Below are 72,089 nucleotides of genomic sequence, written 5' to 3'. Positions count from 1 at the left end.
TGTATCCAACTCGAAGTCTATACTATGTGTTAGGATATTAGTGATAGTATGGAGGTATGAAAATTTCAAGACATTTATAAATATTTATTTTATGTTTATTACATTATTTTATTTTATTTTTGAAACATTTTAATTTATTTATTGTTTAATTTGCATCCAAGTTGGTTAGCATATGGTACAATGATTTCAGGAGTAGATTCCTTAATGCCCCTTACCCATTTAGACCATCCCCCCTCCCACAATCCCTCCAGCAACCCTCTGTTTGTTCTCTATATTTAAGAGTCTTTTATGTTTCTCCCTCCTCCCTGTTTACCTCAAAATACATTTTGAAAGAGGCAAGGCATGAAAGACAGTAGGACATCATGTTGAAGAGTGTGGATTCTGGAAGAACCTTCATGGGTTTGGATCTGGGCTTCAACAGTTCCTGTGTATTTAATTTTCTTATGACTGAGTCCCTCATATGGTTATTAAAAAATGGACCCATGAGGAGGGCACCTTTTGGTATGAGCACTGGGTGTTGTATGGAAACAAATTTGACAATAAATTTCATATATTGGAAAAAAATTTTTTAAATTAAATTAAAAATAAATAAATAAAATGGACCCATGAAAAAAATAATAAAAAGTAAATAAATAAAAATTAAAAAATAAATGGACCCGTGAAAACACATAAAACATTTAAAAGTGTCTGGCACTGAGTTAGCAACATTAAATGTTTGTTATTACATTATGTAAATAATAATCTTGAGCCGTTCAAGTTAAAGGAACTTCATGAAGCATCGATGTCCAACACATGAGAGTAGGAGAGTATGTCCAACAAGCTGAGAGTGTTTAACCTTTGGGTAATCATTCAATGCACGCTCGTTTTGCCTGTCACTACAAATACAATCCACCCATGGTGGTGACTGGATTATGGCAAAGTGGCGTAAACAGCTGGATTTTGACCATGAGCATGGATAATATAGAGCAGTATGACTTGTCAATCTTCTAGGGGTTTTTAAATACAAATACAGCTTTTTAAAAACTGTAACATAATTTTTAAATATATACACTAAAACCAGTCTTTAAAGGATAAATAGAGAATTCTGATGTTCTTTTCATTGATTTCTGTTACTATCACAATCTAACCTTCATTTTATCACTGGGCTTCAAATTAGTTTACAGAAATGTATTTTTCTTGACAAAATGGAAGACAATGTAAACTCTAAAAATGTACACATCTGCTGCCCTTAAGAATCTTATAATGTAATGGGTGGGAGACACATGGAGGGTTGGAAAGGAGATAGGCAAGAGATAAGGCAAGTAGAAGGTAGAATAGAATAAATGTTTTAAGAAACTTGCAAACTAAAAGGAATGCCTGGACGGCTCAGTTGGTTAAGCATCCAACTCTTGATTTCAGCTCAGGTCATGATCTCACCATTCATGAGATCAAGCCCCAAATGGGGCTCTGTACTGACAGCATGGAGCCTGCTTGTGATTCTCTCTCTCCATCCCTCCCCTGTGCACTCTCTCTCTCAAAATAAGTAAACATTTTTAGAAAATAAACCTTGCAAACTAAAAGCCTGTTAGAGGAGGAATGATCAATAAAGATTTTACAGAAAAGCTGTCACTTGGGATAAGGCTTACAGAACCCCTTTGGGATGCCAACAGGTGGAGTGAATCCAAGATGGAGAGTGCAGTCTGGGCAGACTATTTTGGACTCATCTAGAAGCTACTAACAAATCTTTGCAGTTTCCTGCTAGCAGCTGTCCCCTACCTTGGCCCAGCTGGGGTTGCAGCTAATTAAGGGGATAGCCTTGATGTTCCTTCTGGCTCCTCTGCTCTCTTTGTAAGACTCCATCCTCCCCCTTTCTCAGTCATGGTTCCCTCTTCCCTCACTCCCCTCCCCCCACGCCTCTCCTTTCCCAGTCTGGGAATCTGAGTAATACCTCATGTCCAATTTTCTTTAATAAGGTGGAGGAAAATGTCTCCTCCATATTAATAAGAAGAATATGTTTCTTTCCAAATAGATCTGCAACTATTTGAAATGCACATAAGCTGTAAGAGTTTCCCTCAGCAAAGAAATTTGTCCCCAGCAATTGGTATCATTTTTCCCCAAAGTGATGAGGATATAAACAAAGGAATATATTTTCTTTTCTTACAGCATCAAAATTTTATGACTATCCTTATTTGATGTAAAAATAGCATTCTGTACTCTGAAAGAAATGTTAAAAGACATATTTTAAAGAGTGAAAATCTCACCCATATACCCACCTGTAACCTTAATATAATCTCACCACCCTAACAAAATTGTTAGTTTTTGGATTCCCTCCCAGTGTCCAGCCATATGCACTGATTTCACATAGTTGTAATCATTACTAAAACTAATTTCATGAAGAGCTTTTACCCTTACCAACAATCCAAGCTTAAACATTTTTAAATGAACTTAATATAACAAGATGGCCCTGGGTGACATGGATTCTAAGAGTTTTTTTTTTTTCAAACCTTAAAACACACACACAAAAAAACTTTCCTGGACTTGGAGTAAAGGCACCCGGACAAGCCTGAAAAACCTGGGCTTTGGGAAATGTACTGTTGTAGAATTTGGTGATGGATGGCTTTGGAGTTCAGAGCCTACAGGTGGAAATGGCCGCTTATGAAAAGAGAGAAAAAGTAATCCCCAAACTAGGGAGGATTTAAGCTGCCAGCCTTAGACAGCTGTGAGGAAAAGAACTTCATCTCCTCTCCAGGCTGGGATGGGAGGGCATGGTTTTGGGCCAGTCCCAAAACCCTGACAATCTCCAAAGTCTGCTCCTGGCCACAAGGAGGCAAGAAGTGAGCCTAGGGAGGTTCCCCAGTAGGAAAAAGAGGTTACCTCTGGGCCTGTGCATAGTTATAATTATTCTGTGGATGTTTCTTCCTTCTATTATCCCCAAACTTTTAGTAAAGACATATAAAGTTTAAAACCTTGCCTTGGATATCTGACATAGTTTTCCTAGGGCTGCTAAAACAAACTGCCAGAGATTTGGTGGCAGAAAACCACAGGAATTTATTCTTTCACGGTTCAGGGGCCAGAACTCAGAAATCAAGCTGTTGGTGGGACTGTGCTTCTTCCAAATATTCCAGGAGAATTCTTTCTTACCTCTTCCAGCTTGGCTCCAGGTATTCCTGGGATTCTGTGTGCATCCCGCCACTCTTTCTGCATCTTCACAGGCCTCCTCCTCTGTGTCTGGGTCTTCTCTTCTATTGCTTATAAGAACACTTGTCACTGGATATATGGCCCACCTGGGTAATGGCAGGATGATCTCTTCTTAAGATCCTTAACTTAATTACATTTGCAAAGATCATTTTCCTAAATAAGGTCACATTCACAGGTTCCAGTTTATTTATTTTGGAGAGATGACATTCAACTGGCTAGAGTTGTGGCATGGAGAATTAAGACCCGGGACTGCACCACCGCTGGGGCAGAGTAGACAAGTGGAGAGCAGTACCTTCACTCCTGCAGCCAGAGTTATGGGACAGCTGCCCCAACAAGGAACAGCTGGGCACAGCGAAAGCCTCATGGGGCATTAAAGGTAAAAGGATCAGCAGAGGCAACATCGAACCATGGCAAAGAACCACATCTCAGTACCCAGGGGACTGGTGATTTCTCAGAAATACGTGCCTATGAATACCTGCCCAAAAAACCATTTTGAGGTTCTGGTAGTGATGTTCATTCCTTCCAAGATAGTCAAACGCTAGGAAGGCTAGATCCACCACCCCCTCCCTTTCCCCTGTCATACACACACATAAATCACTGGTACTCTGGTCTAGCCTCTTCCCATACTCACTGCATGACAAAATAATCAGTATCTCTAGTGGAGAAAGACATACATGCCAAAACAAGAAGACATTTGAGGGACACCACCATTTCACAGGTAAGGGTTCTAGCGCCAATGCTAATGTGTATGTGTATGTGTTTATTTCCCACACCAACAAGCAATTCTCTGAACACCAGCAGGGTATATTATAATTCACTCAATTTTGACACCATCTACCTAGAGGTAGCATCAGATTCCACAGACTAAGGGCTCAGTCCTAAAAGACTGCTGTCCTACTTCAGATGCCAGTCACAAGTTCATGTTTGTCACCTGTGCTTCTAACCCAATGGCTACAAATCAGAGGTTCGCACAACACCTCCTTGGGTTGAATTAATTGGCTAGAGTGGCTCAAAGTACTCAGTGAAACATTTTACTATTAGATTACCAGTTTATTTTAAAAGGATATAACTCAGAAACATCCAGATGGAAGAGATACATAGGGCAAGGTATGTGGGAAGGGACACATTGCTTCCTAACCCTCTCCAGAAACACCACTCTCTCAAAAACTCCATGTGTTCACCAACCCAGAAGCTCTCCCAACGCTGTTCTTTTGGGTTTTTATGGAAGCTTCATTATATAAGCATACGTGTTTAAATAATTAGCCATTGATAAGTGAACTCAATTTCCAGCCCCATTCCCCTCCCAAGAGGCCAAGTGTAGGATTGAAAGTTCTAACCTTCTAATAACATTGTTGGCTTCACTCGCAACCAGCCCCCATCCTAGGTGCTTTCCAAAAATCATCTCATTTATGTAACACCAGACACATTTATTGCTCTCAACCCTTGGAAAATTCTAGGGGTTTAAGAGCTCTGTGATAGAAATAGGGACAGAGACCAAATATATATATTATGTATTTTATTATAAATCACAATATCACAGCAAAACATATCGTGGAATATTGTGTGCATCAAAAGTAAAATAATGAGAAGAATCAAGCAACAAAAATTAATCTAAAAAACATTAAAAAGAGGTTGCAAAGAATAATTTTCAAAAAATTAATAACATTGCTCTCATACAAATTATAGTGAACACATACTTTAACTCAGATTTATTTAGCTCAGTAAAACCAGAAGAATGATAAAATTGGTTCAAATGAGAATTTCAGAGATTGGCTATATATAGTCTGGGAAAGAAAGGTTGCTAGAATGTGAATGCTAAATCAGACACAAAATTGGGCTGACAGAGAAAAGGGGGGAAAACTATAACCTTTCAGGTTATCCTTTTCTATTGGACATAACTAGCTTGTATTTATCAATCATCTCAAGTTAACCAGCAGCTCACACAGTGTGAGCCTTAGCAGTTATAAATGGTAAGTGAAAAAGCACGGTCCCCTAGAGAGTTAGATAGTCCCTGAATGGGATTAGACTGTGCACTAGTGCAATGCCAAACTATGTCTTAATTCCAAGTTTTGTACAATGTTATAAAAAGATAAGGGAAATAGCCTTATGAAATAGAAATTTTAAAATGCAAAAATAGAAGAATGGAGGCATTCAGCATAAAATATGTAAATGTTGTTAAATAAACTCAAAGATTGCATAGCAGAAGGAATTCAGCTAAGAAAGGAATTTGAGACTTGGAAGACCAGATTGAGGAACTCTCTCAAAGAATTACTAACAGAAAATATTAAAGAAAAGCTAAGAGAAATGGAGGATAGAAGTTAAAGTGCTGATATTTATATTAGAAAGAAATCCCCAAAAAAGGGATAAGCATAAAAAAAAACAGAATATTTTAATAGTGGGGATATATTTTCTGGAATTAAAAAAGAATGAATGTCTGAGATATAAAAGACCATAAACTGCCAAAGAGAGGACATAAAGAGAAACCACATCCAAACACACCACAGAGAAATATAAGTTATATATTTTTAAGGGAGAGAAAATTATAAAAACTTAAAAAGAGAAAGAGCAGGACATTCAAAGAAATAAATATCTGACTGATATCGTATTTTAAAAAAAAAAACACTGAATGCAAGAAGACAATGGAGTAGTGATGTCAAAGTATTACGTAAAAGAACATAAAATTTAGAATGTTATATTCAGCCAAACTGTATTTCAAATATGAGGGCATGACCAATAGTATTCTAGATATACGGAGTCTCAGAAAATTGCCATAGAAGACCCACAATGAAAGCAGTTTGAAGTACCTAAATAAATGAGAGATAATCCAAGAGATATTGTAAGAGATTCATGAAGTAAGGTGAGCAAAATTTTATAAGCAGGGAATACTGGACAAGTTAAAATAATATGTGAGAACATTATAAATTGGCCCAAATATATAAGTACAAATATATTTTAGACTATATGTTATACAAAAATTAACATGCTGAATTTTTAAAATTTTGACTTATGCTTTATAAAAAAGAAAAAAAACTAAATCCTAAAGAAAAAGGTTGAAAATAAAAGGATGGAGAAAAAGGTATCACAACTCTAACCAAAGAAAGATGATATAGATGTTTTAATGTGATTTAAGCTAGACTACCAGAAAAAAAAAATGTTATTAGAGATAAAGAGAGCCACTTCATAGTTTCAATTCACCAATAAATAATCTTAAATAAATAATAACCTTAAAATAAAATAACCTTAAAATCCATAAAGAAAAGTGATAGAACTTCTGAAAAAAATTCATAAACACCATTATAGTAGATTTCAAACACTTTTTTTACATTATTGACAAGTCAAGTTAAGAAAAACTATCAAGGGTAAAGATAACAAGCAGTACAATTAATCAACTTGACTTAATGCACGTATATAGATTTCTGTATCCAACAATGATTTAAAGATACATTTTCAAGCTTCTATGAAATACTCACAATGTTTTAACATGTATTAAACCCAACAAGTAAACTCTGAACAAATTTCAAACTGTATAGCATACAGACCATGATTTCAAACAAGAGCTGATTTAAGTTAAATATTAAGAAAAAAATAAAGATAAATTCCCATAATTTGAAAATAAAAAAATGCAGTTTGTTTAGTTTATAAACAGGGAATCATAATATAACTTTCAAATATTCAGAACTGAATGATAATGAAAAAACCTGATAATGGATTATTAATTCATATCACCTAATACCATGATAGTGATAATGAAAACCTGTAAAGTACAGCCAAAGTAATTCTTCAAGGTAAATGTATTGCCGTAAACAACTATGTTGGAAAATGTGGAAGCTTCAAATTACTGAGTTAATTTACCTTCATCTTAATAAACAAAAGACTAAACTAAAAAGTAATAAATGTAAGAAAAGAAATAAAAATATGACAAGAAATTAACAAAATAGGAAATAAAGATATACTAGAGCATATCAACAAAGTTAAAAGTTGATTTGTTGAAAAAATAAAAACAGAAAACTTGAGAAACCCTGAACACCAACAAAGAGGGAAAACATAAAATGAAAAAAGGGACAAACTACAAATAAATAAATAAATAAATACACTTCAAACAGAAAGATTAAATGATAAAATAATACTACCAACAATTATTTGCTAATAATTTTGAAAAATCAGTTTAGATAAAGTGGATAAATTCCTAGAAAAATAACTTAATAGAAAAACTCAAGAAACAAAAATATCACATAGTCCTGTAACTGTTAAAGAAATTGAAGTTGTGTTTTAAGATCTTCCCACAAATAAAATACCTGACAGATTTACAGATGATATTTTTCCAAATAAGCCAAAATAGGCTTATTTTTGAGGCCCCAATACTAAGCCACAGCTCTTATACTAAAATCACACTAAGATGTTCCAGGAAAGGAAAAAATCATGATACTCCATTTTGAAGATGTATGCAAATATACTTAAAACATTAACAAATCTAATCTAAGAACATTAAAAAGTTAATACACCTTGACCAAATTAGTTTTATCCCAGGTATGCAAGGATGATTCAATACTTTGAAAATCAAGAAATTTAATTCACTACATTAAGAAATGAATAGGAAAAGCCATATGATTCTTCAATAAATGTAGTAAAAGAATTTGATAAAACTCAACAACATTCTTAATTCTCATAGTTACTAATAAACAGGACCTTCCTTAGCTCATAAAGAGTTTTTATTGTAAAATCTAGGAAATATAGGGGCGCCAGGGTGGCTCAGTCGGTTAGGCATCCAACTTTGGCTCAGGCCATGATTTCATGGTTCATGGAATCAAGCCCTGCATTGGGCTCTGTGCTAATAGGTCAGAGCCTTGAGCCTGCTTCAGATTCTGTATCTCCCTCTCTCTGCCCCTCCCCTGCTCCTGCTCTGTCTCTCTCTGTCTCTCAAAAGTGAATAAATGTTAATTTTTTTTAAATAAAGAAACAAAAATAATAAAAATAAAATCTAGGAAAAATATGATCATGTGTCATTTTTATAATTATAATACACTACCACTTATATCTTAGATTGCACTGGAAATCTACAAAGATAAAATAAACTACAAAGTAAAATAAACCAAGAAAAAGAAATCAGATTTAAAAGGATTTGTAAATGAGAGCCTAAAAGAATCTCCAGATAAATTACTAGAGAAGGAGAATTTAGCAAATTCACTGGAGATAATATCTCTGTCTATAATGCATTAGGAAACAAAAGGAAAATATAAAAAGAAGACATTATTTACAATAGTATCAGAGGATGTTTAAGAATGTATCTAACAAAAGACATGCAAGACTCTTCAAGGAAAACTTTTAAACTTTATTAAGAGATATTTTAAAGAATTAAATAAATGAAGAGATTGATTGATTTGAATATGCTTAAAAAAGAGCTCTTATTTTTCACAATGTTCTTTAAGGAAAGTGAAAAGAGTTAAAATTGAGAGAAGATATTTGTAATGCTTAGCTGCAACAAATAATTAGCATATAAAAGATTCTTTTAAATCAATAGGGAAAGCTCAAACAATCTATTAGAAAAATAGATTTCTGCAAATAGAAGAAATCTTCTTCACAGAAGAAATACATGGCCAAGAACGATAAAAGATGCTTTTGATCATAGAAATAAAAACTAAGACCACATTTATAGTTATTTAACTGGCAAAAATACTTAAAGTCTGATAAAATCAAGTATAGGAAAAATACATAGATCCACAGGATCATATACCTGCTGGGACTGATGCAATAAATTGATGTAACCACTCTAGATAACAGTTTGGTCATATTTCCTAAAGTTGGCCAATTACACATTCTATGAACTAGCAACTCCACTAGTAACTGTATATTCAAAAGAAGTTTCTGAACATGTACAAAAGGAGATACATATAACAATGTTTCTATTATTACTGCTTGTCATAGCAAAACAAACTTGAAACTACCCAAATGCTCATCAATGGGAGAATGGATGAGCCAAGAGTGGAATGATCACATGATAGATTATAAGAAATAGAAATGAATAAGTATATTAACTTGCAATGGTATGCATAAATCTTAGCAATTCAATGTTAAGTGGAAAAGTAGCCCAATTTTTATAGAGTCTAAAATAACTAAAATCAAAATAGGTTTTTAAAGACTACACATGGGTGAAATAAAAACAATTTAAAAAACAAAGAAGAAAATGATTAATACAGGACTCAGGATGGGTTTGCCTCCGATGGGAGGAGCCAGAGATGTATGAGATAGGGAACCATATGGTTGGATAGAGGTTATTGCCCATGGGCCAGCTTTCATTAGTATTGGTGGTTTTGTGAGTGCTCATTATACTCTTAAAAATAATTAAATAAAATTTCATGTTCCAGTGATGAGAGTTAGAGATGTACTAAAGATATGATTAATCCAGTTCTGTGCACCTAAACACCATAGAGAGATTAAAAATAGGAAAATGGGGCATGGGTATGTAATTTGGTAGAGATATTGTCAGATGGGAGGTCATTTGTGCAGAGTAAGAAAAAAGATGAAAAAGAAAAAGTAAAACAAAATTAAAGAAATGTGAACAAGAAAGTAAAGAAATAAATAATAGATGTGAGGTGGGTTGTCCATTGTCTTTTGAGTGACAAGATGTTTTGTTCAATCCATGACACTGATGAGCCATTCTTACCTTTCATGGGAAAGCCCATTAACATGGAAATTCTCTGTTCTAATATAAATAAGTATTGCAAAGTTGAACTCTGTTTCTAGGACAGCTTCTACTAGAAGGCAGTTGCTAAATGTTTCTAGAGGGAACCAGCTGTGGGAAAACTATTAATTAGCCCCAGTCATTATATGCAGATTAAATTGGCTAACTTGATATAGAAAGCCAATAGAGGAGTTAGGTGATGTGCTCTTGATATCATAAGAAAAGCATACAATATTTTTATTGTTCCCAGTGGACTAGGAACGTTTTTAACCAAGAGAAAGCTCAAAGTAGCATTTGACTAGAGAAATGAGACAGGATATTCCTCGGTTTCAGGGAGAAACAGTAAGACTACTCCTGAAGAAAGAGGCAAGTTGTCAGCTGAGAAATGTTTGAAAGACTTTGGAGTCCCAGTCTCATAAAGCCAGGCTCCAGAAACTGGTAGAACATTAACAACCACAATAAAATTTGAAGCTAGTTGAAATCATAACATAGGTAGTTATTTAGAAGAATTACAGTAAACAGTCAGAAATTATGTTTAAATATACCACACAATTTTTATTAAAAAGAATTCTAAACCATATCAAACTTTTCCACCACTAAAAACTAAAAGGAGCAACTTTGAACCCCTAGGTGTCCAAGGGTACAGGAGTGGCCCATGACGAGTAAGTTTCTCTTTGAAGCCCCATTTTTAATCTTAAAAATTTATATAAATTTTGGACTCTATTATATATGTGTGTGTGTGTGTGCATCCAGATTTGTTTCCACAGAAAAATATTTTAAATGCCTTACAATTAAGCAAAAAGAAATGTTCTCAGTGTGCCAGGCTTATACTAAGGTCTTGTACTTCCTCACTCATTAACACATACTCCATTTTGAGAAGAATCACTATAATTATCCTTTTTTGGTTCAAGTTTTGTCCTAAATTTGATTTTTATAGTAAAATATGTATTTCTGATGTGTGCTTGGGACTTCAAAAACATAATTTTCAGAAGGCTCAGAAATTTAGAAACTGATTTTCCTGTTTATTTTGTGTGCCCAATAATTTCCTCATACCTACCTGTGGCAGAAACGTTCCCCTTCTCTCTGAAGACATAATTGGACTATCTTTCCCAGCTCTCCAGACAGGTGGGTGTGGCCACACAGCTGAGTTCTGGCCAAAGGAATAGTCCTGTGGAAAGCAGTGATACCTCTCCCCATCTGGCAAACACACACACACACACACACACACACACACACACACAAAAGGACAAAAAAAAAAACCCAGTGACCTCTCTTCTCTTCCTTTTTTCCACACCCAGGCCACCTGGGAAGCCACATGTGGAGACTGAACAATCCTCGTCAGCCCATGTCCCTGAGCACAGAGACAGCCTTCAGACCCTGGGCTCTGCAAACTGGGCTTTTCCATTGCAAGAAATAAAGGTATATTATTTTTAAGCCATGGAGATACGAGTTTATCTATTACAGAACATTAAGCATTACATGAACTAATACATACCTCCTGAAAATGTGGTAAGGAGTGAGATAATTCATATTAAGTAATTAACACCTAGGGTCTCATGGAATGTGAGCTCCTGTCAATTTGAGGCTACAGGGCTCTGGGACTGTGCTGCCATTGCCTATCAATCTATTTTTTAAATTGCAGGGTAAAGTTAACCACAAATAACAAAGTCATGAAATCAAGCTGTCACAAATTGGCCTCCACATTCCTAAGGCATTTGAAGTGTGTGTATCGACAGGAAAAAACAGGAGGAAATAAAGAGCAGAAGGTAACCCAAGTCAGAAAATTATATTCAAATGTATTTGCAAACCTAGTCTGGGCCCAAAAAGGTAGTGAGAAAGAGAGGGGCTTTTGCTGAGATCTATTATATGTCAGTTGGAGAAATAAGCAATTCACGCTGGTTGTCTCATTTCTTGTCCAGAATAATCCTAAAGGTACATATTATTTTCTTCATTTACAATTAAGAATTGATGCTCCAAAAAACAAGATCTCACAGTTTATAGGCAGCAGACCTGAATTCAAACATGAATTGGTCTGGTTCAATGTCATTCCTCTTTCAACATAAGCATTTAACCTTTCAACACCTGTGATTCTATGCTGAAGGTGAGCCAGGCCCTCTGCTTGTGGGACAGGGAGCCTGTGATGAAATAAGTCATTAAGGGAAGTGTTATGTACAATGCAAACATGGAGGCCATTTAAAACGGGCTCCCTGAAATGAAAGCTGGGCTCAAACAGAGCCCACTTTCAAGGGGGCCTCATTTAAATGGCCAGCTGCTAGGGAAGAAAGGCTTTAAAGGAAGCACCTTTCTGCTGGGCTTGCAAAACTTCAGGTTCATGAATTCAAGAGCAGATTAAAGAGGAGAAAACAGGGTTTTAGACTGCAGCCTCAGGAGCTTCCTGCATGTCTCAGGCCAGGAGGTTGGCTTTTCCAATTGTGCAATTAAGTGATGCTATCCAGCCTCACTCCCGGTTTTCAATTAATCTGCAATAATGAATTTAACAACTAAAATGCATTTGCTAATTGAGGTGCTTGCTGGCCAGGTCACCTCCCCTTCCCTGTCTGACAGCAAACTCCCCCCACTGTGCCAAGGAAACATGGGGCAGGAGGAGCCTTGCCCCCACCACCCCCACTGCTATCCCTGGCTAAAAGGAATGCCCAGTGGACAGGAAAAGGAGCTGCCTGGGAGGGGACGCCTCAAAGTACTGTCACAGACAGAAATTGCTACTTGGGGCACATCCTTTGATTTTTACTTCCAAGTGAAAACTCATGATGCATTCCAGCCATATTATCTGCCTGGCCCTTGGCAGCTGTTATGTAACAGTAAGGGCATTAAACTTGGGCTAGGAAGCACTTAATAAAGAGTGCAGATTGTTGTTTAGAAGCAGGTTGACTTTGGAAAGTTAGTACCTCTCACTCAGTTTGCTCATCTGGAAAATGAAACTAATAGAACTGACCCTGGGGTCACAGTGAGGAGTAAATGAATGTGATAGGAACTCATCACGATGTCTTACTCTCCAGTGAAGGGCATGGGGAGATGGCACCATGGGGAGAGCTTGAGTGGCCAATGTACAAAGTATACCAAAGGGGATGGTGAGAAAGGAGCCCACTGGCAAGAAGGGGTCAGGAAGCGAAGGAGATGGAAGACATGCCTGGCTGTGGAGCTGAGATACTCATTGAAGGAAAGGAATGAACAGGGTTGGAGAATAGATGTAAGAAAGTGTAGAAGGAAGTAGGCAGACAGAAGTAACATGGGGGTTTGCCCCATCCTATTCCCAGCTTCTCTGCCATCTGCAGATTCACACAGTGCCAGGACTGCAGGTGCTGCACATAGAGATGGGCCGCAGAACTCACCAAAACTCATTTAGAGCCTCAAGAGTTTTCTTCTTTTCTTTTATTTTTTGGAAAAAGGACCTAACAGGCTCCACCTCCTGGCCAACCTCCCTTTGTCTCATGTGTGCAATGAAATGCAATCAGCTAGCTTTAGGAAATAGCTGGGAGCTCTGGAGACCTGCAGCCCAGGCCATTCACCTTATCACAGCACTGTCCTTGGTACTAAGATTTATGGAAGAAAGAAAAAGGATTTGAAAGCATGTCCCCAAGGAAGCACAGGGGTCTGGAACACCTGGAAAGTACAGGGAGCATCAGATCACTGAGCCTCGGACTCCCAGATTTCCCCAACTCAGAACTGTGGGCTACAGAAGGGAAGGTTCTGGGGATTTGATTCTAAGAAGGATGAGGCAACAGGACAACACTGCAATTCAGTCAGAGGCTAGGCATCAGTGAGGGAGTCCCAGGTTTGGATGCCACTTTGGAGAATGGTGGTAGGTCAGGTCAGGAAAGTGCACAGTGACCATGGGATGGTGTTGCCTTGGCTGCCAGAGACACCATGTTGGGTTAAGGACCATTTTCCAGAGACGGCACATTTCAGCTGCCTCCTCCCTGCTGCTGGAAGAGGTTATAAGTTACATAGACTATCCTACTGAAGTCAGATTGCACTCTGTGGGCATCTAACTCAGGCTGTACATTATCCGCTCTGGATTTACCATGCTTGAAATGGGGAATCAATTTCTTCAAAAATCATCTCCCTTAAGAAACATAGTTCAGATACCAGGAGCATCAGAGGAAGAGATATCATGGCAGGGAGGGGAGGGAGCTGACTCTTGAAGGCTTCGTGTCTCAAACCTACACATAGGTATCCAAGAATACTGGCCTCTCTTCATTCATTCAACAAATATGTATCGAGTGCCTCCTTCTTGATAGTTTCTCTGCCATATATGCTATGAAATAAAGAGACAAATTTCCTGCCCTCAGAGATCCAGGAAAGAAATTATTAAGCCAGGAGTTACACAAGACTGTGAGTGGCCTGCCCAAGTATATGAATGCCAGAAAGTGACCGCATGTCATAAGAGGTATGATGAGGAGGCAGTCCTACAAGTTCTGTAGCACAAACTCTCATTTCTCAAATATGAAAAGCAAATCCCCGAAAGAGGAATGTAGTTAGTATAATTTCATGCTGATGTGAAATGATGAAGATGCTTCCAGGTATTATCACCTGGCTGGCCTCAATCCCTGATAGCTAAAAGAGATGGAAAATTTGAGTCCGAGTCATATCCTTTCCACGAAACCATTACGAATGACCTCAGCCTTAACCAATTCCTCCCTTCACTACATTCAAAGCCCTTGTTTTTCTGGGCTACTCAGATCTGATAAACCATATTCTGGGCAGAGTGTACTGCCTAGATGCATCTCTTACATATGAACTGTTTGGCTCCCTACATCCTGCTAACCTTAGGAACTATAGTTACTCAACCCCCAAATGTAGTCTCACTTTCTTATGTAGAAGACAAAATTAATATTATCCTCAGAGATGCACACTGCAAGGACCACTCGATCATTGTCCCAGAAATCTTTGAGGTAATCTTGCTGCTGGAACCCCTCTCAAACCCTGGACCTCTACTCCTCAGAGACTAGGCTCCAGCTTTTCTCAGACCTCATTTCCTGTAAACCAGGGACTTGGTTCTACTGATCCCCTTGGACTATGCCTGGCCTAGAACCGAGGGCTAGATTTCCCTTTCCCAAACTCCCACATCTTAGAATACAGCTAGCTATTGTCTGCTGCTTGCCCCAACCTGAGCTGGCCATCACAGTCTATATATACACCTGCACCAAGGGTCAGCCCTCTGAGCCTTGTCAGCATAGATGCCCCACTTCAGTCCCCACTTGCATTTCTGGCTAAGTAACTCAGGTATAACTTGCCCTCTCTCCTCATCCTCTCATCTATCCATTTCAGATCACTTTCACATTTGTAATTCTCTCTAGTCACAGACCCATGGCTAACACTAGCCCTCCTTGGAGTCTCAGTTCTAGATGCTTAGCAACATGCCCCTCCAGGTCAAAGCTACATGGTGGTCTTTGTGTTCTCCAAGAGCCCCACGTGTAGTTGATTCTCAGTGGGTCTTTGAGTGGTACATAGGTCCTTCCCGTGTGATTACTGAGACAAGGGCACAGTGAATGACATCACAGTTGTGATGACAACGCAGGGGCCAGACCACTCTTATCTCCTGTGGCAGCTCAGCCTGGACCATCCTCAACTCCAATCTCGGCCAAGGCTCATGCTGTCAACCCTTAGCTGCTCTCATCTTGTGTGCTTGGGAATCACAGGGATACTGCCAATGTTCCAGAAGAATAAAAACTAAGTAACAATGTTCAGGTTTAGCATTTTTCACCCATGTTTACACCACAGCCCACTCTCCCCTCCTATTTTTCTTATCTCTTCCCCTTCCACCCCACCACTTGCAAGGAAGAAAATAATAATGCAAAGGAAGGCTAATTCTAAGTTTGTGCAGCCCCAGTATGCATCTGGGTCCACCTTCAGTCCTGTTATTTTCTCCTGTGTCTGGCTTTGACAAGACTGATGACATTTACATTTTCCAAAAGCTTCAATAAGAGCCACTTTAGCTGCAATCACCTCCACCTAATTTCCCCAGTCAATTTTTTTTGGCTTAAATCACACAACAGAACTAAGACCTGAGCTGTTCTGACAACTTGTCACTGAATAGGGTTCAGCCCAAATGGGCTGTCTTGAAAACCAAGGACAAAAGGGACTAAGTGGCCTGAAAATGAAGTGGAATGGCTGGAGGAAGAGAGGAGATTGGCATGACTCAATTTGGTGAAGTTCTAGAATAGGTGGTTCAGTCCTGTTTGGGGGCCAGAGCAAACATAAAATGTTCTTATTTCTCTAGACAGGAGGTAACAGCATCCAGGGCTGGAAGGGCCAGTTGCCCCACTGCCCATGGGAGCCCTTATCCCAGATAGGAAAGCTTTCCAGCTTATGGGATAGAGCCCTCAGGGGAAGGTATGACTCTCATTCTTGCACCTGATTCTGGATAGAAGGGTTAATGAAATGTTGTACCCAAAGCTGCCCAATGACTCAGAGCTGGAAGAAGGACATTAGATGAAACATTGCATCCATTTTTTAAATAAATGTATTTATTGAATAATTATATACTACATAAAAGTATTCAAAATATAAGGGCTCATCTCAATGAATTTTCACAAGGTAAACTCATACAACCACGACCCAAACCAAGGTTAAAAAATAAAAGCAAAAACATCCAGTAAGCTCTGCTCAGCTCCCTCTCAGTCACTAATTCTCCAAAAGGTATCATCATCTGGATTTCTAAAACTACGGATTAGTTCTGCTTCTTTTTGTACTTTATATAAATGGAATAATATATTAAATGTGTACTTTTCTGCATGCAATCCATGTGTTTAGATACAGCAATAAGCCATTCATTTTCATTGCAGTGTAGCATTCTGTTGTCTACCCCAGTTTGCTTCCCCAGCACACTTGATAGATACCTGTGTTATTTCCAGTTTGAGGCTCTCGTAAGTAATGCTACTCTGAGGGTTTTGATGCCTTGGTGCACATAGGTATTGATTTCTATTTGGGTCTATACGTGGGGGAAGAACTGACAGTTCATGGGGTGCATGTGCAGGTGGCTTCAGTAGATGCTGCCAAGCAATTTTCTAAAGTGTTTGTACCACTTTACCCTCAAAAGGAGTATGACAGTTTCAGTCGCTCCACATTCTCTCCAGCACTTGGCGTTTCATTGTAGCCCCTCTGGTGACTGTATATGGTTTTACTTTGCATTTCTCTGATTACTAAATGTGTGCACCTTTTCATGTGCTACTGACTAGATACCTTGTTAAGTCTTCTGCCTATTTTTTCTACTGGGTTCTCTGTCTTTTTCTCTTTGATTTGTAGGGATTCTTTACACATTCTGGAGACAAGTTCCTCATTGGTTATATGCATCCAGATAGGAAGTGTGACATATCACTTACCAGTCTCAACTCCCTACTCTTTTCTTCATCCGTCTCCCAGCTTCACTTGATGCCTGATGTCACTCACCTCAATCTTTCCACTCTCAGCCTAGGCTCCCACAAACATTTCTCACTCTGTCTCACTTCCGTGTGGCCCAGATGCAGGTCCCCGAGAATCCCCTCCCAGAGGGGGGAGCTATCTTCAGAGGTGCATACCCACCCAGCTCTTGTGATCTGGTCTTGGGTTCCACACCAGCCTTAACACAGCCCCAAGGCTCACCCATGACTGTGAGCTCAGAAGGGACCAGGGTTTAGGTGTGGAGCTGAGCTCTGTGAGGGATGTGGCAGAGTGCTCTCATCTTCTCTGAAGCATGATAATAGCATGGGGGACCAGTATCAGTATCAGTGGGTGGGCTTTTTCAAAATCCAAACAGTAAGCCTGAGAAGAGACCCACCCATATAGAACATTTGTTTTTATAAGTGAAAGGATGCTGGTCTAGCTGGAAGTCAGGAAGCCAGGATCTTACCTCATCACTGCCTAGGGTGACCAGTTTATTTTGGTTTGCCCAGGATGGTCCCCATTTTAGCTCTGAAAGTCCTGAAATCTAGGAAACCCCTCAGTGAGAGGGAAATTTTTCACACTTCTAAATAGCTGTGTGTCTTGGGGAAAACTACTTTCCTACTCTGAGCTACAAAACCTTCATTTATAAATTGAGTTGGGAGTAAGATAGTAGATCTTTACTTTACCTTCCATATTTGACTTGTTGTTTTTGTTGTTGTCCTAGGATCTTCAAATAATGTACAGTCAAGAGACAGATGCAAAAATTCCATGATGAAGGTGAATGCATGCCCATCTCTGTGTTAACGTTTCCCAAATAATAATGGCTACCAACTACTGTGTACCATAGTGTGCTAGGCATTGTGCTATATGCTCTATGTTCAGAATTCTCTTTAACCCTTGTGACATTCCCAGGATATAAGCATTGATGTCACCATTTCACTTATGTATGTGGAAACAGAGACTCAGAGAGTTTGAGCACTAGGCCCAATCTAATACAGCTAATCAACAAAAAGTAGTAGTATTTAACCCCCAATCTGTGTCTTTCCAACGTCCCTGGGCTTAACCTTAGCATGTCACACCAACTCATATCTAATTGCTCTGGGCTTTCAAGTCATCACTTATAAAATGATGCTCTTTCACTTCCTGCCTTGCACCTGTCCCAGGACAAGGTGATTTCATATGTACCATCTTATCTGATAACTACCTGACAGGGTTGTCATGCAATCAAGTAAGAGCCTTGAAAAATTAAAAACATTCTCTAAACAAAGGGATTGTTATTAATAATACCTGGAGAAAGCCAGAGTATATTCACACAGTTTGGACAACTAGGATGTGGCAGGTCTGAAAAAATGCTTCCTCTCTGAAATAAGCTTTCTAAATTTGATGTTCCATGTACCTAAAGAGACCAGATATTCATCTAGAAGAAGAAAAGAACATATGAGAACCAAAGAGAAAGCAAGAGTCAGGGAACCCAACAACAAATTTCTAAGAGTTTACTTCCATCAGTATGAGAATTGACTGGAAATGTAAAGATCTGGACATTTATACTGTGTTTCCCAGAGTGTTATAACATCTCAAATGGTATGAAAATCTATGTGAGACCATGTCTAAATATGGAGAGTAGAGTCTAGTCATTGAAAAGCTAGACAAGATTTGGTCCAGATAGCAAGAAAAAGAAAACAACAAATATCAAAAACATAAAAATCAGGGTAATAATACAACAAGAAGAGGTGGGTGAAAACCCAGCACAGGGGGCTACAGATGGTCTGGGACAGGCCCATGCTTGAACTGTGGACACTAAAAGGACTCCAAAGACCTCCTCTTGAGGTCCTGATCAAAACATAGACCTTTGTTCACAGAAAAATGTACAAATGTAAAATCATATACACTGAATGTTCCATATGACACAGGGTGTCCAGAGACCCAAAGCCTATCCCCGGGACCTCTAGCCATCACTGAACCTTCACTTTTAGAAGGAGGAAACTTAAGACCCATAAAGGTATGGTGATTTCTCCAAGATCAGCAAAATGGTAGATGGCAGACTCAAGAGGGCCTCTCAGGTTTCCTGTCTCTAGATCAGAGCTATTCCTAAGGAAGGGAACTGGAAGAAATCCCCATCTTCAAGGTCAGAGTCTGCATCTCTTACACCACTGTACACACTATATACCTGTCCTCAGTCTTATTGTCCATACTGGAAGGTCTGCTAATGTCCCTGATGTTCTCACCGACCTGGGTGTGCATTTGTGGATGATTCTTCACCATGAAGACACATTAGGATTCAGGGAAGCCAATCTTCCTCCCCTGAAGCTAACAGAGGTTCGCAAGCCCATGGATGAAGATAAAAGTTAGGAACAAATGGCAAATCAAATTCCAGAAATGGCACTGCTCATAATTTAAAACCCACGTTTCCACCATTTGTCCTGGCTCCAAACCTGGATGCCTTCCATACTCTCAGAACCTGTGGCAGGGGTGGGGGAAAACTGGCCCCTTACCCAGAGGGTGTCTGCAAGTTCCTCCCCTTCAACCTCTGCCAGCATGGTGGGATGCATGCGAACTGCTGTGCCAGCACTCCCGGGGGGGGCATCTGTAGGGGGAATGCCAGCCGGCGCCATCATGAGAGTTCACACCCGCAGCAGGCCCCGGTGGGGGTGAGCTCCATCTTCATTCTCGGTCCTCTGCCTGGCTTAGCAGGAGCTTCCAACTGCCCCTCAACAGCTGCTTGATGCCCACATGGCGATGAGCACAGATATGGCCAAGGCCTTGGGTGGCAATTACTTTTACTATGACTGTTAACCTTGATCATAATCCTTGGAAAGTTTCACACATTTTCCCGAATTCCTGCATAACCCCTGCAGTGGCTTCTTTCTCTTGACTGCCTAGCTCTCAGTTCCCCTCCTCCTTTCACTTCCTCTCTCTTCTCATCCCTTCACAAGGGCTGTTCAATTAATTTACTCCCAGAAAACAAAATCCACTGTCAGGAGCTTTCGCTTTCGAAGGCTGGTTCCCTGCAGTCTTACAACTACTCCTAACAGCAGTGCATCAAGAGAAAGTCATTACAAAGGAGAGGCAATGCTGAGCACTCCCTCGTGGCTGTGTGCTTGTGTTCTCACCTGGTGCTACAGAGCAGTTATAGGCAGGGGAGGCAGAAACAGAGAGGCCAAGGAGAGAAGGAAGGATAGGCTCTGCCCTGGGGAATGGTGTGTGCCTGGGGAAACAGAAGCTCCAAGGTTGGGATTCCAGATTCCAGAGAATATAGCTGCAGCCCCTGGGAAAACATGCATATTCAAGTTGGACTCATCTCTCTTAATCCAAGCTTGCATCTTCATTTGCTTGCTGTTAAAACACAGCCAGACCTCATTGTGTTGCACTTCACAGAAATTGCGTGTTTTACAAATTAAAGGTTTGTGGCAGCAACCTTGCATCAAGCAAATCTATCGGCACCATTTTTCCAGCATCATTTGCTCACTTTGTGTCTCTGTCACATTTTGGTAATTCTCACAGTATTTCAACCTTTTTCATTATTATTATATTTGCTTTGCTGCAATCTCATGATCAAACCTGAATGGATGAGGAGTTGCTCCTTCCAGATGAGCAAAGACCGTGGTTTCTTGAGATGGAAGCTACTCCTGGTGGAGATGCTGTGAAAATACTTGAAATGACAACAAAGGGGTCAGAACATGACATAAACTTAGTCTATAGAGCAGCTGCAGGGTTTGAGAGGCTTGACTCCAATTTTGAAAGAAGTTCTGCTGTAAGTAAAATGCTATCAAACAGCATCACAGGCTGCAGAGAAATCGGAAGACTCAATCAACATGGCAAACTCCACTGTCATCTTATTTTCAGAAACTGCCACAGCCACCTTGACCTTCAGCAACCACTGCCCTGATCAGTCAGCTGCCACCAGCATCGGGATAAGACCCTCCACCAGCAAAAAGATTACAACTCACTGGACGCACAGATGATGGTTACCAATACATTTTAAAATAGATAGATGATAGATAGATAGATAGATAGATGGCTTAGATAAATAAAGTTTTTAGCAATACAGGTTTTTTTTTAATAAAGGTATGTACATTTTAAAATACACAATGCAATTACATGCTTAAGAAACTACAGTGTAGTGTAAACATCACTTTTACACACACTGGGAAATCAAAGAATTCATTTGACTTTCTTCATTGTGATATTCACATTACTGTGATGGTCTGGATCCAAACCTGGAGTATCTATCTGCTAGGTGTGCCTGTAGATACTTGATTGGTTGCTTGGTTGGCTGGCTGGCTGGCTGGCTAGTTGGTTTGTGGGTGTGTGGGTTGGTTGGTCTCAGGCCAAGACTTACCTGTGAACCTATACAGTCACAGAGGGGCCACCACATCCCTTGCCTCTATGGCCTCAACATTTCATTCTCTGCTTTCTGCTCAAAATTTGGCACAAGGAAAAGAAAACACTTCAAAACATCACAGCTTCCCCACTAAATCAAGGACTCGTTGTGACATCTGTTGGTTTTCCACAGTCTTGCCCCAGAAGCACTAGCTTATATGACAGCTCTTTGGGGATGGCCCTAGTCCTCCTCCAGTTCACCGGGCCCTGCATCACATGCCTCATTGTCTCCATTTCCTCTGCACCATCTTGCAGCAGATGAGCTCTTGTGTCTTCTTTTTCCTTTTTAAATATTATTATTATCTTTTACTCAACAAACATTTATGTAAGGCTTACTGTATACCAGACAATATCTGAAGCAATGTAAGCATTAATTGATTTAATTCTCATGCCAATGCTTATTTTACAGATAGGGAAACTGAGGCAAGAGTAGTTTAAGTAACTTGCATGAGATCACATAGCTACAGGTCGCAGGGCCAGGATTCTAACTTGAGCAAACCTGTTTCTCATGTCCATGCCCTCGGCCATGATGCTGTGATGCTTCTCTCCTGTTGTACACAGAGCCCTCCCCATCCCTGGGCTCAGTGGTCCCCCACTAGCTTTCCTGCCTCCCATTTATACCACACTTGCTGCTGTCATGCTCTGTCCTGAGATCAATTTCATCCTGCCGATTTTGCCTAGACTTCCTGGCTCTGAAATGAACAGCATAAACCATCAGCTTGCACACATCCCAGGCTTATCTTGTCATTGCTCTCCAGCTATTCCCCCCAGGGCAAACTACAACAGTGGTACCTGGATGTGCTCAAAGGCAAGGCCATTAGTCCCGCCGATGTGTTGCTGCCCCTGCCTAGAGTCTAGCCTTCAGTCTAGCCACCAGCAGAGTCTGCCCCTTCGAGCCTAACTAAACCCAATATGCACACACTTCTGCTTGTGTTCTTATAATGTCCTACAGCCCAGACTCCAGCTCTCCCCGCCCCAGCCCTCCCACCCATCTCTGCTTCCAGCAGCTCCTCAGATTTGGCAGCTATAGGCAGACAATAAGAGTGACCTTGGGCTCTCTCCTTACACATGAGGCTTAGGGGACTTAGCTAGACCCCTTCACATCTGGGGCCTTGTTACTCAGGTGCCAGAGCTTAAATGGCCCCTCTGCTTCCCTAGACTCAGCTTGGGCGAGGCCTCTTCAATTTAAGCCTAATTAAAAAACACGCCATCTTCTAGCTTTCACTAGGAATAAGCTACTATCTGTTTCTCTTCCAAAATCTGCATCTCATTTGTTACTAGTACTTTTTCCCTTTGGGTCCCTTCAGTCTTCCAGAGCCTATTAAAACAGCCACGTCTGCCTTATTTATACAAGGTTAGGTTACAATGTATGCAATTCCTCTTCTTTCATGTCTTGGGTAATTTATTCTTCATCTTCTTCAGCATGTCACATGCCTTTTGTCCTTCTCCGGCATTCCTTTGTTTTCCCAGGCTGGGGTTTGATTTTGACATGGATACTGCTACCAGTCAGCTTCTGGTACTCAGGTTTGGTGGGCGGGCAGGAAAGGGGCCCTGTGTTTCTGACTTGGAAACTGGATGCATTATTGAATTTGGTCCTCCACAGAGGAAAAAAATGCAAGCCGTGGCACCAGCTAGCAAGTTATGGGGGAATGGGGGGCTGGGGACAGGGGCTGAGTCTGAGACAGGGTTAGCAGCCACGCACTGCTTTTCCCATCCCCCTCCACAATGCCCATTTTAGGGACTAGCAGAGTAAATGAAGGAAGGGGAGGGAAGGGAAGGAAAAGAAAGGGAGGAAGAAATAAAAGTAAACTTTACAGGATGTTGAAAATAAGCCTCTAGCACTTCCTTAGCTGTGCAGGGAATCAGCTAAGAAAAGTAGAGCCTGAGTTGAAGAGAGTGGCAATCCTGTCCTCAAATTATAAACCTTAGCAATCATAATCATAATCATAGCATAGTACATAGCATCTATATATATTTTTTTTCACAGTTACCAACCCATTTTTACTAGTACTTAAACAGTCACTAGTTAACTCTAATCTGATCCTCCCAAGTCTAAACAGCCAATATGGCCTAGGGTTCTTTGGGGCTCAGATGCCCCCTCCTCATTCCTTGCCATCACAAAGGCCCAACAGAGAAGCATACCCATGTTCTGTTCTGTGCTCTCAGGGTGGCCCAGATAGGCCCCAAGACAGGCCTGGTCAGGACTTCAGTACACTGGAAGGTCAAGTCAGCCTTGGCCTTGGCAGCATGTTTCAGGAGCAAGAAGAAGCGCCCATTCAACCCCCAAACTCCAACTCACTCAGGATCCCTTCAAATGGCCCTTGTGGGAGAAAACCCTTGTAATCCACTCCTAAAGTTCAGGGTTATAAAGTAAGCTCTTCCAAATGTGTCAAGATGCTACCTTGGAGTCATGTTAAATGACAGAATTGAGCCTACTTTTTTTGATCCCTGATAACGAAAAGAGAGAAGAGCATTAAACTCACAGTGTCTGCTGAGAATGCAGACTCTAGAGCTAGACTGCCTAGGTTTGAATCCTTATACCACTTCTTAGCTCTGTGAATTCAAGCAAATTACTTAACCCCTTTGGGCCTCAGTTTCTTCATCTATAAAATGGGATTGATAACCCCTTACTCACTGGGTTTGTTGTAAGGATTAAATGGAGCAATACGTGTAAGTACCTCTAACAGAACTTGGCACATTGCAAGTAAAAAGCAGTGTTGTTTTAATCTAATTTTCATTATTATTACAGGAAAGATATGTTTTCACACATATAAGGGAATTTGGAAAAAAAATCTGCAACAATAAGAACAATACACTTTACCCATTTCAAAATCACAGTGAGACATTGTATCGGCTAGTTACTGCCTCATAACAAACCACTCCCAAACTCATTGCAATAACCTTTTTTTTTTCCTCAGACATCTATGAACTGGCTGAGATACACTGGGCATCTATACTTTAGGGTGTGGATCTGGCTGAACTTGCTATGGTGTAGACTCAAGTCTGCTCTATTCCTGTATGTTCTAGGACTCTGACTGAGCCAGTGCAGCACATAAGGGAAGCACTTGCTGTGGTGAGAATAAGCCGTCAGAAACATACTGTTCGAAGGGGTAGACTCAGAACTGGCACCCTGGCACTTCTACCCATATTCCTCTGGCCAAAGCAAATGATAAAATTAGCCAAAGGTCAAGAGGTGGTAAATCCACTACACAACTAGTGGGAATGGGATGGTGTCTGAGTTACGTGACAAAGAATGTGGATATAGAGAGGCGTGGAGAAGCAGGCCCAAAAATGCAGTTCACTGCAAACGGACCTACTTGTGTCATGCTCTGTATGTTCCTCCCAATATTTGTTCTTTATGTATTTATCTCATAGTTTTCCATCCTTCCCAGGCACACCAGCCACTTATAAACACAGCTGATCTGAAAGCTATCTAGGATGGAGGCTAGAAATTTGGACATCGTCAAGGATCAGAGCTATACTCTGGCACTTGACAGAAGCCCAGACCCTGAAGGGCCTTGCAGCTCTACAGAGCTGGGAAAACTCCCACCCCAAGAAGGCCATGGCTTGGATGGGCCAGGACCGGGGCTGGGAGCATGTGCCTACTGCACCTTGTGCTTGGACAGGAGCCCTCCCAGAGCTGGCCTCTCCCCAAAAGCATTTGACCCCCAACTAAGGGCTCAGCCTCGTTTTGAGGACAAAGTACAGTTAATAGCTTTGAAAATGCACAGCTGGAATAAAAATTGTTACCAAAGTGGGTTCTTCAAATTTTAGATAAAAGCAATTGCCTGTGAAAGCTTTAGTCAATCGAGCCGAGCTGAAGACAGCGAGACGACTTAATGCAGCTATGATAGAGAGTCGGGAACAAGTGTAGGGGAAGGTCAAGGGGACTGCCTGTGTCCGGGAGCAAACACTATCCATCTATGTTTACCACCAGAAGACAAGAGAAGGCTGGAGGAAAGGAGATAATGGTTCACCTCCTTAAGTTTGATCCCATAGCACATCTGCCTAATGGTAAGCTCTGGGCATGCCATAGCAGAGATGTCCCCCTGCCCATCTTCTGATGCCACACTGCCCCACTCAACACCTGTCATGCTCCTCAGTATCAACAAAACAGAAGCCAGCCTTGTATCCAGCACAGTGGCTTCATTCATTCTAGCCTTTATTCAGGGGCTTCAAGAATAAAGCAGGTTATTTTCCTTGGGGAAGCTCTGCATCTTTTCTAGAAGACAGACAGGGAAATCAACACTTCAATCCAAGCTGGTAAGTGTTGTGATAAAGTCTTATTCCTGGTGCTATGGGAAACTGGAGAAGAAGCATTGGCCAGAGCAAGATGGGCAGACCAGGCAGGAAACACTAGAGCTGCCTGGGTGAGGGAGAGGCTGCTGACCAGTCCAGAAAAGAGAACAAAGCCAGCAAACTTGAGACATTTGAGAATTGTAGGTAAATCTCCACTGGTGGGATAAAAGCTGGATAGGATGTGAATAGAAATGACCCCGGAGGGACAAGCAGTGCCCAGTCCATAAAAACTCAACCTCTACCCTTACAAAAGAATCAAATGGGAGTCTTGTCCAAATCTAGGGTAGAGAGATTTCTATATTAGGGGAAAATAGGATTCAAATAGGATTGTTGCCCCAGCCTCCTCTGTCCCCTCTCTGGTTCCCACAGAAGTATCCCATATTTCCAATCACTTTTTGATTTCCCAACTGGCACTCAGGTTCCCCACACCTTCCTGGAAGAACGAGAATTTCAGCTAGGTGAGTGACAGTCCAGGGGTGGGGCCTCTGTCCACTTCCAGAAGCCATGTCCCCAGGACATTCTCTGCCTTGTGCCTTGAACAGAAGTCAGTTTGAACAAGTCCACAGGTCCCATGAGACCATGAGCTCCTTGCCAGCCTCCACCAAATGCGATATCTGGCTCATGGTGGGAGTCAGATGAATAAAAAGAGGAATAAGTCGCTAATGAAAGGACAAATCAGTAAAGGAAAACTTTCTCCAGGAATGTGAGACAATAGCAATGGAAATTTTACCCCAAATGTCATTGAATGAAAAACTACATTCTTGCAGATAAGGGTATAAAAACACTTCATTACAGAGATAGATCCTGAGTGGGTCAGGGCATGGAGGCCCATGGGAAACAGGCCCTTGAAGGATAGACTATCAAGAATAGGATTGTGTATTTACATTTTGTATCCCTGGGGTGGATGGACACATACATATTTAATGAGTGGTTATTTTACCTCAAGCATGATGCTAAGTATTTTGCATATACAAACATTCCTGTAGGAGATATGGCATTTTTACCATTTTGCCCATGAGGAAACCAAGGCACAGAGAAGTTAGGAAATTAAAGAGGAAAACAGATGGAGGAAGAAGAGGGGCCCAGCACCAATTCAGCTGATGACTCCAGCATTTGCAATCCTAGTCCCGTAGCTACACTGCAATGCTGCACACACACACACACACACACATGCACACATATGCATGCAAACACAAAACTGAGAAATGGCATGACTTGTCCAAAATATAAGTCAACCCTAGGAGGGTAAATCAGACATAGGCAGAGGTACAAACAGAGGCATAGGTATATATGGAGATAAAAGGATAAAAATGGACATATTGATCATCTTCTGCAGATAGATGTTAGAATCCCAGGACCTGAGAAACTAATCATGCTCTATGAAAGTCACCCCTCACTGTGAAGTTCACAAAAGGAATCTCTAGGCAGAGAAAAAGGTCAGCCAAGTTCTATGTTATAACTGTGAGGACTGAGCTTCCTTTGTCTCTCTCTTCTGTATTTTGTCTCTCTAAGGCTGAAAAATATCTAGGAAGAGTAAGCCATCCAGGGAGAAGCAAGAACCAGAGAAGGTTCACTCGCCTGGAGGGTCTGCTCTACAGACCTCGAGCTCAGGCCTGGATGTTAGGCCTCTCCAACAGACCAGACTGCATTATGCAATGGTCTTCTTGACATCCTGTGATATAATAATTTATCTGAATGCCAAAAATGTATTTCTTATATATATTTGGTCTTTATCCATATTTCCTGAAAATACTTCAGAGCCACAAAGGTGAAATGGGTGTCTTGTTATTACTGAAGGTGGCTTTTGAGCCCCATGTAGGGGTGGGGACTGGTTGCCAGGAGGACCAATCGTGTGATTAGAGGCTTGGAACTTTCAACCCCACCTGGAGTTTAGGGGAAAGGGGCTGAAGGTTGAATCAATCACCACTGGCCAATGATCTAATCAATCATGCCCCCGTAATGAAGCCTCCATGAAAACCCAAAAGGACAGGGTTCCAGGTTGATGAACACACAAATATGTAGGGGAGTGGCCCACCTGGAGAAGGTACAGAAGCTCCTCACCCCTTCCCTATACCTATCCCTGTTCTCTTCATCTGGCTGTTGATTCATATCCTTTATCATTTCTTTTAATGAACTGGTAAATGCGTTTCCCTGAGTTCTGTGAACTGCTCTGGTAAATTAATCGAACCTAAAGATGAGGTCTTTAGAACCTCCAATCTGTAGCCAGCTGGTCAGAAGCATAGGTAACTGCCTGGGGCTTATGCCTGGCATCTGAGGTGGGGAGGAGGGGAGTACTGTGGAATTGAACCCTTAACCTGTAGCATCTGATGCTATCTCCAGGTAGATAGCAGTGTCAGAGTTGAGTTGAATTATCAGACACCCTTCTGGTGTCCAAAAATTTCTTGGTGTGGTGGGAGGGAGAGGTCTCCTCCTCCATGTTGAAATTGGGTCTGGGAACCTTAAAAGACATCCCCACCTGAGCAGCGAGAGGCAGCTGACATTAAATAAGCCAAACCTGCATGTAGGACCTACTCTGCAAACTGGATCTTCTTCTTGTACCCCCTCTTTCAGGGAATGGCACCCCCACCCTGCAAATTTTACAAACCAAAACAGGAGAATCATTCTTGACATCCACATTTCCCCCATACCCCAGAACCTACTTGTCAGCAAGTTAGGTCAATGTCAGCAAGTTAGTGTCAAACAGCACTTTGCCCCATCTCCTAAGCTGTCACCTAAGCTGTGATTCTATCTCACCACCTTTGGAGGTCTCCCAAACCAGCACTGTGTGTCACCTTAGAATTCAAAATGTCCTGAGGGAACCAAGGGTATATGACTCTGCAGAAAGGGCAATGCCTTGTTCTCACCCTCCTGACATGCTGTGGACTTGGTGTGCTCAGTTCACCATGGTATTTTCTTAGTTGATACTAGAATCTTCTTGACCCTTTTTAACAGGATGGAAAGTGACCCTTTTTACCACCTGCCTAAGTGCATAGGATCATTTAACTTAGTAATGACTCATTTTTGTTGTTGTTACAAAAAGGTTTGTTCTTCCAATTTGCTGATCTTCTGTGATGGCATATGGCTATTAATAATATGCTTCCTGGCAGATAGTTTTAAAATATAAACACACTGAAGTAAACCTCATTCAAAGTTTAATGTTTTAGGAATGAGTGAGACAAATTATTTTCAAATAAATTTGTGCTATGGAGAGAGTGTCTTGAAATGGTATTTGAAAATGTTAATAATATTACATGATTTTATTGCCAAAAACATGTAGTTTATTTCTAAAAATTTTCATCTAGACACACTTTAAAAACCTGAAAATGAAGGGTGCCTGGGTGGTTCAGTCCATTGAGCATCTGACTCTTGATTTCAGCTCAGGTCATGATCTCAGGGTTGTGGGATTGAGCCCCACGTCTGGCTCTGCACTGAGAGCTAAGCATAGAGTCTCTTAAGATTCTTTATTTCCCTCTCCCTCTCTCCCTCTCTCTGTCTTTCTCTCCCTCTTTGCACTTCCCCACTTGCATTTTTTCTCTAAAATAAAAATTAATAAAAATAATAAAAAATTGAAGATGGACTATTCTAGCCTATCTAATCTTTAAAATTAAGTATTTGGTTTTTAAATCCACTTGTTAAATTACAAAAATGCAACACTTTTTTATTTATTTTAAAAAACAATTGACTTGGGGAGCCTGGGTGGCTCAGTGGGTTAAGCGGCCGACTTCGGCCCAGGTCATGATCTCGCGGTCCGTGAGTTCGAGCCCTGCATCGGGCTCTGTGCTGACAGCTCAGAGCCTGGAGCCTGTTTCAGATTCTGTGTCTCCCTCTCTCTGACCCTCCCCCGTTCATGCTTTGTCTCTCTCTGTCTCAAAAATAAATAAACGTTAAAAAAAATTAAAAAAAAAAAACAATTGACTTGACATCAAGAAAATTGAAATTTATTAGCCAAATCCCAACAAAAACCTTCATATATTTTGTGGATGGGACTAAAATAATGAATATCATATTTTAATAAAGCAGCCAGTGATGTCTTTGTTGCATTTGGATCCACATATTGTTACAAAATGAAAATTCCAGTAACAAACAGACAATAAAGTGAATATTGAAAGAAACTGTACTTCAAAATGGAATTTCTGTATTGCAAAATAATATACTAAGATTCAACAAACACTATGAAGCATATTCAATCATATGTTTGAACCATTTATAAATAAAATAAAATAAAAATATTTTAAGTATTATTTAATCTTTATAGAAATATTAGTTTCTATTATATATGCATACATTTATCAGCACATGATGTTTAGTTTACTTTTTAGAAATGAATGAACAGATACCTATTTGGGGGGCATCTGCTCAATTTCTTCTTCTTGCTGGAGTGCAAAATCTAACAATGCAGAGATCATTGACCTGAGGCACCACGTAGCCCCTCCTTAATGTTCCCCCACACCCACCCTTACACCATTCCAATACACTGCCTGCCCCATAGCCTGACTAATCTGTTCAGACTCGGCTCTTATTAATGCCCTTAGGAAAGAGACCCACATCTAATGCCTTGTCCTCACTGACTATGGTCACTTCCCTCCAGTTCCCTTAAGGCAAGGCCTTTGCCCACACTGTTCCCTGGGCCTCTCCTTCCTCCCTAATGAAAGAGCACTGGAAAGGCTCCTTGATCCACTGCTGTTACCACCTCCAGCTGCCACAGGGTGCATTGTAGACTAATGCAACACAAGGCCAAAGGTGCATGTTCACAGTGCAACCAAGATCCAGGCTCCACCACAATGGAGGGGAGAGTCTCCAGGCCAAGACCACAGCCTTGCTCTCACTCTCAACAGTGCTTCTGTGAACACAGGCATGTTTTGAACACTCCAAGAATAGTGACATACAGGCTTTACCCATCAATGTGGATCCATCAATGCCCAGCACAGTGCCTGGTGTATTCAGTAAATATTCAATCAGCATTTGTTGAATAAATCAATCACTTTGTGGAAAAGTAGGGTCTAGAGGGACTTCCACCATCAACCACACGCTGTGTCAAAACATCCTTCCTTCGACCCTTGCTCCCCAGTCTCTGCACATTTTTCCTTAATTTTGTTTCATTTCAAGCCATGTGTACCTTTCCTAGACCCTATAACACATCCAGCAGTGCTCTCTAGGTCCACTTCCCCTTAGGAGTTTCCATCCTTTTCCCTCCCCGTGGACCCTGGATCTCCTTATGCAACCCAAACCACCTTCTCCTTTGACAGCCAGGGAACTGATCAAATTACCAAAGGTTCCACAATCCCAAGGTGAGAAAGGCCTACTAGTCTTTGCAAATCCAGTAGAATCACTCAAGCAGAGCTCAGCTGAATAAAGAAGGTAAGTTTTCCTTCAAGGAAACTTGACCCTGATACTTATCTCAGACCCAGGAGGTTGGGTGGAACTGCAAATTCTCACTGGGAACCATTGTCAGATCTGTGCAGCCTGCCAGCAGTGTGCAGACAGTGTCACACAGGCTGTTGTTGGGAATGGCCAGTCTACAAGAGCCCTCTTATTCGCTCACAGTGTCACAAGGAGTTTCCAGCTATGAGGTCCCTAGAGGATCCAAAGTAACTTTGAGAGTAACAGGAAGATATGTAGAAAGAAAGGAACAAAACAGCAACCACAGAAAAATGAGTTGACTACTCCTTCACCAAAATAATAAGTACCATGATGCACCAGGTCCCAGCACAGACCCATGAACTAACCAGACTACAGACCCATGAACTGAATAACCCGTGGGTCAGGGTGGAAAGTGAAGACCGCATGGGAGGCCAGGTCAAGTTCTGCAGAGAGAAGAGAGGGTCCTTCCCAGAGGGTTCTCCTGACACCTCAAAGGTTGGGGTCTGGTAGGGATGCATCCAGAAGGAATCTAGAGACAGGATGAATGAAAATCAGTGGATGCGTGGAATTCTGGAAAAGCTAGAAAGGTGAATAGCCTGGCTAGGGGAGCAAGCCTCTCCTGAGGTCTTAATGTAATACCATCCTGGAGATAAGGAAAATATCCATGGCTGAGGGTAAGATGAATGGATTTATAAGCTTCAGGATGGCCTGAAATTTGTGTCTATGTAATGCTGACTATTCCTACTATGGGGGGTTTTCTGTTAATTTAACTTCTAAATATAGCTATGTGGTAAGATTTTTTTTTCCTCCATAGTTCAGATATCCCCAGGAGTGCTTGGAAAGGGGGAGGAGAGGTGCCAAATGGCAAAACTCCATAAAACCAATTACCTGGGAAATTTTGTGGGGAAAAATTCATCGTGATACAGGTGTTACATGTAGTTTATAAGTCAGGACAAGCCCTGCATTTATGAGCCATAAACGAAAATATTGAATATTCAATGTCCATTAGCCTTGTGGCTCTATAGTCTGAATCACTTGCTAAATGTGCCCTCAATGCATGAGTGCCACCATCCACAGTGATTAGACTGCCAGCCCCACCTCTGCTCAATTCTAAACCACTAGCCTCTTTTCAGTGTGTATTTTGCTTGGGGTTGCAATCTTCCTCTTGGTCCAGATCTGTGTGCGTCATCTAGACCTCACCTGAAATGTTCCAGTCTGGCATCTGGCCACTCTAGGATCGAGCTCTCAGCTACCCGTTCATCCCCAACGATTCTCAGCACTGACTCTAATCATTCTCTCTCCCTCTCCATAAAGATGAGAGTGCAGAACAAATTAAAGTGATGATATAAATATATTATAATAAATATATAAATATGCATTAGCCATATGACAAGAAATACGAGCATATGTTCAAATAAACCTCCAACACCACCGTCCACATCCTCACACTCAGCTGATACGCTTGCTCTTTATCTCACTAAGAACCCTGAAGTAGCAAGAAGAGAGGCCTTCCAGAAACTCCACCATGTCACATACACAACTGCAGGCACCCAGTTACCCAGCTCCCTCCCTGCCCTCTGTAGGTGGACTGCTTAGCACTGAGTCCCATCCCTTCTCACTGACTTGAGGACAATGCTCCAGTATCTGCCCCCTTTCTCTCCTACACCATCAAAGCTTTTCCTCTCTATGGCATTGTTCCCATAGATATATATGTTATACACACCCTAGGGTGACTCTCAGTGAGTTACTTTCTTGTGTAAACCTGCCCCTGGACTGTAGGCAGGATCTGTGACTTGATTCCAGCCAGTAGAATATGTCGAAGGTGATAGGATACATATCACTGTATTATATCATCTCATCTGGCAATGGTGAAAAGATCTTGCAGATGTGATTTAAGTTCTCTACTCCTGCTGACTTTGAATCCATCAAAAGGAGGTTATTCTGAGTGGGTTTCACCTAAACAGAGGGAGCCGTTTATAAAGGGCTTAGGCCTTCACTGAGCTGAAAGGTTCCCTTGCTGGCCTTGAAGTGAGCCATCACCTTGTGAGAGGGACCTATGAGAGGGCCACGTGGCAAAAACCACAAGTGGTACATGAGAGCTAGGGGGCCCCAGCTGACAGCTAGCAAGGAAACAGAGACCTCAATATGACAACTGCAAGGAACTCAATTTGGCCAACCACTATGTGATTTTGGAAGGGGATTGCAGCTCCCAAAAGGCACAGACCCATGATGGCAGCTGTGAGGAGCGCTGAGCTGGAGTCACTCTGCTGCACGTGGTTGCATGGCTGATCTGTGGAAACCGGAAACCGTCATGTGATGTATGCATGTGTATAAGTTGCTAAGTTTGTGGTAATTTGTCACACAGCAATAGAAGTACACTGTCATTTCTTCCACTCTCCTCTCCTGACCTCACTTCTGCTGAAGGTACCACCCCTTTTGTCTTTTCCCTTTGAGAGTAAAAGCCCTTAAAAAAGGTGGGCTGTGGGGCGCCTGGGTGGCGCAGTCGGTTAAGCCTCCGACTTCAGCCAGGTCACGATCTCGCGGTCCGGGAGTTCGAGCCCCGCGTCGGGCTCTGGGCTGATGGCTCAGAGCCTGGAGCCTGTTTCCGATTCTGTGTCTCCCTCTCTCTCTGCCCCTCCCCCGTTCATGCTCTGTCTCTCTCTGTCCCAAAAATAAATAAACGTTGAAAAAAAAAAAAAAAAAATTAAAAAAAAAAAAAAAAAAAAAAAAAAAAAAAAAAAAGGTGGGCTGACCTGCGTCTGACATTTCCTCCAGTCCTCTCTGGAACCCATTCCAGTCAGGCTCTTGGTCCCATTACCCCTCAGTAACTGTTCTTATCTAAAATACCAACGACCTCTCTGTTGCCAAATCCAGTGGTAAATTCTCAGTTCTCACTTACTGGACACATCAGCAGCACTTGGTGCAGCTGATCACTCTCTCCTGTCAGTTCTCTTTTTCTTCGTGTCTTTAACACCAGGAGTGCTTGGTTTTCCTCTTATCTTTCTGCCACTCTTTCTCAGACCCCTCCACTTTGTCATCCCCTGTCCTGTAAGCCCTGAAATGCCCCGTCCTCAGTCTCTACACTGATCTCATTCAGTATCATGGCTTTAAAAATCATCTGTAAATTGGTGGCTCCCAAATGTCCATCTCAGTCTAAGCCTTGCCCTCGACCTCTGGAAGCACCTACCTGCCTATCCATCACCCACCCCAGCCCCGGGGATAAAATTGGCATCTGAGATTCTAAAATGGAGCCCTAGTGTTGCCTGGGTGGCTCAGTCCACTAAGCATCCAATTCTTGGTTTCACTCAGGTCACAATCACACAATTCGTGGCTTGGAGTCCCGCATCAGGATCTGCACTGTCAGTGTGGGGCCTGCTTGGGATTTTTCTCTCCCTTTCTCTGCCCCCCGACATTTGCTATAAATAAATAAATAAATAAGCTCCAGACTCTTGCTCACCAACCCTGCTGTCCCCACTTCCATTCCTGGCCACTCCATCCTTTCAATGGTCAGTCCAAAAACCCTGGAGTCAGTCTTAATCCTTTCTTTATCTCACACACCATATTCAACCTATCAACAAACACCTTCTGCCTTCACAACACTTCTGAAATCTGATCAATCCTCACAACTTCTCCTGCTATCCCTCTGCCCAAGCCACTGTAATGTTTCCCAGACTATTACAACAGGTCCCTATGTGGGTCCTCAGCCTCTGATTTCTTTATCGGTCAAGTAGTGTGCATGAATATTCTTCATAAAAAACTACTCCGAAAGGACGGAGGCCAACATGGATCCTGGTCCAGGCCTGTGACACCCCACCTAGAGACACTGCCAGCTCCGGCTGATTCTCAAATGGAGGGGGACTTAAGTACCAGAAGGACAGATAAACAGATTAACACTTTTCCCACCCTCAGCCCCAACCTGTGTGATAAAGCTCCCAAGACTCCTTACCTGGCAAACAAGGGCCTTTTGCACATTCATGCCAACCTAACTCTCCAGCCTCTCCCCTCCTTGAGCCCCCCACTCCAGACTGTCCTCAGTCCTTAAAACCTTCTCCTCATCCACACCGTAGAGACTTGCACGTCCTGGAGGGCTTGCTCTCTCCACCGGGAAAACTCACCCCGTTCTTGGGAACAGATCAAATGCATCCTCCTCTTTGAAGCCTTATTTGAGTCCTTTGGGAAGTTAGTGATTCACTCTCCTCAGTGGTAAATCTACATTGATCTGTGTGATTCTTTCATTAATATCTGCCTTCTGTGTCTGCACTACAATCTCCATGAAATCCGAGACTGACTGTTTAAATTCTTTGGACTCACTCTCATAACCAGCATACTTCCAGCATGCTGCCTGGAACTCTAGAGAAGTATGTGTTGAATGAATGAATGAATTAAGACCCCCATGAAGACCTTGGGACAACCTTCCTTACTACATGTGCTCTGATTATTTATGCTCATCTTCCCCTGTCTCCCCAGAAAGTACACACTGCATGCCCAGGCTAGTTGTCTTTGCAGACAGACAGTGGAGAGTCATGGTTAGGGCATCGGCCCTGGGCTCAGGTTGTCTCACTCTGAGACCCATGCTTTCCTGCTTTCAGCTGGTATCCTTGGGCAGGGTAACCTAAGCCTCAACTTCTTTTCATGTACAAATGGATGAACAAGGATGCCTATGTCATAGAGTTGCTCTGAGCATTAATTGTAACAATCCCCATGAAGCACTCCACATCGCACCTGGTGAACACTCAGCAAATATCAGGCAGTATTAGCAATCTCACAGATCACATTAGTGCTGGAAGCAGGGGTTTCCCAGCATTTGGCAGGGCTCAGGCACAGTAAGCCATCAATGATACCCATGTGTGACTGAGTGAGAGAGACACTCCTTGCCTTCCATGGCTCTCTGCTGGTGCAGCTCCAGGAACTGCCATTTGTGTTTCCAGCCACACTGAGTGTGGGGAGTGTCCCATTCTGGCTTCCAGGTCAAGTGTTTGTTTGCACAGCACTTCCCCCCAGCCAGGCAACAGCAGCTCATGGCTGAAACTTAACTCTGTGTCCTCTCTGTTGACTTTCGTTTCATAGATTTGTTGCCCTAAAAGGTTGAAATTACAGTGTTTATATTGTGATAAAAGTCCCTGCCTCGGTGCTCCTGTTATTTGTTAAAATGTATAATAGCCATCTCTAAGAACCCTGCCTTAGAGGACAGAGGCAACATACCTGTGCTGCTAGCAGTGACTGGGGCACCTCTGAGCTCAGGTAGGGAGCTGGAGACAGGCAAGGCTGTGCTTGGCTCCAGGGCTCCCAATGGTGATATTTATGAGCTTAGGATCCTGGAAATGGGAGTGGAAAGTCTGGGGTAAGGAGAGGAGGTATGAAGTTGAACTGAGAGCTAAACTTCCTAGTGGAGAAATGCAGGCAGGCCCTCCAGGCTTCAGCACAATGAGGATGTTGGCACAGGTCACTTATTTACAGGAATAGGGGTCTTGCCCTGAACCTCACCTAGGCTTTCCTGGCTCGCCAGCTCTCCAGACTTTCCCATCCTCCAGCTCCTTCAGAACGTGTCCACCTCATGTGCTGGGTCATCAGCCTGCTGCCTCTTTGGAAAGCTGTATGATAAACGAAACTCTTCAAATTGCTAGTGCCAAAATTAATCTTAACTAGTAATTCCTGAATTCAGTAATGTCCCACTCAAAGGAATGATTTTCTAATGATGAAATTTTAAGCAGAAACATATCGGACCAAGAGAAATTTGGGAGGAGATTAGCCGTTAAGAATAGCTCAAATCACACTGGAATAAGACTACTCATCCCTGCTGTGTATTCACCCAGCTCTGCTTCCTGCAGGGATGGCACAGCAAGGAAATACTAGTGCTATTTGGGAGGATGCTTCTATTTTGAGAGTGCCTTGTAAGATGCCCTTCCACCCTCAACCTACATCAAAATTGCAGAGCTATCAGAGAACCAAAGGGCTTGAGGGACTTTTTCAGATGAAGAATCACAAATAAGTTGTGATTTATCCAAGATCACATTGTTCACAAACTGGTTCCCTGACTCTTGGTCAGGTGTTCTTTCCATTATGTGTAAAAGACAGGTAACACTTCCTCCACCACCACCACCAGGGATGGCACTAATGGAGAGATGCCAGGAACAACCTTGTCTGTTCTGCCCATTCCCTTCTAAAAGTCATTTATTATAAAATCAAATAGTAAACATTTCCTCTGCCACACTTTTCCTGTTTCTTTTTTTTTTTTTTTTATTTTATTTTTGGGACAGAGAGAGACAGAGCATGAACGGGGGAGGGGCAGAGAGAGAGGGAGACACAGAATCGGAAACAGGCTCCAGGCTCCGAGCCGTCAGCCCAGAGCCTGATGCGGGGCTCGAACTCACGGACCGTGAGATCGTGACCTGGCTGAAGTCGGACGCTTAACCGACTGCGCCACCCAGGCGCCCCGGCACACTTTTCCTGTTAACTACCATAACTTAAAGCACTTAAGGCTAACAAGGAGGCTAAAAAAGAAAATTCCAAAAGAGTTCCAGGCACCAAGGCAGCTAAAAACGATGGCACTCGAAGCTCATCTTTTTCAGTCACAGGAAGTCACCCTGACCCACATAAACTGAAGAACCTGAATGTTACAACCCTGCTTTGAAGAAGATTTGCTGTAGTTGAGTTCAAAGGGAATGAAAAACTAGGTCAGTTGCCCAGAGTTTTTAAAGAAGAAAAAAGGAAAGGGGGAAAAAAAGTTATATTTCTAATGAAATTGATATCTTCCATCCTCTATTGTCTTGGTTCCTAACCAAGTGAAATAAACGAACTGGTAAGTTTTGAGTTTGTGTCAAAGGTATAGCCTAAATACCCAAAAATCAACAGCTTGGGTAATTGAGGTCACTTCTGCCTTGGCCTACCCTCCTTCCCTGGAGTTCCCCACTGTGGGAGCAATCTATACTAAAGAATAGCCTGGTAGGTGTGAGACTTGTTCCCTTGCAGGCTGGAGTCAGACCCCCAGCCTCTCACCATGGAGCCAACTCCCATCCACACCAGTGGCTGCTACTGTCTTGTCTCCCTTCATTCAGTCATCCATTCATGGATTCATTCATCAGATACTAAAACATCAGCCTTGTTGTGCCAGGTCCTTCTACCCTGTTCACCCTGGGACTGAAATGACACATTTCCTGGTAATGGGGGCCACTCATTGAAGAGCTAGGACTTTGTACATGGCATCTCACATAGGTCTTAAAGATAGCCTGCAAGCAAGGTGTCATTTTTCCCAGCTCATCAACAAGGTTCAGAGAGTAATTAAGGACTCTAGGTCTTAAGCGCATCTTCTTCCTCCAAAGCCAGTATTTTTTCTGCATCAGGGTCCACTTCAGTCCAGTACATAGCTGGTAGCTTCCACATCCAGCCACACCTGACATGCTTGGTTCATCCCCTTCATCTACTTCCCAGTGGAATTTGTTTATATGTCTTTCCCAGAATGCTGTAAGCTCCTTGGAGAGTAGTGGCCTCTTACTTTTTGAATGAATGTGTTTTTAATAAAATAAAAGTCCCCTCAAAAGGTAGGTGACCACAATAGAGCCAGCTAAGAATGGAGAGGGTAGGGAGTTGCTCTTCTGCCCCATACTCTCCCTCATGCCCAATCCCAGGGGCAGGCTCAAAGACACTGTTTATGCCTTTGTATTCCTCAATATCTGGCATCATTGCCAAAAATACTTGGTCCTGCACTATCCTCCTCCCCAATAGTCTGGTTCTGTGAGTTTCCTTAAGACCTTAGGTCAGACCCAATCCCAGAAAAACAGACGGCACACTGGAAGGAAAATTTGGTCCAGGGCCTCTTAGATGGCATGGGGTGTCAACAAGGGGTGGAAGGCACCTTGGACCAGCAACAGCAGGAAGCCAGTATTGCCATGGCACCTGAGGGGGTATAGGGGAAAGACCTCTCACAGCCACCTGGCAGGAGCTATCTTTAGGAATTCAGCCATCCACAGAAGTGCAGGCAGGTATGGAGGGACAGAATCCAGGAATAAACACCCTGACCTCCTCCTACTCCTTCTCTATCCACTGGCTGAGTCTACATGAAGCCAGTCAGCAGAGGACTCTAGGTGATGCTCTCTAGGTGAAGTCAGCCTCCAAGACACAGAGCAGGCAGGGAAAGACAGAGAATGGGTCAGGAAGGAGGAGGGGTTTGACAAGGAGAGGAAAACCACCCCTTCCTTCCAAGGACTTTAAGACATTCCCAACGATGCTTTAGACTTGCCTCCTGGGAGACTTAAAAGCACACCGTCAACAAGAAGGCCCTCTGCTGTGGCTCTCACCTCATGCTTCTAAATCAACGGTCTGGTTCCCAGGCCACCACTGCCCTAATGAACAGAGCAGAAGCTAATGGAGAGCAAAGAAATATTTCTTATCTGAAATGTTTCACATCAATGACCCTTCACAGAATAACTACTATGTGCCAGACATTTATACTCAGACAAATGAGATGCTCTGTAGTCTAGGTCTTTAAGGAGCTCCTGATTTTATTGGGAAAACTGGTCATGTGCTGAAAAGTTAAAGACAAGATACCTGTGCTCAAGAGCTTGGTTAGGGAGTGCCATGTAGGGGGAAAGCCATAAATGTGGTTGGGTCAGGCCACCTGGAGGGAGGCCCTGGTCTTGCTGCTCCCCAGATGTATGACCCTAACAATTCATTCCCCCTCAGTTTCCCCTCCTGTTAAAAAAGGAGGTCGGCCTGGCTCGGTGGTTCCACAAGTGCTAGTAGGGCAGAGAATATGAGTACTTTGTGAATCTCACAGAGCAGACAGCCTGCAGTGGTCAGTGAGGCTCCACATGGGGAGCAGGCCTTAAAGCAGGCCAGGAAGGATGGGCAACACTGGAAAAGGCAGAGATGGGAGGAAGGGCTCTTGGGACAGAGGAAACAGCACAAGTAAACACATGGAGGCAGGAGAGCACTCAGTCCATGAGGCTGGAATGGCAGGGGCATGATTCTAAGTGTGTCTTACAACCAAATGGGTCCTGGGGAGGCTCTCAGGTTGAGTGGATGGGGGTAGAGGGAGATGAAAAGCAGATGATGTGCCCCTATCAAATTATAAACCTGCCCACCACTGAAACCCAAAACTTGTTTGCCTTCGCTTTGCTTAATGAGAAGAGTGAGAATCTGGAAAATCAAATAAGAGCCAACTCTGGAGAGTTAACTTGGGAATCAATTGCACTAGACTTATATTTGGAAAACACAAATCAGATCAAGTCACTCTTTTGCTCCAAGCCTTTCATGGTTCCTTTTGCCTATGGAACAGAGTCCAAACTCCTTAGCTATTTTTTTTAGAGAGAGAGAATGCATAAGTGGGGGAGATGGGCAGAAAGAGAAAGAGAGAATGAGAATCTTAAGCATACTCCATGCTCAGTGCAGTCTGACACGAGGATCGATCCCACAACCCTGGAATCATGTCCCTGAGCCAAAATCAAGAGTCTGTTGCTCAATGGACTGGGCCACCCGGACGCCCCAAACTCCTTAGCTTAACAAGCAATCTTGCCCAGTCCCACCTCGTCAGGCTGCTCACCCTGCCCTAAGGAAGCTACTTCCTTCACCATTTCCCTAAAATAAGCCTTTTCAAACATAAATTGTTCAGTCATTCATTCAGCAAGGATTTATTGAGCATTTACTTTGGGCTAGGCCTGGACATTAACAAAGCAATCAGAACAAATACAATGCCTCTTTTCTTGGCACTTAAAGTCTGGAGAGGGATAGGAGTTTCAAACAGTAATTACAACCAAGATCATTGCTAGAAAGAGAAGCGCAGGCTGAGGTGGGCTCTAAGATGTAACTGAAGGGCCTAACCCATTTTAGGGAGGTGGGGGGAGGGGACAAGCAAGCTGCCCTCTAGACACCTGAAGGCTGAGTTGGACTCAGACAGTCAATGGCAGAACAGGCATTAGGGCAGAGGGGGAGGTATTCCAGTCAGAGGGAATAGCAGCCTTTGAGGCTGGACCGCGCTAAAGAAGTCACATCAACTTTCACTGGTGTGAGCATCAGGATGTGCCATCCTGGATGTGGCTGCAGAGGTCTCCCTGGTAAAGCTGGTTTTATGCTCTTCTGAGGGCAATGAAATGTCACGGGGGTTGGGTAAGAATAGGAAAGGCATGATCACTTTTCTGATTGTATGGAAAATGGAATGTGAGAGAGAATGAAATTTTTTCTTTTGGAATCTGCTTCCAAGCCCTCTCCCTTAGCAAATGGTTTGTCTTTCCAGAGTCTACCTCTTTTATGTGGTCTTTCCTGGCCCCATCAGGCCAAGTAATCACTCCATCTTCTCCACATCCTCATCCCAGAAACTGCAAAATTCCACTTTAATATCTATTACACTGAATTGTGAATTCTTATTCTACCAGTCTCCCCTCACTGGATTATCTGGGCAAAGACCTAATTGTTTGGGGGGGGGGGGGTGTTGTTGCTGTCATTGTTGGGTTGTGTTGTGTTGTTTTGTTTTGATCTCTGTGCCCTTGAGACCCAGCAGAAATCCTGAACCTGGCAGACAGCCAATAAATATCTATTAGTTACTGATTAAATTAATTAAATACTGAAATCTCTAAGGAATTTCCTGTGGTTGACCTCTCTCTGGAGCTGCATCCTCATACGCATACAGCAGTGTCTGAATTTTATCTCAAAGACTGACAGAGATCCTTTCAAACCTTCATTGATAGATTCCCAGTACAAGCCAGAGCCCGCTGACCCAGAAAAAGAGCTTTATGTTAGCAGGAATGAAGGGCACAGTGGGGGGTGCAGCAGCACAAGGGCCAGTTGTTTTGGGGCAACTCAAGCCCAAATTAAAAAAAATCTTACAGTGAGACTGATACTCTACAGTGTATGTGTTTAGGTTAAAGAGGGACGGGAGTACAAAGTCTTTCTAGTGGCTGTGAGCAAGAAACAAAAAAGGGCAGATAGCTTCGGTGGCCCAGGTTCAAGGCCAATGACTACTGCCAGCCCCTTTGATTGCCAGGCTTTTCGCTTTCCGTGCACTGGACCAAAGAACAGGAGCCCCACATGTTCACCTACGCAGGAAGGGAGACACACACCCTGCCACATTTACATTCCTGTGTGCACATGGTGTTTTCAAGTCCTGGGATGTGATGTTGATGAAAGACAGTTAATTCAATTTCTATGGAGAAATTGATTAATGGACTGGATTAAAAGAAGTCCCTTGTGTCCGCAGCCTTTGCCCGGCATACCAATTCTGTGTTATCTCCCTGGCTTTCTCCTTCCCTCCTCACTTGCCACTTTGACAATACACACTGGGGCCCAGCAGGAGAAGGAGGGAGGAGAGGAAAGATGAGAAGCCACAGATTAGGGCCATAGCACACCTCTATATTTAATTAGTTCTCTTAATATTTTTAAAAATAATAAAAGAGCCCTGTGGGGGATATACTGATCTGGGGATTGTTCTAGTGATTGGCAGATGTTCTGGAGCAGGGACTCTGCCAGAGAGTCCTTCAAGGCCTTTCAACCTTCTCTTCAGTGGGAAGGAGAGAAGGCACATCCCTGCCCACCCGGAATACAGCAGAAGTCACAGCCTCCTTGAAAGGCCTACCGGTGTGAGGGCAAGACCCAGAGTCACACCAAGCCCTTTCCCAGGCTGCCCTCTCAGACCTCCAGGCCCCAGGCCAGCAGCCAGAGAACACTGGGCCTACAAATGCTCGGGCCAAGGAGGGCCACGCAGCTCACTCCCGGGCGAGGAGTTGCCTGGGCTCACACTCACCTGGTGACGTTGGGAAAAGCACGGGAAGCAGGGGGCAGACAACGTGACCCCAGAGAGCCCTTCCTGACCTCAGCTTTGTGGGGGCAGTATTCATAGCACCTTTTACTCTCAGACCCTTGTGCTTTTCACCGGCCTCCCAAATCTGTGATCAGCTTTCACTCTACATTCTGAATCATAAAAGTGAGACCAGGTGCTGTGGTCTGAATGTCTGTGTTGTCCCAAAACCCATATGTTGAAGCTCTGACCCACAATGTGCTGGTATCAGGAGGTAGGGCCTTTGGGTGGTGAGTAGGTCAGAGGGTGGAGTGCTCATAATGGGATTAGACCTTTGAAATCGGCTAGTGCCTTGATCTTGGACTTCCCACCTTCAGAATGTGAGCAATATATTGCCATCGTTTAAGCTACCCAGGCTATGGTATTTTACCCAAATGGACAAAAAGACACCCAGAGAAATTATTTCATCAATGTAAAGAAATCAATAAATATGCTATCCTTTCTGTATGTACTTGATGTGCCTACTTTCACAGTGTAACTGATTGCAAGGAAGTTCACCTTAGGATAATAACACAGGACAGGTACATTAGTGGGCACCACCTCCTGACTCCGCCCTTCCCATCCCCCATTAGAAATGGGATCCATCAAGTGTCTTTATTAATAACCTAGTCCTCTGGCTTTAGTTAAGAACAACCTGCTCTGGCTTTTGATTAATGTTCGTTGTGGCTGTGCTAAGGTTTCCTGTACCTCGGTGGCAAGAAGGGAGCCCACGGAGCTCCAGCAGACGTGTCTGGTAGGTCTCACACACACACACAAGCTGATGAATAATTTATTCAAATGAGTCTGTGAATGTTAGACAATATTGCATTACAAAATAAATCAATTATGATTTAAAAAAAAGAAATCTCAGTTTGTTGAAAAACATTGCAAACACAGGCGATTTTCTCTTTATTAAAAAAAGTGAAATCTCATTTCAATAAGAATCTGTTACAACAGCAACAGAGCCATTTCAGTGACTCCTTAATAGAATGCCCCCCTAAACAAACTACATCTGCCAGATGCCTGCTTTACCTTTTTCAATTAAAATTCTGCTCCTATTGTTGGAAGGTTAACTTTGAACTTACAAGGCTATGTAGCTCACTAGGGTATGAAGTTAGTTGCCTGTAAATATGCATAAATTAGCATCATTTATCCCATATGGAGTTTCCAACAAGAACTATGAGTGCCTCTCTAAATATCTGGATGGATCACCTTTTTTCCAATACCAGAAGAAGGCAAATATCATTCAAGAATGCTAAGAATCTCAGGGGGTTACATTTTTGAGAGAAAAAAATAACTCAATTTTGGCTACAGTTAAAATACAGGAGGGAGTAGAGGATTCTGCATTCATTCATTAAATAATGGAGTCTCCATTAATTCACTCAAGAAACTTTATGGCTTGCCTTGTACCTATCTAGCCTGTGCATAGCCCTGAGGCAGGTGCTGAGATATATCAGTGCCTGCCGCCAGAGAGCTCACAGGTGTCCCTGCACACCTGGCACCCACTGTCTGCCCTGACCAGCCTGCTGTGGGCAGGGGGACATGCTATGAGATGATCTCATAATCCTGGAGATCTATGACTCATAATTCACCCCCTTGTGTTAAGCAAGAACTTTTCCCATGTGAGTGTTTATAAATTACAGTGTCTGGAAAGATAACTTGACAAGTTATCTTGACACACCTTCAAGCCATACATAGAAGCCAGGATAGATGAAGGAAAGATAAAGACCACCAAAATAGGGGCTTTGGGGCCATCGCTGAAGACAAACTTTATTCACTGTATAATCTTGCTTCAGGTGGACTGGGTTCTCTCTTCCCTTTCACAAAGGAAGTGACTCAAGATACCTGATATACTCTCAACCCTCAGAAAATGAACCTCTTTCCATTCACTTGATCCCACCAGTCACAAAGCACAGACTCTGTCATGCACCAGAGGGGCAACATGAATAAGAAGTGTTTACACTCTGAAGGAGCCGACCCAACCAAAGTGAGAGATTCAGACATGGAACAGGTGAGTGGTGTGGCAGCTGGGGCTGCTGGGAGGAAACCCCTGGCCCAGGTCCCTCGCCTCCCCCCAGGAGGCACTGTCAGAGGGGAACCTGGAAGCAAGGGCAGGAGTGAGCCAGGGCCCAGCACAGGCAGAGGTGTGGGAGGAACAAAGCACTGGCAGAGGTATGCAGGTGGGCCAAGCTCCTTCTGGAAGCCAGGCAGGAAGAATGCAAATGCAGAGGCAAGGACTGGGGAAGGTCTTAGATGGAAGTCTAAGGGAAGGGAGTCATCTCTGTACCTAGCCACCACTCTCCCCCATCTCTAAATTCCTCCACCCTGTGGCTCTTGTTCACCTAATGGTTTGCAACAATCCTCATACCTTTGTTTTCTCTCGTTTGGCTTTACCCAGAGGTTCAGTGGTATGCTGGAAACCACCTAGCCTGGTGTGTGACAGATTATGTGCTGGAGAGAAGGGATGGTTCAAACAGGAAGTATGCTGGGCTCTAGAAAGCTCCCCAAGGGAGAAGGAGGCCATGATTTATCCTGGGGCATACAAAAAACAGTGAGGACTGAATGTGACTTCTTAGGTGTCTCTGCACACCTGGGTTTGGGTAGTTTAGGCAATCATTTCTGGTTAACTGGGTGCAATAGAAGCCAGGGGCCCTTCGGTTAGGGTTTGGGGAGGTGTCTGTCTTCACAGCAGACCTCTAACCAGTGACAAGGGATGGGGACCCAGGTCTATGCTCTCTCTGGGAAAGCACAGGACAAGTCCAGCAGGCATTATTGCCTCAGGTCCATGGGCTGGGGTTCATGGCTTGAGGAAACCTAGCCAAGACGCTCATATTGCAAATGAGTAGACAGACCCAGAGAGGAAATGGGAGAAGGGCACTGAGTGTACATGTTGTTTCAATCAAACCTTAAGCTCCATAAAATCACGAAACATCCCTATTATACCTCTTTGAATATCCACATTACTGGACACAAAATAATAATCAATAAAGAAATGTGACGTCATCACTTTCCTGCTTAAAATCTTCCAGCAGCTCCCCATTACTCACAGAACAAAGTTGAACTACCCTGTCATCATCTGGACTCTATTTCTCCAGCTTCAAATCCTACCCTCTCAGGCACTATGCTCCCAAACCAGCACCCCAGGCCTACATGTTCCCACCCAAATATGCACACATCCTTATACCCACACTGCTCTCATACATGCAGTCCCTTCTCTGGCTCTACCTTCCAGCCAGTCTGAACTAGTTCCAGTCCTTTGAACATGCCAGAATTTCTCATGCCTCCAAGCTTTGCACAAGATCATCTCTCTGTTTCAGGGACTCTCTCCTCACCCCAATGCAATCCTTTATTGTGTTGAGAAATTCCTGCTTGTCCTTAAAGACCCAGGTCAGAGGGCACCTTGTCTGAGAATCCTACTCTGTGCTCTGATAATTCCTGTCCAGAAAATGCCTCTGTCACACAATTTACCACACTGAGCAGCTTCTTTCTCCACAGTCTGAGTACCAGAACTGGAATCATGGTGTTCATCTCTGAATAAGCATAGGGATGGATGGATGGATGGATGGATGGATAGCACAAATTCGAGTTGGATTGAATAGTCAATATTCAACAATCATGTGTCACAGGAGACAGAGAGAAGGCAAAACTTCCCACCTACAAGGTCTGAACCTGAATATCTCTCCTCTCCCCCTGCACCATTCCTTGGCCTCTCTAGGGGGCTCTTATATTTGTGAACAGAAGTAGAAGAGGAATTTCCAGAGTCGTAGTTATGCCTCAGCAGGAGTCTGGTCCTAGATGTTCAAGTACTAAACTACATCCTAAAAATGAGTTTGCTCAGTCTATTCCCACTGGCCTTCATTGGCTGCAGGCTTAGCAGGGACCCCAGGCCTGCAATACTGCAGCCATTAGCTCAGATTCCATTATGGAGAAGGAAGCAAACATTTTCAGAATAAATGAAATAGAGAAATAAAAGAGAAATAAAAGAATTCTTAAGGGAATCCAGAGGAAAGGGCGGATCGCTTTATCTAGAGAGCTTTTCTCCAGATTTGGAAGGATAGGGAGGAAGGAAGATGATATTATGCAGCATTCCCCGTGTGGCAAGTGCCTTCACACATATTCCTCATTAAACAATCCTCACCACCAGCCTGTGAAGTCAGCACAATTCTTTTTCACAAATGAAGAAAATGAGGTTCGGTGACCCACAGGAGATGACCTCAGGGTACAACCATGCAGCAGGAGTTCCAAAATTCAAACCTAGGGGCAACACCACCAAGTCTAAGGAAAAGGAGTGTTTCTTCCTGCCAGGAATATGGCTTTGACAAGTGACAGGCTATAAAAGACACTCTTTACTCGGATAAAACAGCACTTCTCAAGGTTTTGTCTCAGCTAGGACAGCCTCCAGGTGGGTAAAACAAGTTGGAGCAAATGGCTCTGGTATCATCCTCCATAGTATCCCCCTCCTTGGGGATCTTGCATCCCCTGGTCTGCTGCTGCCCCGTCACTGGCCACAAGGAGCTGTTACCTGTCTTTAAAGCACTAGTTCAAACATCAGTACCAATTATGACTTCGGTTCCTCCTTGAACAACTGAGACAATTGGAATATTTGAAAAGGTTTTACCAGCTAGTATAGAAAAACAGCCAAGAAAAACAGAGGAAGCATGAAAACATTGTGGAGACCAAGGCATGAAGGTTAGGGCTTCTAATTTCTGCCAGAGTGACTCCATACCATGGTTACAGGCCCATCTCCTTTAAGGGCTCTCCAGGGACTACCTACAACTAAGGCCAGGGCACCCCACAAAAGACAGGGATGGCCTGGACCACCCCAGGTGGCAGGAGGCAGCATTTCAGCCTCAGGGGTAAGGCAGGCCCAAAGCAGTAGTCCCTGGGACAGAGAAGAAGGCCTGGGGTTCAGAGCAGCTGATGAAGGTCCCTCCCCAGACCTCCTGCACTGGTTCCTGTGATGCAGAAGTATAGGCCTCATCATGTCCTCCCAAACTTAATACCCTCTGTGCTTCTGTATCACCTAATGTGCCTACAAGCCTTATGGGACATCCCCTTTGTACTAGTTAGGGTTCTCCAGAGAAACTGGGCAAGCAAGATGTGTGTGCCATTTGTGCATATGTGCATGAGTGTGTGGGGAGCAAGAGATTCATCACAAGGAATTGGCTCATGTGATTCTGGAGGCTGAGAAGTCCCAATATTTGCAGCCATTGAGTTGGAGACCCAGGAGAGCCAAAAGTGTAGTTCTAATCCAAGGTCAAAGTCCTGAGAACCAGGAGAGCTGAAAGTGTAAGTTCCAATCTAAAAGCCAGCAGCCTAGAGATTCAAGGAGAGCCAGTGTTTTAGTTCAAGTCCAAGGGCAGAAAAAGACTGGTGTCACAGCTCAGAGCATTCAGGTAGGAGAAGTTCTCCATGCTCACTGGAGGCCAGCCTTTGTGTTCTATTCAGGCTTTCAACTAATTGTATGGGGCTCAGCCAAATTAGAGAGGGCCATCTACTTTCCCCAGGCTACCGACTCAAGCATTAATCTCATCCAGAAACACCTGGACACACCCAGAATGACCGAATAACAGCTGGGCACCCTGTGGCCCAGTCAAGTTGACACACAAAATGAATTACCACAGGTAATTCAGCTGTGGTAATTCAGCAGCTACCCCTCTTTCAGCTCCTACAACTCACATCCCCTGACCAAGGCACCTGGTCTCATACCCCTGGCCTTTGCATATGTTTTCCTATATGGGACATTCTTCTCTCCATTATTTCCCCCTCGAACTCCTACACATACATCAAGACCCAGTTCATGGGTGGCTTCTCTGACTCCTCACTCTGTCTTTCCCCTGTGGTGTCAGAGCGGCTAAGTTCAGTTCAATAAGCTTTCATTAAAGACTTCCTCTACTATATGTTAGAATATGTAGAGTACTATAGTACTATAGTATAGTAGAGTACTATACGTAAGCATGAGTTAAGATGGATCAATACCCCTGTTCCCTCTGCATCTATAGTAATGGAAGAAAAAGTCATGACAAAAGATAATTTCTGAATAAGATAACAGGCATCTAGCCTAGCCTGGTGAGGTGAGTGGGGAGGAGTCTCTCTGGAGGAGAAGATTAATGAACCAAGTCTGGAAGTCAGAATAAGTACAATGAGTAGGAAGAAAATTGACGTTTCAGGTTTAGAAAACAACACAAACCACAGTGAAAGATATGAGCCCACCTATCTGTGTAGCAGGAACGTGGGGCCAAGTGAAAGAGGCTATTGGGGCAGATGCTGATGCTAGACCAGGTCATCAAACACTTATAAGCCATGCAGAGGACGCTGGCCTTTATCCCAGCATAGATAAGGGCAATGCCTTAGGCAATTATCCCACTGAGCTTTAGGATCTGTCCATATATGTGGCTTACCATGAGAATGAGTTTCTAGGGAACAAGGACTCTGTCTTAGTCACCCTGTAGCCCTACCATTCAGCCCAGTGCCTGGTACAAATGAGTTGTCAATAAGGTTTCATGCAATAGATAAGTGGATGGATGGATGGATGGATGGATTGGATGGATGAAGACAAGGGTCTCATTTGGTCTTTGCAGAAATGTAAGGATATGTGTAAGGGAGTAGCTCCTATTTTACTGGTGGGGAAGCTGAGGCACAGGGAGGTAAATGATTTGCCTAGTCTCTGAGTATATTTCTGTCCTGAGTCCCCACCCAGGATTTCTCCTCTGCAGGAGCTGCTCCTCTGCAGGAGAGACTCAGGAGGCATGCAGCTGCCACAGCCCCTGGCCTGAGACCTGCCTGCCAGCCCGAGGCTGCATCCACCGTGACCAAACCAGTTTAGGAAAAAGAGGGTCTCTGGGCTTCCCACCACTGCTTTTTCTTTAGAGGTTAAATGTCAGAGCCATGAACATTACAGGATTTTTCTCTATCACACATTTAGGTTCCCTTTCCAAAACAGGTGGATTCTTGCCAAGTTTACTCCTGATTTCTTCCTTCTTCCCAGGTATCTTTGTCTTTCTCTGTTAGCTGCACTTGCTTGTGTCCCCTGATCTTTCTGCTCCTCTTTCTCTTTCCTTTTCATCCTCTTTTCCCTCCCCTTTTTTTTTCTTTCTGTCCCCCTCTGGTACAGTTATCGCATCCTGCTAAGTCTGCCTTTTTAAAACTCCTGGTTCTGCCCTAGCATTTGCTTGAACCTCAAGTAGCTGTCTGCTAGACCTTTGCTTCTCCAGAGCCCTGGCTATGACCTCACCATCCCGTGGCTGCCCCTGCCAGAACTGAGCATAGCCAGGGAGGGAGGGGCATTAGCAGTCAGTGTTGCCTGGGAGCAGTTTATGCAGCCTGGTCTCCTTGTTTCATCTAGTGGAACTGGCCATGTAATTAACTCCTCTCAATGGAGCCCACTGGTCCCCAAGCTCCCCTTACACTCACAATTTTATTCAAGGATGTTCCAGGGCCCACATCTGCTCCAGCAGCATGTTCAGGCTACATTCCTGCCACCCTTCAGAGGGACTAGGGTTTAGAATCAGTATCTGTTCTTTGCAGCCCAGAGTTTCCTGCCCCAGGGGCTAGAAATACTTCCCCATGAGTATTTTAGGGAGCAACTTCTCCCCAGTCTATATCCAGGGCCTCTACCCAGTTCTTATCCCACATGAAGACAGAGGAGGCAGCCAAATGCAACATAGTGCAGTGGAGGGCAGGAAAACAAAGGACTTCAACTCACAGAGCTCCCTCCCTCAGCAGTGCAACCCCTTCACATCACAGAAATGGATTTCTTTGGAGGCTTATATTTTCCCTCTTGCAGAGCTCCTAAGAAGACTGATTCCCTCATTTTGGTCTCACTTTCTAGATAAGGAATATTTCTTGGTTCTTTTTAGCCTTAAAGGCCCAATATGAATTTGTAGGAACTAACAATGGGGAAAGCAAAGAAGTTTGGGGAAAGGGGAGAGCCATGAAGGGCTATGATTGCTCCTGGTTTAAATTATGTGGCTTTGTGGGGTGCCTGGGTGGCTCAGTTGGTTGTGTCTGACTTCAGTTCAGGTCATGATCTCATGGTTCCTGGGTTCAAGCCCTGCATCGGGTTCTGTGCTGACTGCTCAAAGCCTGGAGCCTGCTTCAGATTCTGTGTCACCCTCTCTGTCTGCCCCTTCCCCACTGACACTCTCTCTCTCTTAAAACTAGATGAACATTAAAATTTTTTTAAAACTTATGTGGCTTTGTTCTCTGCATTATTTTTTTATTGGAATAATGCTTTGTTATCCTGCCCTTAGAGGGATGAAACAGGAGGGCATACTGTGCCCTATGCATAATAGCAGTGAGTTTAAAGATGTCAAACTTAACCCCTCAAAAGGACCCATTTTGTGGCAGAAAAACTGTGCTCTCCTAATCATGTAGGATGAGAGTAGGATTCTGACCTTGAATGTGAACATGGTGGGTCTTCTCATTTGTGTTGTTTTCCTCTTTGTTTTGACTGCTGAGACTCTCTCAGACAAGCCTGCAGTTCACCTCTAGCAATGTCCAGGATGCTGTGGCCCCCTCAGCCAGGCACTAACTTTACCCCGCCCTCATCTCACCACAGGATCCTTGCTTCCCCTCATTCCCACTGGCTTCTCTACAAACATAGATGGAGAATGTGGCAGAGTCATAGCTGCTGTGCCTGCAGGAAATCCTGGGCTGGGGTCTCACAAGACCATTCTTGATATTCACTGGCTTTCTAGAAGGATCCCTTTCTCGTCCACTCTACCACATCCCCCAGGCAAAGGAGGGCAGTGGGCAAAGAGGTCACAGAAAGCCTGCTCAGCCCATCAACTTGCCTGTATGGGCTTCAGACCTCCTTCCTCATTTATTTTCCTCTTCCCTTCTCCAAACTTTTATGACATAGTAAATTCTTTAAGGGCCAAACAGTCCTTGAAAATACCCCAAAGGTGGATAACTAAGCCAGTCCCAGCCCTAGGGCCCTGCAGGCCACCTTTGGTCCACATTTGTCAAACTTCTGAACCCCTAGAAAATCTATGGCAGGGAGGCTTCCACAGCCAACCAGAGAAAACATTTCTCCATCTCAGTACAGTGACAGCAACATCCATCACCCTGTCATTCCAGGCCCATCTATGGAAATAACTGTGAGTCATGCTTCAGGACTGAGAAGGGCTTCTGGGTTCTGAGCCACAGCACTCAGGAGGAAACACTGAGGGCAGAGGAAGAAGGTAGAGATCAGGCCCCCTCCTACCTCTATTTTGGAGTATGTATTTTGAAAACCAATTGCAGGGGAGGAGGATACAAAGAATCTTTTTAGTTGTTATTTGTTTATTACACATTTACATATAATAATATCTTGCAACTCTATTTTTATATATATGTGTATGTGTTTAAATACATATATAAAATAAAAAATATATACATATATAATAAATTTACACACACATATATGCATACACATACAGGTAAAATATGCATGGTCTTTATTTGGCTGTGTATATTCTGAAGCTCTAGGATGAAGATAATATATATCTTTATCATTTTACAGAAGAAAAAGACAAAGATGGTAAGCATGGTTTACCAGAGTAACAGATTTATCTGGTGGACAAACTGAAACTATAACCCAGGTTTCCTGACATCCACTTCAGATACACACATACCCTCAACACCTCCTCACCTGATGAAAGCAACACGCACCTTCCAGTCTATAGCTCTTCTGGGCGGCCCACGGGAGAATATGTAAGAAGATTTGGTAATAGTTTCAGGATCTAGAAACCCAGAGGCAAGAGAAAATAGACAGGTAAAAGTCATAGAGAAATACAGAAGTACAGAAAAGAAAGTAGGAAGCCAGGACTTGGAGATCAGAGACAAATTTCTAGGGAGTTATTAATAATGAATTATAGGGGCGCCTGGTTGGCGCAGTCGGTTAAGCGTCGAGCCCCGCGTCGGGCTCTGGGCTGATGGCTCGGAGCCTGGAGCCTGTTTCCGATTCTGTGTCTCCTTCTCTCTCTGCCCCTCCCCCATTCATGCTCTGTCTCTCTCTGTCCCAAAAATAAATAAAAAACGTTGAAAAAAAAATTAAAACAAAAAATAAATAATGAATTCTACTATCCCTTCCAGGGGTATTGGCTTCTAATCAGCAAGTCAATTTTCTATGTCATTGTTCATTGAACATCCATCATACACCAGGCACAGAGTTGATCAATATGGAGAAAACATGGATGAATGGGGTATATTTTCTAGTCTCAAAAGGTCATCCTAATGAAAAAGACAGATAGTACTTAAACACCACTAATTGACCCCTGATATTAATCATCTCCCTTTTTCTTAGAAGTGCAACTTAGGTTTTAGCTGGGATTAAAGACCATATTTCTCAGCTTCATCTCAAGCTTGAGCCAAAGGCATAAGCAGAAGAGATGAGTGCAAATTTTAAAGAATATGCTGAAAGGGAAAGAATATGCCCTTCCTCCTTCCAGCTGGCTGGAATATGGAAGTGAATGCTGGACCTTCAGTAGCTACCTTTGACCTTGAGGTAAACGTTGGGTGAAACATATCGCACAGGAGAGCACAAAAACCAACAAGTCTAGGCCTTGATGGAGGCATGGGGAGGGATGGATAGCTACCAGCCCTGGGTCCCACTACCTCCAGGCTTCCCATATGAGTGGGGGAGCTCTATCTGCTTAATATACTTACTTTGGAGCTTTCTGTCATGCTCAGTTAAATGTAAGCCTAACTAGTCAAGCACCCAACAGATAAGTCAGACTACAGTAAGAGCTAATAGCATTGCACAGTGGGAGCAGAGCAAGGATCTATTGACTCTGCCCAGCCAGGTTAAAAAAAGCATCACAGAGAAGATGTGTGAGTGAGTCTTTAAAATGAAGTAGGATTCCCTCTGGTAGACAAGAGGGATGGAGCATTCCAGGTAGAGGAACCGCATCAGGCAAGCATGGAGACAGGAAAGCATGGGGTTTACTTAAGGAATGGGAAGTACCTAAATGCTGGTGAATTCCCTAAGTGGGGAGAGGCCTCCCCATGGCCACCTGTCCCTCCCAGGTACAGCTTGTGTGTGCAGCCCTGGCCCCCAACACCCCTGCTCACTTCTAAGTAATTACACCCCCAGTGCCTTTCTGTCTTGCAGCTGTTCCCACCAGCTGTTGTGACTGCTCTCACTACACCCCTCAAGTCCACGGGGAACAGGCTGCTGGGAAGGGAGGGCTGGGGGACTCCAGGGAGAGCTATTAAACACCTGCCGGGTCCCAGCAGAAAGGTTTAGGAAGATAATTTCTGGGCTTCCAGGTAATTTGGCTCTTGCAAAGAAAACTGCTACTTTCACAAGCACTGAGAGAGCAGAGACTCTGAAATCCAGAACACAAGGCCTCCACCCCTGTGTCAGTGATCCAACACCGCATAACAAACTACTCCAAAACCCAAAGGATTGAAACAACAACAATCTGATAATTCTCATGATGCTGTAAGCTGTCTGGACTCAGCTGGGCATCCTGCTTCCTGAGCTGCTGGCTGGAGTTATTCACATGGCTACAGTCTTAGGGCAGCTCGATGAGGGCTGGACAACTTGAGGTGGCCTCATGCACCTGCTTGATGGTTAGTTCTGCTGGCAGGCAGGGCCTCTGTCTCTACACTATTTTCTCAGAAGGATAGTCAGACTTCTTTTCAAGGTAGTTTATGCCCCCAAGAGGGGGTTTAGGCAGGACGTAGTCTGCAAGTTCTCTTCCACCTTAGTCTATTGGTCCAAGCAAGATAAAGGGCCAGCTTAGATTCAAGGAGAGGGGAAAGAGATTTCACCTCTTTATGAAAGAAATGGCAAAGTCACATTGCAAGACAGTAAGAAACCATCCACAGTGGAAGGATTTTTGTGGCCATCTTTAGAAACAATCTACCCTTTGACCATAATGATTCATATCCCTTGAACGTACTCATAAAACTCTGACCCCCAAAAGGGCCTAATCCCATTACAGTACCTGCTTGAAGTTCAGAACCTATCATCATCTGAATCAGATCCAGATATGGATGAGAATCCTTGCATGCAATTTCTTAGATGTGAACTAAAAGACCACTTACCTGCTTCTACACTGCCAACATACAACATGCCCAGGGATGGCAGCCTCCAGTGCTAACTTCCTTCCTCTCTTCCAGCCTCTACTAACAATCTCCTTGCTATCCTTCCAGCATTTGCCAGTCACATGTTTTAACATTAGTTATGGTAACTATCTGTTCCAGGTACCAATTTCTAGAGGCTGAAAAATGGGTGATTCATGTTATGTACAAGTAGAATGCTTGGCAAAACTGTGTACTATGGTGCCGTGGAATGTAGAAATGATTCCTAACTGTATTAGTAAGTATTCCCAGAGAAACATAAACAAAGGAAAGATACCCCTATATTTGAAGAGATTTATTAGAAGGAATTGGCTGATGCAACTATGGAGACTGAGAACTCTGACAACTCACTGTCTGCAAGATGGAGACCCAGGAAAGCCCATGGTATAATTCTAGTCCAAGGCTGCAGGCTTGTGAACCAGGGAAGCCAATGGTATCAATCCCAGTCCAAGGGCAGAAGGTTGATGTAGCAGCTCATGCAGGCATACAGAAAACAAAAAGGGGTGAATTCTTCCTCCCTCCACCTTTTTGTTCTATTCAGACCCTCGATGGATTGGATGAGGTCTGCCCATACTGGGGAGGATCATATGCTTTACTGGATTCACCAATTAATTTTTAATCTCATCCAGAAACATCCTTACAAACGTATCCAGAAATAACGTTTAATCTGGGCACCACTTGGCCTACTCAAGTTGATACAAAATACTGACCATCACGTTAATGAACTTGTAGATCTAGCTGAAGAGATTTCCAGACAGAGTGTAGAAAGTGCCATTTAACTTTAACTGCATGAAGTACATGAAGAGAGAAATGAGCTAAATAAGGAACCACTTTCAGTTTTCAAGGAGAATTTAGATAAAATGTAGAAAGCTTAAGGTAGTATCTCCAGCCAGCCAAAGACTTTTGAAGTAAGGAATGGCTGCGGAGAAAAGGTCAAATCAAGAGCATGGCCTTTAAACCCTTTGTTAAGAACTCAGGAAGATTTAAGACCATGCATCATAGGCCCTTTCAGCATGACTAAAGGCTTTCTAAGAATTCACAGTACCATGACTCATAGCTCAAGATGGAGACAGGCCTGCCTCAGAAGAAATGTCAACTCTGGCATTATCAAATGGACTGGACAATAATCTCATACATAGAAAACTCATGAAGCCTTTAGAGGAACTGTATCAGTTCTTCCAAAAATAAAGGACAGTTCAGAATGAAAAGAGACCTCTGCCCCCATTCTAACTTTCTATATGCAGGAAGCAGATTTAAAAAGCTTCTCAACTAAAAGTATGGGCCATTCTTTCCAGAAAAGGAAGGACATCTCAGAACACAGAGCCAATAATCCAAAGGACAGAACCAAAATGCAAAGGACGGAGACAAGAGCTAAGAACTTTAAGGGATGAAGAGACCACTCCAAGGAAGCAAAACTGGGCTCAAGTTAAAGAAAATTATGGGCTCCTCGAACTGGGGGGACAGGCAACATATGTGTGACTGCATTTCAGAGTTTCTGGAAACCAGCATACACATCCTGCCCTCCACCTTTTGTCTGGGTATGTCTGCCTACTGGGACTGTCCTTTCTCTGCCTCTCTATTGTTTATTGGTACATTGTAAATGGGGTGTGTAAGTAGTAGATAACTTGCCTTTTTAATTTTCAGTTCTTAATCATTAGTCACCCGATGGATTCAGCAATACACAAGGGAATTCATCTATATCTGGACCCGATGCAAAACACAAGATCAAGGACATAACTCTTATACTATGGTGGACTAAGGCTTTAGAAGTTTTCTGAATGGAATGTTGTGGAAATGACATTTGGGAACTTCTGAGTAGGCCTTAAAACATCTTAAAGCTTCTTATTTTATCCTCTTAGAACCCCAAGTCATCATGTAAAGAAGTCCAGGCTACCCTGATAGAGAAGCCAAGAAGAGAGAATGAAGATGCCCCAGCCAAAAACTAGCACCAACAGGTTAAAAGGAACCCTCCACTGTCTTAAAGGTTGAATGCAGCTACCTGAGTGAGTCTAGGCAAGACCATCAGACCTGCTGGCCAATCCACAGGATCACAAGGAATAATAAATAGTTATTGTTTCAGGTAAGCCACCAAGTTTTGGGAGGTGGTTTATCACACAAGACTCTGATACCTACATAATCTTCCTGCCCATTTTGTAGTGTAACTCTGCTGGATTAGATGGAAAATGGTATATATAGAATGCCATTGGTGGAAAGGGACTCAGGGTTACTGAGAAAAAAAGATTTCACAATTTATTTCTTCCTGCAGGACTAGGAAGACTCCACGTAATCTTAGCAAAGTCAGAAATGACACAACACTCTCATTTTACAGATAAAGACACAGATACAGAAAATGATTTGTTCATTTTCTGCAGGATGGTTGGATCTAAGAGCATATGGGTCCAAGTTTATAGCAAATACAGGACTAAAATCCTGACTTCTAATCTAAGACCCTTCTTGGTAACTACAGGGTCTTAGCCAAGAAATTCTTTCATGGGAAAAGTGGAGTGTTGAAAATTTTTCCATATATCCTTCACAATTTCAAAATATATTTGACTGAGGCTCATATAAATCCAACAAACATTAGTTTAAAGAAGTAGGGTTCATTTCCTCAGGTAATAAGATATTCAGAGAAAGCAGTGCAGGGGAAGTTCAGCTTCTCAAAACTTTCACCAGGGAACTAGGATTCTCCTATCTTTTCACTCTGTCATCCTTAATGTGGAGGTTTCGTTCCCATTCTCTGAAAAAATGGCACACCTTCAAGCACTGTTTTCCCATCACAAAGCAAGAATTAGAGAGCTAGGCTAAAATATAAGACAAAATCTTTCTTCTTAAAGACCTGGTGTATCCAGGAATGGAAGCTCTCCCTGGGACTTCTGCAAATACCCAGTTGTCCAGAATGATGTCACATGGCAATCAGATGACAAGAGAGGTTAGAAATGTAGGGTTTTGCTTTCTAGAGTCTATCAGACAAGGAAGAAAGAAGTGAAATAGGTCTTAAGTGAATCAACCAGTAGTATTTGTCATATATCTTCCAAAAGAGGGAGCCCAAACAAACAAACCGGGGAGAAAAGCAGTTATGGCACTACCATCCTAGTCCTCTACATCTTCATTCCTCATTATTAAACCCACCTGTGGATGGCTAGGCTCTTTGGATGAGTAGCATGGTCAGCCTTCAAAAAGGAAGGGAGGGTGCACATAGAAACATCCAGAGGCACAGAGATCTTCTGAGAAAGGCCTCTAGGATGCACAGTATTAATGCTCTTGTGATTCATGGAATGCCATGCATTATAAATCATCTTTATGTTGGGAGTAAGCAAAGAGAACACTAAATTTACAATAAATTTAAAATTAACCTAAATTATACATGCCTGGCAAATGGGACCCTTTTGTGAAGCAAGAAGCTGTATCTATCTGGAACATTCAGCCCAGGTCTCTGGGGCAGAATACAATTTAAAAGGAACACTCCATCGTCAGAGCTTTGTTTCTCACATCATTCTCTAACAATCTTCATTCAGCATCCAGTGGCCTAACTGGATCCAATCCCCCATCAGTGCCATTTAGGAGAAGCTCAGAAACTTCTGTTCCTTGGCATATGGTTAACATGTGTGAATATAGAGATGAAGTGTTACCGGAGGGACAGATAGAAGCTCAAGAAAGATCTACTATAAAAACAAAAAAGGAGGAAGACAGCCGGCTGGGGAGCCAGCCATCATCATTGTATAGTTAATGAGGCCAACAATGAAAAAGCACTGAGCTCTAGAGGAAGGCAAGAAATTATCCATGTTCCAGCCCAGGGAGCTCAGGCCTAACTTGGAGGCCAATTCTGGGGCAGAGACTCAGGTCCAGGGAAAGAAAGAACCACAAATACCTTCTGATGACCCTTTCCTGGTCCTTAGAGTTGGCAAATAGCAGTCACCTGGAAACTCTCGCTGTGTGGAGAGTATTACTTCTAAATTATAAACTTGGAAGAATTGATGCATGCAGGTGTCCAGCCTCTGAATTCCCTCTGTATCTCAGCTCCCAGGAAGCTGCCACAACCTTCAATCAACTAAATGGTACTACTTCCCCAGCCACAAGCCAGGTAACACCAGCAGGGGCACCAGAAAGGCTTCAGGCCTCCTCTCCCCTCCAGGAGACAGCAGTCCAGCTGAGGCAGCCAGACATGTAGTGTGCAAAGATAATTAACAATGAGCCAGTGGAAGGAACACTGTCCAGGTCAGGAGACATGACTTCTCATCTCAGCTCCCTTGCTAATTGGCCATATGATCTTGGAAAGGTCAGAACCTCCACCTCCCTGGACCTCAGTTTCATTATTTATAAAGTGTAATGGCTGAACTAGAATCAGTGGTTTTGAGACTTTGTTTAAAAGTGGGAACCAATTTTTTTTCCAGAGGCATGTTTTCTAGGAAACCAATATCAAAACCAGAAAAAAAGTGAAGCTGATCTGTTTCAAGTAGCAGAAGGAATCCAGAGCTCCCCAGAATACGGTTTAGAAAACACTGAAATAGGGTACCTCTCAGCTCTGAATGGTCTGGAGGTCCACCAAGCTTGCTAATGCAAAATGCATGAGCTGAGTGCATGGAATAAACTGAGGGCACTGCATGAGGTCAGAAACCTAACCTGCAAATGAGCTGAGCAGAACAGTATTCTGCTCCAGGTCCAAAGGTTTAGAATGACACTAATCAATTACCAATAGATGCAGTGTCCAGCTTCACCCAGCTTAGTTCATAAGTCTGTGAGTGAAAGATTCCTCATTCTGGAAGACTTTCCAGCAATCCGGTCCTTGCCTGCTCCCGTGTCTGGTTCTGAGTACCCTAGAGCAGTGCCGTACAATATAACTTTCTGTGAAGGAAATATTCTGATTCTGTGCTGTGGAATATGACACATTAGCCATCCTTCACCACATACGGCTATTGAGCACTTAAAATATGGCTGTTTTGACTTAGTAATTTGATTTCTTATCTCATTTCATTTAAATTTAAATAGCCATATGAAGCTAACAGTCACCATATTGGACAGTGCATCCCTGCAGGATCTGTATTTCCTTTCCAATTCCACCTTTTCCCCACCTAATCTAAGGTGAACTATCACTGAGAACCCCACTTGGAAAGTAGTAGTTTGAGTGCTATCCCCTATTATTTACTCCCAGGACCAACAGAGTCTCCTAGGCCCTGGCTACACCAACTATGGTCCCCGGAACATAGCAGCATGGGCATCACCTGGAGCTTGTGAGAAACACAGAACTCAGACCCCACCCAATACCTACTGTACCATAATCCGTATTTTAACAAGAACTCCAAGTGACTTTTACATTAGTCAGGGCACATGAGGAAACTGAGGTCCAGAAAATGTTCACAACCCAGTCGAGAATGGGCTGAAATAGCGGCTTAACCCACATTGCCTGATTTAGATTCACAGGACAGCTTACAGCCTCTCTTTATTTATCTGTCCTTTGTGCCTGCCCAGGAAGAGCCATTATCAATTTTTTAACAGGAGTCATTTAGTCTCCCAAACTGCCTGCTTACCCATTACTACTAAACTGTTAACACTTCAGTCCAGCCATTAACGAAGCTATTTAGCATAAACAGAAGGCAGCATCCTGGCCTCCAACCTGGAGCTAGTATAGCTAGACCAGCGGTTTCCAACCTCAAAGGTACTTCAGAGCCTTTGCAAACATTTGATTCTTGTTATAAACATATATACATATATATTAATATGTTAGAAAGCATAATTCAAAATAGCAAGAGCATGAAAAACGTGCAACACAATAAATTATAGCACACAGTAAACCTCCACCAAAGTAAATTGGCGATGCCAGCTTAAATCATCTTTGTTTAGACCGCAGAATAATTTCTGCCATCTGTGGCAAATATTTAAACTTCTGGTGAATGTGTCATTGATTAGGAATGTGGTTTGCTCCGGGGTCTTTTCTCATGTTATTTTTTGTTTTTTAACTTAGATGTCCACATGTGTCATTGTGTGAGGTTGTTGGAGTAAACATGTCGCAGCTGGGTACATTCATGATGACCAGTTCAACATGGGGCAAGGCTCGGTGTCTGCTGCTGGAGGCATCCTCTGCTTTCATAGCATAATCTTCATGCAATCACCAGTGAAGAGGGACTCGCAGCATCATATGGTGATAGTTTAAGTGCTTAAGATAATTTATGTGTGATTCTTAATTGGTATTTTGGGTCGTTTTTTTTGGAGGTGAAATTTGCATATAATGAAATGCACAGATCTTAACAGTATAATTGATTATTTTGACAAATGTACACAGGCCTGTGGAAACAATCCCCAAATTAAGTAGAGAACATTTCTGTCACCCTAGAAATTTCGCTCATGCCCTCCAATCAAGCCATACCTCCACAGTCCTGATTTCTATTATGGTAAATTAGGTGGGTTTTTTTTTCTTTTCTTGAACTACATTTAGATGGAATCACACAATATATACTTGTTTGTGTCTGCCTTCTTTCATTCAACATGTTTTTGAGACCCACCTATGTTCTTACATAGATCCATATACATCCTTTTTCATTGCTGAGTAGTATTCCATTACGTGAATATGTCATATTTTGTGTATCCATTCACTTGTAGATGGACATAAGCCTCCAGTTTGGGGCTACTATGGAAAAAGCTATTACTCATTTACAAGTCATTGTATAGATATATGTTTTCATTTCTTTTGGGTTAAATGCCTAGGAATGGATTTTCTGGGTCATATGTAAGATGAATGTTTAATCTTATAAGAAACTTCCAAACATTTTCCAAACCAGCCGGAACACTGCCACTGGCAAAGTATGAGAGTTCCAGCATTTGATATTGTCAAATGTCTCTTTTATCCCTTAACTTAGGTATAAAGAGGCTAGAAGGTGCATTTGGCAGTTTGGGTTTTGCTTGTGGAGTATCTTTTTTCCCTGCTTATTTGTCATTTTCATATCTTCTTTTGTAAAGTCTTGGTTAGAGTCTTTTATTCATTTCTTGGAGTCTTTCTTGTCTTTTTACTCCTGATCTACTAGAGTTCCTTTTTATATTCTGGATGTAAGTTCTTTGCCAGATATGAGTTTAATAAAAAATTTCTCACAGCCTGTGTCTTGCCTTTTAAATTTCTTAATGGAATGTTTAGTTTTTCTTTATGTTTTGAATATGCAAATAATTTTATACAATGTTAATATTTCACTTTGATATAACAACTTTCTACTCTCCACTTTCTAAGTCTCAGAGCTTTTAAAAATAAATAAATAAATCAGGGGTTGGGTAGGGAGAGGGGGATGAATAGGCAGAGCACAGAGGAGTTTAAGGGAAGTGAAACTACTCTGTATGATGTGGATAATGGTGGATACATGTAATGAAACATGTCAAAACCCATATAATGTACAACTCCAGGAGTGAATCCTACTGTAAACTATGGGCTATGGGCAGTAAAATGTGTCAGCTTAGGTTCATGGATTGTAACAAATGCACCCCTCTCGTGGGGTTATTGATAATGGGGTAGGTTTCAGGGAAGGGACCAGGGGATATATGGGAACTCCCTGTACCTTAACTCAGTTTTGTTGTGAACCTGATCCTATTGCTAAAAAATAATATCTATATTAATAAATTAAATAAAGGAAACTTACCATTTGCAACCACGTATTGATGTAAATCTAGATTTTTTAAACTATTCTCATTTACTGACTTTATAATAAGTAAATGTAAACATTCTTTAATAAAGCAATACTTAAACTTTTATATATCACAACTGCCTACTATACTTTATTTATATTAAAGTTTCCATTCAAACAAAACAATTTTTTAGAAATGCAAAAATTGTAGGTATGCAGAGGCCACTGTTATTCAGTGCACTCTGATTAACTGTAAAAAGGTATTCCTTCTCTTCATGCTTGCAATTCTCTGGTCAACCATCAACCAAATAAAAACATTTCTACACTTATGCACACTCTACCTCACCATGTAATTCAATTATAGAATACAAAGTGGCAAATGCTCCAGGAGGCCCATGGAATCCCAGTTTGTATGGTTCTTGTATTCTTGGATCCATTATTAAGTTACTCAATACCAGTCATTTACAACCTCAGGAGTCTCTTTATGCCTCCACAAGAGCAACTACTGGGTCCCAGGGTTCAGAACTTCTTACCAGGATAGGCTGAGACTTCCTGGCTGAGAAAGCCAGTTTCAGCACTAATTCAGTGCTTTTGGAAGGCATTGATCAAAAAGGGGTAAAAGCATTCCTCAACTGCACTTTTGGGTTTCTTCTCTCAGAAATCTCCCATGACCTATCAAAACTTTAATTTTGCAGACAGGGGAGCTGTTGTTGCTGTTGTTTTTATGTCAGAGGTATATTCTAAAATCAAAGGATGGGACACCTGGGTGGCTCAGTCAGATAAGGCACCGACTCTTGATTTTGGCTCACAGTCGTGAGATTGAGCCCCACGTCAGGCTCCATGCTGTGTGAAGCCTGCTTGAGATTCTCTCTCTCTCCCTCTCTCTCTCTCCCCCCGCCTCCTTCTGTCCCTCTCTACAGATCACGCACACTCTGTCTGTAAAATAATTAAATAAATAAATAAATAAATAAAGCAGAAATTGAATATGGGCAATATTGTTATTGCAAATTCCTTAAATTTTCTACACTACACGATGTTTGAAGAATGCAGCTCTGTACGTTGTTATATAATTGCAAATGGATAATATATCTACACATTGTGTATGTATATGTATATATATACAATTATATTTGTATATAAATTACTTACATATGCAACACAAGGTGATGATGCAGAGGATGTGGACCAACAGAAATCCTCACACCTAGCTGATGACACTATAAATTGGTACCACCACTTTGACAGTGTGCTGTTACCTAGTAAAGTTGACCAGCACATATCCTACATCCCAGAAACACCACTCCTAAGTACAAACCCTAGATAAACTCTTGTACTCAGACATCAGGAGCCATGAAAGAATGCTCACACCAGCATTTACCAACATTTCTCATGGTGGTAAAAAACTGTAGAACACACAAACGTCTGTCAACAGTAAAGTCAGTAAGGAAATGGTGAAGTACTCATGTGATGAAATAGTAGGTGGCAATATAATGAACTAAAACTCACAAACCCATTTAGAAGAAAAGAAAAAAGTATAAAAAAATACACACAGTATGATTCCATTATACAAACTTCAAAAACACAAAACCTAATAATATAATGTTTAGTGATATGTGAATAGTTAGAAAGACTTATAAAGAAAATCAGGGGAATGCTATCACACAAGTCAGGATAGTGTTTGCCTTGGGGGAAAGGAAGGGAATGGAAAGGGAGGCACATGGGAGGCATTCAAATGCAGGCACTGATCTGCTCCTTAACCTGGGTGGAGGTTTCATGAGTTAGTTTTCTTTTTCTTTAAATTGTGTGTGTGTGTGTGTTAACCTCTAAACTCTGACCTATTTTACACTATAACTTATATATCAATACATAGTGATGCTTCCATAGAAGCTACAACTTTACGAGACTATATTCACTAGAATAACCTGCAACCAAGGTGTGGTTCACACTCTGGGATGCACAAGGAACGAAACCTGCAAACAGGCAAGAAAACAGCAGTTCATGTCTCCCGTCTCTGGTTCACTCTGGGACATATGCTCCCTGTATGGGATAGCTCCTGGAATTACTAACATTACTTAAATGGTTTTCCCCTGAAAGCTCATGGCAAAATTTCTATAATTTCACTATGCATACAAGACCCTTCACAGTTACACCTTGGTCTGCACAGCTGCTTAGAGACCACCCGTGTGCTCAGGGGCCCAAGGTCTGCATGCATTGCTGGCTGGGCACAGACTCAGGACCTCTCAGTGACCTTTTCCCTCTAATTATAGGTACTGCTGGCTTAAGCCAGTCATATTATATGCATAATATTATGTATACATATATACATATTATATACATAATAAATTCAAATATTCATTTCTTCCCTTTCCCTTTCTCTATGTTTTCTCTTTGCGGTAAGATGCCTATAGCTGACCAGAAAGCTGTTCCTTGGAAAGTAAGCTCATTGAGGGCTGGCACCATTGTCTTTCTATTTGCAGCCCTGGTCTACCACAGAAGGTATTAGCTCCACACTATGGTGCTCATCACAGCCTGTCTCAATGTGCAGCTGTCTCTTAGGCCTATTTCTGGATGACATTACCATCCTCCACTCACTTTGAAGCCCTTCTCATTCCTGCCTATTTTTTCTCTCCCTTGTGTACCCCAGGTTTCATTTTCCCACTTCCTGTAGACCTCATCAGGAATCCTCTGACCCCAAGTGGAGTCTGCTCCTCTTTGGCCTGTACCCCATTCATTTATTGAGTACTTATTCTGTGCCCGTTCTCTATTAAATGCTTTCCATACCTTAAAATTCAATTCTCACCAACCTAGAGAGCAGGCGTTATTATCCACATCTTACAGAACAGGGTACTGAAATGCCAAGGGATCCAGTAATTTACCCACCCAGGGCATACTCCAACCCAGGACTGACTGACCCTAGAATTCACCTCATTCCCCTGCTTCTCACCACTTGTACAGGAAGTGGTGCTGTGCCACCAACACTCCTGCCCTCCGCCCCTGGCTGCCAACACACCACTCTCCCTTCTGCTAGCAAGATCTGCCTGGCTCACCATGAAAACATCAAGCAAGTGGCTAGCAACATGCACTCCTTCCATGGCTCCATCTTACACCAACATCTGCCAGTCCAAACCCCAAGTGACCTGCATCTTTCCTCGGATCTGCCAGCACCATACAATGTCTTCCTAATGCAGAAACAGTGTCTCCTAGAGCCAATGTTTCATTTCTCGAAGAAAATGAACACAGCCTTTAGCCTTGGTGCAGTCTATTCAATCACCTCAATTTCTCCCAGTGGCTTGGTCCTTTTCCTCCTGATATGGTGTCCAAAATAAATCCAATTTCTCTGCTGATCTGAAGCTCACATCAAACTCTTTTCTTCCAGGCATGTGAATTAGCACAAATACGTCCCCTGGGTTCATCCCAATTGAGCTACCTGACGCTCAGCACTGACAGTTTCGTCTCTTAGAAAGAAAAGGATGTAAGAATGGAGCTGCTACTCTGGACTTAATTCTGACCAACAAGGAAGAACAAATTGGTAAAGTAGAAGTGACAGGAAACTTGGGAGAAAGGGACTGTGTCATGTTGGAGGTTATTATTTTGAATGAAAGAAGCATTAAATATAGTCAGACATGTCGTTTTTGAAATGTAGGTTTCAAAACATTCAGACTGGTGCCATAGACAGACTCTAAAAGAACAGTGACCATATTTACAAACCAAAAATCAAGATGTGTCACAGGCCAAGAGATTTCATGTTGCATCTGGTGCAATGGGCAGTTTGAGGAAAAGAAGTCTAGATAGAAAAACAATGATGCTAGCACGCATTTCAATAGCCTATGGGAATAACAGGACAGATTATCTAAAATACTGTATGCCTGAAATTTTATCACATTAGAACACTGAAAGATGTTGAGAGGCCATACTACCGGAAATTCTTGGGATGCAATTATAGTTAATACCGTTTTAAAAGACATGGAGACATCTACAGAAATCAATGCATCTGCACAGGGAGTTCTTTAACGAATATAGATTTCAAAAGGATGTCAGTAGTGGGGAGTGTCAAGGAAAGGTGTTAGAAAAAGGATGACTTTGAAAAACAGAGGAAACAGCAACTCAAATTAACTTAAAGGAAAGAAACATAAAAGTTCATTAGGAGGGTGGGCTCCAGGCATAGTCTGAGAGGGACACTTTCTAGGACTTCCTCCGTCCTACCCTCCCTGTGTGCTGGCTTTACCCTCAGGCTGGATGAAATTGGATAATACAGTCATCCCTAAACCGATCACTGATGAGAATGGTTTCATAAAATTATAGTCAAATAATCACCTAGGATATACTGGGTATAAAGGATATAATGGATGTTGAGGAATCAGTCAGAATAATCACTACAGATGGGCACATAGCCAGGGAGAAATGCCAGAGTGGTATATACTGATAAGAACAGCATCTAGAGGTCACAGCTAATAATGAGCTGAGGTGACATTGGAAAGGACAACACCAATGTTCTCCCAGATATATTTGTATGAATAGGACAAAGAAGCAACCTGCTCGAGGCAAACAGGGCAATGTCAGACAAAGACACAAGACAGGCATTGCCACTCAGTCCCTGTGTTGCCTCTGTCTTCATCAGAAAGATGGAGAAATTATCGGTCAGAAGACACTGGCCAGAAGATAGTGTGAGATGAGAAAAACATCCCCAGACACTCTCAATGATCTCTGGATTTTAGATTCAGACAAGTTTCATCACAGAGCACTGAAAGAACATGGAATTGGGAGGATATGGCCTCTAATTTTATATTTAAAGGCTCAAAGAATAGAGAAACACATTGTCTGTTTTCCTTAAAAACTTCTACAGGAACCCTCTTGCACTGTTGGTGGGAATGCAAACTGGTGCAGCCGCTCTGGAAAACACTGTGGAGGTTCCTCAAAAAATTAAAAATAGACCTACCCTATGACTCAGCAATAGCACTGCTAGGAATTTACCCAAGGGATGCAGGAGTGCTGATGCATAAGGGCACTTGGACCCCAATGTTGATAGCAGCACTTTCAACAATAGCCAAATTATGGAAAGAGCCTCAATGTCTATCAACTGATGAATGGATAAAGAAATTGTGGTTTATATACACAATGGAATACTAGATGGCAGTGAGAAAGAATGAAATATGGCCTTTTGTAGCAATGTGGATGGAAATGAAGAGTGTTATGCTAAGTGAAATAAGTCATACAGAGAAAGACAGATACCATATGTTTTCACTCTTATGTGGATCCTGAGAAAATTAACAGAAGTCCATGGGCGAGGGGAAGAAAAAAAAGACGTTAGAGAGGGAGGGAGCCAAAACATAAGAGACTCTTAAAAACTGAGAACAAACTGAGGGTTGATGGGGGGTGGGAGGGAGAGGAGGGTGGGTGATGGGTATTGAGGAGGGTACCTTTTGGGATGAGCACTGGGTGTTGTATGGAAACCAATTTGACAATAAATTTCATATTTTAAAAAAAGTTAATATTCCTCAAAAAAAAAAAAACTTGAGGAAAAGACATGACCCATTAACATGGACCACCAACTTCACTCTTGCAATTAATTCTCTCTCTTTCACCAGCAAACACTCTATCTGCATCATTTCCGATGACTTACAAAAAATGTCCTGGTATCTTCTGTTCTGTAAAAACCTTCATTTTGTCTTCTCTTTCCTCTTCTGTCCTCTCCTCTCCTGTCTCCCTCTCTTTCTCTCTTCTTCCTCTCTTTCTCTCGCTTCTCCTTCCCCCCATCTCTCCTTTCTCTTCCTTCTTTTCTCCCTCCCTCACACCCTCTTCCTCGCTCCCTCTCCTCTGGCATCCTATATTGACATTCTCTAGGATTCTATACTGCTCTCTACTTTTATCTCTCCAAATTCTCTTCAATCCCATGTATACAGTAAATATGCCAAAATTTATATCTCTAGCCTGAACCTCTCTTTTGGACTCCAGATCAATACATCCAATAGCCCAGTTGACACATCATTTGAATGCCTCACAATTACCTCAACCTTCATATTTATGAAGGGGTTCCATTATTTTCTCCCCTAGAATTATGTATTCTTCCTTCTCCTTGTAAATGTAACCCCATTGTAAATGGAACCCCATTTACCCAGTGGCTTAAGCAAGATACCTGGGTATTATGTTTGAGTTCTTCTGGCACATTATACTGACATCTAATCAATTAGTAAGTCTTATCATTTTACTTCCTAAATGTATTTGGAGTCTGTTTACTTCTCTCAATTCCCCATGTGAACTCTCTTGCTCAAGCCTCTTTCTTTCATCCAAGTTAATTCAACAGCCGCCAACTGGTTCCCCTGCTCCAACTCAAGTCCTCATATAATCCGTTCCCCACACTGCAAGCAGAGTGAGGTTTTAAAATGTAAATCAGATTGTTTTACTTCCTTGCTCAAAACCTTTCAATGATTTCCTTTGTATCTTGAATAAAATCCAAACTCCTTATTGTGGCTTAGCAAGCCCCACATGCTCTGACTTCAGCCAACCTCTTGGTTGACAGAAGGGCTCAAGCTAACCACACAGTGCAAACCAGAACTCACAGGTAGAGACTCTGCCTCTGTGCCATGGAGTACTCCAGTTGATCTACATCCTGAACCGTGCCAAGGAAAGGGACCCCACCCTCTGTGAGCTCCCCCACCCCCCGTTTTTAAAGGTTCTTGTGAAAGTAGCCTTGAAGAAGGTTGGGTCCTCAGGGAAGCTACATGCTACCACAGAGAAAGCCAGCAGCCCAGTGCCCATGGCACCCAGAGGTCCTGTGGGAAGCTGGGGTTGGCACAGCCTTCCCACTGAGAGGAGCAGAGCCACCCACTAGATGGTTGCCAGCAGCATGCAGAGTGTCCTGATAGTCACTCAGAGTTAATCCTGCCTGTTTCCCCACACTCTCCCCCCTGCAGCCTTGGAGGCTCCTCCTCCTCCTACAGCCTCAGCTCAACTAGCCTCCTTCCAGTTCTTCACACACACCAAGCTCCCCAGCAGGAGTTTCCCACGTGCTGCACCCTCCCAGATTCCCACCCAGAGGATCCCTTCCTTCCCACCCCTCCATGTATAAGTTAACATGTCACTGCTTGGAAAGGCCTTTTCTGGCTACTTCTGTTGTTCTCCACTCTTGTTCCTGATTTGCTTCTGCTTACGAATCTCAGGACTTGTACTTTGTATTTCATTTTTTTGTTTATTTGTTTAAAGTCTGGCTCTCACTAGATTGTAAACTCCACAAGGGCAGGAACTGTCCTTTATATTATGAAATGACAGTTATCAGAATTTTTTAATAATATCTTTATTTTACAAAATTACCAGTGGAAAGAACCCTGTATCAGCCCTTATATTCTGTATTAAGATTTTTGCTGATCCATTAAATTAAAATTTCCAAGAACGACAAGGCTAGATTATAGTACAATGTCAGTAGATTTACAACCTAGCTGAATGCCCTAGCACATAGCAGTAAATAAATTGATTGATGTAAACCTATATGGAGAGGCATAAGGAGCTTATGGTCAGGAGGCATTTCTTGCTCATCATTATATCCCCAGTGTAACACAGGTTGCCCAGCAGATATTAGGTCTTCAATAAATATTTGTTGAGTTAGTGAGACTAATGAGGCATGGTTCCTAATGGCACGCCTCAAGAACCCGTCTCTACCCTTGTCCTGTTCAACAATTTTATCAACATTGACCCAGTCCTGTTTAATATTTATATCAATAAATTGAATAAAGATAATATAAAACTGGGAGGATAACACAGTGAATGAGAAATCAAGATTCAAGATCTTGTCAGCTTGTTATAATGGGCCAAAACCAACATAATAAAATTAACAGCCTTTCCTCAGGTTTCGAAGATAAGATACACAGAGCAACATGTCAGGGATATGGTTTAATGAGTTATCTGAGGAAACAACACTGGTAGACAGAGAGGCTTGAGGGTATGATGTAAGTGGTGACTATAAGGACAAGGGAATGGGTAGCTGAGCGCCATTGATGTGCTAAAGAGCAATGATAGTTCCGTGTGCTTCACCACCCACTCAGGAACAAATGTGAAAGCCAAAGGGTTTCCTTCGTGGTGTTTAAGAAAAGCCTAACTGATTGTAGCCACTGGGCAAACAGAGTGGAGAGCCAGGCTCAGGGACTCAGCAAAAGAAGGCCCTAACAGGGAAAGCATAGGACCCCAAGACCTGGGATGAGGGGTGTCTGAATATTTACATTTGATAGTTTTGAACTCCCAGATTCCCCAGAACGTGCTGGGCCTGCACAAGTAGCCCACTCTGTTACATCCCAGTGAATCCCCCTTGCTTGCCCATCATGCAGAAGCCTCAAATGATACCAGGGCCATACAAGATAACACTTACTCCTCTCAGAGTCTACCACCACCCTCCCTCCTACTAACCAGACCAGTAACAGAGATCAGATCACAGGAGTGGCAGAACACCAAAGACATCCATTCTATCAACAATGTTGGAGTAGCAGGAAGCAGCAAGTACCCTGGAGGCCTTCATAGGATGCATGCATTCCACAGAGAGATACACCCTTCTGAGATTCAGTACAGTTTTTAGGGCCCAGGGATTTGGAACAGCTTGACTCCCTCAGAAGTAAAGGGCAGATTATTGTATTCCATAATGTCCCTAACTAAGAAAAACTACTTTGAGTTCGGGAGACTGCCTGTTCCACACATTTCCAGGGTGACACAGAAGGTCACCCAGCTTCTGTGTCACAGAAGGTGACACAGCTGAGTGGTGCCCAGGACAGGAAGGGATTCTCCAACATGGTCAAAGCTGCAGTGCCCGCAAACTTTGCTCTTTGTGTCACATGACCTGATGGAAGCAAGACCAACAAGAATCCTGAAGAAACTGTTCCTAGAGGAAGCAAATTTACCATGAGAAGCAAGTGGGATCTGAGTTGTGCAAGAGTTGGACCTAGTAAATTCTGTGGCTCTCCACCAGCTTCCTTGTTTAGGCCAAAGCACCTACCCCCTGGCTGCTGAGAGCTCAGAGCTACATCCCTCCCTCACTGGGACGAGCCCTCAGCCATAGGAAGCTGACTCATCCAGAGACCAACTCATGGCCAATGATGGGCTGGAATAATGAGAGAAACCAAGGCTTAGCCCTTTTCTTTCAATTCGGGACAATTTTGAAAGGCCATCCAGCTCCAGAGCTCTGTGTGGAATCTGCTTAGACCTCAGCTGCACCCACATCACAGGTCAGCTTTTCTCTGCCCAATCCTTCCAGTCTCCCTGTCTTAGAGAATATGCCAATAAACCTGCCTCAGTGCTCCACCTCAGAGCCTATTTACAAGGAACCCTTTCAAATACAACAGTATCTATTACCTTCTCTATAATCATGATGATATCACTTCACTTTTCCGTTGTG

The 72,089-nt window shown here is 42.7% G+C and overlaps 1 long non-coding RNA gene across 1 annotated transcript; it reads left to right on the top strand.

The window, feature by feature from the left end:
- The first annotated feature begins 44,714 nt into the window (after nucleotides 1-44,714).
- LOC125164658 (uncharacterized) lies at nucleotides 44,715-61,236 on the top strand. Its single transcript, XR_007151850.1, has 3 exons — nucleotides 44,715-45,054; nucleotides 56,975-57,195; nucleotides 61,075-61,236. It is a non-coding gene; the product is annotated as an uncharacterized LOC125164658 (long non-coding RNA).
- The last annotated feature ends 10,853 nt before the right edge of the window (nucleotides 61,237-72,089 follow it).

This window comes from Prionailurus viverrinus, chromosome B1, assembly GCF_022837055.1.
Source record: "Prionailurus viverrinus isolate Anna chromosome B1, UM_Priviv_1.0, whole genome shotgun sequence".
Classification (NCBI taxonomy): domain Eukaryota; kingdom Metazoa; phylum Chordata; class Mammalia; order Carnivora; family Felidae; genus Prionailurus; species Prionailurus viverrinus.
The sequence above is the reverse complement of the archived record's forward strand: the minus strand, read 5'-3'. Positions and strand labels throughout refer to the sequence as shown.